Consider the following 72089-nt stretch of genomic DNA (forward strand, 5'->3'; position numbering starts at 1 on the left):
AGAAAAAAATTTAAAAGTTTAAAATATTCCTCAAAATGTGTGTTGTTCAACAATATTATACCTTCCCATGTAATTAATTTACACATTTTATACTTGGTATTTTACATACCTTTTGGGATAATAGGATTTTAAAGCAATATTTAGAAATGACATTTATTTAACAATAAATAGGATGTTTAGTTTCTTTATCTGGAAATGTTCAGGAAAACATTTTTCCCATTTTTTATGTTGAAAATATAATTCTGCTTACATATTCAAAACTAAAATCTATGCAAATTCATATAAATATTTTTTGAGACAAAGAAAAGTCATTGAGTAGGGATTAAATGCCTAAATGAATGACAAAATGTTAGAATTTTTTTATAAAAATATCTGGCCAAAGATAAATACAAATAAATGTTTTTTTTATTTTTATCTTATTCAACTCTTTCTCTGCACAAAGAATTTCAAGTAGAGTACATTATATAAAACATTTCATTACCTTGATCAAAATATTTAAGGTATAATTCAAATCTATCTATACTCCTCACAGAGATATTTGAAGTGCCTTAAATTTATCTCAAATATGTCTATCTCTGTTATTAAGAGAGAAAGTAGAACTGCTTTGAGAGTATCTGAAATATCATCATGATGAATAACTTCACTGCTCACATTAACACCATTAGCTTTCCATCTAACTTTTGGTTTTGCCAAAGTAACAAAATTATTTCACTGAGGGAGAGGATAGAGGGACTATGTCTTAATTCATATGTTGAAATAATATTCAAATGCTGATTAAAGATCCATTTTAATTGATGTGATTAATTTAATAATTTTTCAGTGATAATTTACTATGACTTGTGGTTAAGCCTAATCCAGTATATACAAAGTTTTTTTTTTTTTTTCATATTCATGCAGACTGCAGTGAGGCCAGATACGGCCTGAATACTGATATTTAAAACTTCACTTTATATGTCATATAAGTACTTCATTTCCCAAATGCCTACTTGCCATCTTACACTTGCAACACATACTGTCTTCTAAATGTAGTCACAAATTTTCTGTATACACTTGGTTCTTGACAGAATTTGAATTTGTGATATACTTATACCAGACTCTGGGGCACAACAGTAATGAAGAACACAACCTAGGGCCTGGAGGATTTACAGTCTTTTATGAATAATACAAACACCAGCTGAAAAGTAACATGAGAGGAAAAAGGATATAGTGCTTTGAGACCATAAGCACAGGCACCTTACCCAGGCATGGTGGATTGGAAAAGTTTTCATGCTGTTGACATCCAAAGTAAGAGTATGTTAGGAGTTGGTGAGATCAATGAAGTGTAAGGGGAAAAGGAACTCTTGGCATAGGGGAAAAGAGGTCCCTGGCATAGAGAAAACTGCAAAAGCCTAGGAAAAACATGTAACAAACTTGGAGAAATGCATAAAATTCACTGTGGTATGAGATATAAGGGCTGAAAACTGAATCAGAGAACTGAGATATTAAGGGAGTGGTCCACCAGCCATTTGGATCACAAGGAATTTTGACTTTACCTTAGGGATAGTCGATGGCCATGGTTTCAGGAATGGGATATGATAGAGTAATGCATATTGAAGGTGTTTACGTAACAGGACTCTATGGTTTAATGAGACTATCCTAATAATACATGAAGGATAGTTGAAGAAACAAGAAAAGAGGCAGAGAGAGAGAATTTATCGAGTTCTTAACTAACGACAGCAAGAAATAATGATTGGGATTTTGATAAAGTTAATAATGAGCTGGAAATAATGGAAATATTCAGGAAATGTTAAGTAGATAAGCTCATCAAAACAAGTTGATTATATATCAGTATAAGAGAGGCATGAATACTGAATTACTTATACAGTCTAACTTTAAAAAAATATATACCATTCACTAGAAGAGAAGCACAGTAGAGGAGAATTGTTGGAAGCTGCAAATGAATTGTGGGCTTATCTGAGCCATTTCTAAGCAGAGGTGTGCCCCCCAGAGAATTCTCAGTGTCATGTCACCCACCTGAGAGGGCACCACAAGGGAATTCTGTGATACCACAGAATTTATTGGTTCAGATAGATCTAGGTTCAAATGCAACTCCCCCGAGGTGGAAGGAGATACCAGTGCATCCAAATATCATTAAGGTTACAGCTGTCCAAAGGAGTAAGAATTACTGTACAAGTGCTAAGGCTCCAATCAGGCCAACTTCTGCACAGCCTCTCCCTTCTTGTTTATCTTAAAAAATTTTTTTTTTCACACAAGAAATCCCTTTGATGTGCTTCCCTGTAAATAAAGCATGCAGAGCCTCACTCTTTGTTAGGGAATGACCTATTCCACCCACCAGGCTGCTGTTGAAACTATTTTTCTTTTGTCTTTTATTTCTTATTAATTATTTCAGACTTTTAATTTCCCAGCCAGTTCACACCTCTGTTTGGTTGCCTGATTCTTTGTGTGTGACACACTGACAGAGATGTTGAAAAAGATCATCTTAAAAAAAAATAGCTGAATTCAACTGGGCACAGTGGCACATGAATATAATGCCAGCAGCTCTGAAGGCTGAGGCAAGAAGTTCACGAGTTCAAAGCCAGGCTCAGCAACTTAGCAAGACCCTAAGCAGCTCAGCAAAACCTGTCTCTAAATAAAATATAAAACAGGGCTGGGGATATGGCTCAGTGGTTGAGCACCTTTGGGTTCAATCCGCAGTACCAAAAAAAAAACAATCTGCTACTTTGAAATTAGACATTAGTAGAACAATAAAACAAAGATGTCCCTAACCAATAGAAAAGCATGTCTGCATGGGATGGAGACATGGGGCAGAGATATCCATTTGGCAGGAATGATATATTCATGGTAAGTGAAGCTACAGGAGGAGATGAATAAAGTAAAAATGATAACATACATAAGTAGGAAACCAGCAACTTGTAGGAAAAGATGAGAAATTATGGGCAGAGATGGAGAAGGAAACCATTTGCATGTGGAACATGACATAATATATGGCTTTTAAATTTCAAACTAATATTTTTTAATATATATACATTTATATATAATACTTTTTAATATATATATATATTTTAAATATTAGATGTTGATGGACCTTTTATTTTATTCATTTATTTATATGGAGTGCTGAGAATTGAACCCATTTCCTCACACATGCTAGGCAAGGACTCTACCACTGAGCCACATCCCCAGCCCTCAAACTGATACTTTTAATCTAATAACATGAGTCTTCTCCATTAACTTCTGACAAACAAATCCAGCATTAGCTTGGGTCCTAAATATGATATTTGAGTTAATTTCACACTCATCTTCTGGTCTTTAGCTTTTCTGCAAATGAGAGCAACAAATGTAAACAACACAGATATAGAAGACTGACTATTAAGTACCAGTAAAGCAATTCACCTAGCTTTTCAAATATTTCTCAACTCATACATTCCTGGTTTTTCCCCCATAGCTTTATTGAGGTTAAAATTGAAGTACAGTAAAATGCACATAATTAAAGAAAGCAATTTGATCAATTTTGACATGTATGTAACCAATACAAAAAGCATGTCCATTACATGTTTTTAATTTGAAGTCATGCAGACTATGTTTCCTGCATGATTTATTAGAAATTAATGACTTTAAGATATATAGAACCCCACCTTCCCATTAACTCTTTCAAAATTAAATGACACACCTATAAATATCTCAGAGGTCAAGGTATAAAGCACTAGAAAAGTAAATAAAATGTGCTTTGAACTGAGTAATAATAAAAGCTCATTCATTTATTTTAATTTATTTCATTGTATATACTTGACTTTGTTTTCTTTCTTAAAGTCAGATGTTATGGTTTGGACATGAGATATCTACCCAAAAGTTCATGTATTAGGCAATGCAGAAATGTTCAGAGGTGAAATAATATCATGAGAACTGTAACCTTGTTGGTAGATTAATCCATTTGATAGATTAAATAATTTAAATGAGTTAATGGGTAGTGACCATAAGTAGTGGGTTGTGGCTGGAGGAAGTAGATTATTGGGAGCATATCCTTGGGGACTGTGTCTCTGGCTCCTCCCTTTCTCTTTCTGTCTCTGCTTGCTGGCTGCTATGAGCTGAGTAGCTTTTTTCCACCATGCCCTTCTGCCATGCTGGGCACCTCTGGCCTGGAATAATGGACTGAACTGAACTTCAGCCAACCATGAACTGAACTTCAGGAACTGTGAGCCCAAAATAAGCTTTTCTTCCTAAAGTTTCTTTTGTCAGTATTTTGGCCACAACAACTAAAATCTGACTAATACACTAGAAAAGAATGTCAAATTGATTATGTAGCTATAATCCACAATCCTTTAGAGACCACCCCGTTAATATGTATCTCTATAACAACATTACTGAAAAAAAATTAGGATTGCCGTTTCAAAATTCTCTCAATACCTGTATTTGTTTTCTAAGCCTAATGTTAGTTATTCCACAACCTTGGTGGCTTTAAACAACAGAAACCTATTCTCTCGCGGTTCTCAAGAAAGAGAGATTCAAAGCAAGGTGTTGGCAGGACAGGACTCATTCCAAATCCTCCAATGGATGATCCTTGTTCACGTCTTACCGCTAACAGTATTCTTAGGTGTTGTGTTTGGTGGCTGGTGGTCACACAACTCCAGTCTCTGCCTTTCCTTCACAACATGTTCTCTGCAAGTATTTTTGCCACGGATTTAGAGCTACCTGGATAGTTCAAGATTATCTTTCTGGAGATCCTTATATTAATTACATCTTCAAAGACTTTTTTCTTTTTTCAAAATAAGTTCATAGTCACATATTACAGGTCCTAAGATGTGGATATATTTTTCTAGGAGCTGCCATTCAACCCACTACTATACTTGATATTATAGGGAGTAAATTTTATTTGATGAGAGTTATATGTTCAATAATTAGCTATTGAAGAGAAGGCAAAACATTTGTAGTATGAATTCTAGATACTTCTGGTAGTTTTTAAGAGTATAGAGGTGTCCTGAGATGGCAAAAATTGAGAACATCTGTACTAGTTCCATGGATTGAAGGGGAAGTTTCATGCGACAGCTGTCTCAAGAGGGATAATTTAACACATGGATAATCAGCATTATTTCCTTTTCAACATATTTATCATAGGTTATATATGTGCAATGAATTACTACTTTGAATCAGCCAGCATATTTTGATATGTACAAAGTTTTATATACCTTGTTTGCTATTATTTTCCCAATTCAATAATCTTTCATGATTATACACTTTTTTGATATTTGAAAGATTTAATTAGTTTGCAGAGTTCTTAAAATTCTGATTTTGAGATCGTTTTCCAACTGTTTTAATTATTTTACCAAGAGTGAATTTTTAAAGGTCCTTACTCTGCCATTCCAGAAATATTTCCTTCTCTTTAATTTTAATGTACTTTTGTCATGAAAATAATGGTTGTCCAGATATGACAGTTCCCACCCAACAGTTATTGTCTTCTCTAACCCACAGCGTTGATATGAGTCTCTAAGAAGACTAAATGGAACTGCCATTAAAATCAGAATACTAAATGATGCAATCATTTCAATGTTTATAGCAGCTCAATGCACAATAGCCAAGCTAGGTGCCCTACAACAGATAAATGGATGAAGAAAATGTGGCATATATATGCAATAGAACATTACTCAGCCATAAAGAAGAATGAAGTTATGGCATTTGCCAGTAAATGCATGGAACTAGAAAACATCACTTTAAGTGAAATAAGCCAGTCTCAAAAAACAAAAGGCAGAATGTTTACTCTGATAAGTGGATGCTAACTCACAATAGGGGAGGGGAAGATTAGAAGTTCATTGGACTAGACAAAAGGGAACAGAGAGAAGGGAGGAAGAATAGGAATAAGAAAGACAATCGAATGAATCAGACATGTCTTTCCTATTTGCATATATGAATACATGTCCAATGTAACTCCTCATGGTGTAAAAAACACAATAATAAGATGCTAATTGGAACAAGTTATAATTCTATGTATATATAATATTCTTTTAATGTTGGGTAAAAAAATAAATAATAAATATAAACAAAATACTAAGTGGCTCTGGTCACAGTCTTGTATGTAATAAATGTCTATGTGATTCAATAAATGATGTTTAATGTTCAGTAACTACCATGCCAACCTGATCACAGACTTCTTTGCAGAAAGTAGCCTTTGACCTTCTATTTGTACTTTATCTCACTATCAGATCTTCAATAATATAGATGTACTTAAATTTTTGTTTTACAAAGCATTATTATATTCCATGGACAAAACACGCCATGACTATGCAATGAGATCTGATAAAGACATGTGGAAAGAGAAGTTTAAACAGAAAAAATAATGTAAGAAAAAAAATCATTTTCAGAAAAATCCTTTTATTTTCTGAGTATGGATCTACAAAGTGGTACAAATACCTTTAGTGCAATTGGTAAGGATATGGTGAACAGAAAATGTGACGAGAGAGGAAAGGGCAAGCTCAGAGGGAGGCTTAGGGACCATGGTAACCATACACACTCTTTATTCTGTCACGTAAACCATATTTAGTACAATTTGCAGTACAATTTGTAAATAATTACAGAGCATAAATTTAAGTAATTGATTTTATATTAACATATGATTCTTCAATTAATTCATTTTTCACTAGGTTAACATTTCCAAGAATTGTTCTGCAAATATTGGTGACATTGGCCAGTGACAAAGGGGATTCATTTTAGTAAAAATACTTACAAAATACATTATATCTTTCTCTAACATTTTTCAGTGACAAAAGCCTATAAGGTTAGGCTAATATAATTTTTAGCTAATATTCTAGTTCAGTAATATTTACTTTAGGAGAATCTGGTTTGGTTATTAAATGCAAGATCATTTTTATCTAGACTCAAATAATATGCTTAATATTTGATGAATTTATACATTAAAACAGTAAGAACTTGTAGTTTTTAGATATTTTTGTATGTATCTATATATCAGAATGTTATTGAAGACAAAATGTAGGAAACTGTCATCTGAATGAAGATCATTGAATCTTTGTGAACAGATGGGAATTCCAATGGCTGGTGGTTATCACCCTGAAAACGTATTAGAGTGAGAATTCTGCCAAAAGTGTAAAAAGTCAAGTTCATACAAAGTTTAATGCTTATAATACACCCACTCAAGAGACTAATATACCACCCTGTGTGTTTATCAGAGCAGCATTTTATGGCCATATGTTTCTGTAAGATGAATATCCTATATCAATGTGAATTACAACCCTCCTTCTCTAGTATTCAAAGGTTTGAAATAAAATGGAACCATGAGCATTTTTTTCTTTTCCTACAACTACATTTTTAAAATTACATGTAGTGAGCTTGACCACTCAATTCTACACGAACTTATCGTTTATTATTCAAACACCTTATCACTAAGAAAAATGAACCAAAATGGATTAAAGGCTTCAGTGTGAGACCTGAGACTAGGAAAACACCAGAAGAAAACATAGGATGTTGGAAAAGGTAAGGACATTTTTTTTGTTGTGACAAGAATCTGAAAGCACAGAAAATAAAAACAAGGTAGATACATGGAATTATATCAAACTCAAAAGCTGCCCAGCAAAATAAATAATCAACATAGTAAAGGCAGGACTTACAGAATGGGATAAAATATTACAAATTGTACATATGACAATGGTATGATAACCAGAATGTATAAGGACTCTAAAAACTCTGTAGCAGGAAAAAATATATATATTTAATATATATATATATATATATATATATATATATATGTGTGTGTGTGTGTGTGTGTGTGTGTGTGTGTGTGTGTGTGTGTTTGTGTGTGTCCCTATTAAAAAGAGGACATATATTTGTTAACTGATTGATTGTATAACTTCTTCTGAGAAGTGTCTGTTCAGGTCCTTGGCCCATTTATTAATCAGTTTTTTTGTTTTTGTTTTTGGTATTTAGCTTTTTGTGTTCTTTATATGTCCTAGAGATAGTGCTCTATCTGATGTGTGAGGGGTAAAAATTTGTTCCCAAGATGTAGGCTCTCTATTCAACTCAGACTGTTTCTTTTGCTAAGAAGAAACTTTTTAGTTTACTGATTCCATCCCATTTATTGATTCTTGGTTTTAATTCTTACGATACAGGAGTCTTATTAAGGAAGTTGAGGCCTAATTTGACATGATGGAAATTAGGGCCTACATTTTCCTCTATTAGATGCAGGATTTTTGGCTTTATTCCTAGGTACTTGATCCACAATTAATATACAATAATGATTATACAATGTACAATCAATCAACAAATATATGAAAAAAATGCTCATCGTCTTTAGTAATTAGAGAAATGCAAATCAAAACTACTCTAAAATTTCATCTTACTCCAGTCAGAATGGCAGCTATTATGAATACAAACAACTGTGTTGACAAGGATGTGCAGAAAAAGGCACACTCATACATTGCTGGTGTGACCGCAAATTGGTGCAGCCAATATGGAAAGCAGTTTGGAGATTCCTTGGAAAACTGGGAATGAAACTACCATTTGACCCAGCTATCCCTCTCCTCTACCTATACCCAAAGGACTTAACACAGTATACTACAGGGACACAGCCACATCAATGTTTATAGCAGCACAGTTCACAATAGTTAAATTGTGGAACCAACCTAGATGCCCTTCAATAGATGAATGGATAAAAAAATATGACATATATACACAATGGAATATTACTCAGCAATAAAAGAGAATAAAATCATGGAATTTTCAAGTAAATTTGATAGAGTTAGAGAAGATAATGATAATTAAAGACTATTATCAACAGAGTAAAGGCAGGACTTACAGAATGGGATAAAATATTACAATATTTTATCCCATAGAATATTACAATATTATTTTTTTAGCCAATCCCAAAAAACCAAATGCCAAATGTTCTCTCTGATATAAAGAAGCTGACTCATAGTGGGGTAGGAGGGGGAAAAAGGGGGGAATAGAGAAACTCGAGATAGGGCAGAGGGATGGGAAGGGAGGGGTTAGAAATGATGGTGAAATGTGATGGACATTATTATCCAAAGTACATGTATGAAGACACGAATTGGCGTGAATATACTTTGTATACAACCAGATATATGAACAATTTTTGCTCTATATGTGTAATATGAATTTTAGTGCATTCCGTTGTCATATGTAAAAAGGGGACATAGATTTAAATAGACATTTATCCAAAAAAAGTTATACAAATGGTCAAAAATATATTTCAATATGTTCAACATCATTAATGATCAAGAAAACACAACTCAAAATCATAAAGCAATACCAGTAATAATTGTTATTATCAAAAAGACTAAAGAAAAGTTTTGGTGAGGGTGTAGGAAAAGAATACACACACACATACACACACACACACACACACACACACACACACACACCCTGCTTTAAATATTATAAAATGCATGCATGTATTGAAACTTCCATGATATCCCCATTAATACCTACAATTTTTATATCATTATGTATCAGTTAAAATTTAAATCTCTAAAATATGGTAAAAAAAATCAAGTGCTATAGTTCCCCAAAAGAAGTGGGCATATAAAAACTTAATAATGGTTATTAATTTTTTATCAAAATTGAACAAATAAAACTGTTACTAAATCAAACAGCTTTTGCCTTTCAGTCTGGGTATTCATGAGGTGAAAAGAGTTTATGATGATATTAAATCAGATACATGTGTGATTACTTTCTATGTGCCTTTTCATTCAAGGGATATCACTTCTTTACAGATTTTACATAGTTAAAACTTTCTGTCACGTACTTAGTAACCTGTGTTCTAACTTTACTCTTTTGGCCCTGCATAAATGATGTCAATTTTGTTGTGTACTAGAGGATCCAGTAAAATTTTATACAACAAAGTTACTTCTGGAATTAGTGTTAGGCAGATAAAAATTCTCAGCACATGAAAAAGCTTTAAGAATACAGTGTACATGTACACATGGATGAATATGTCAAATGCAGTAAATTTTTGCCTTGAAACTAATACCTGCTAAGAATTATGTTAATCACTATATAATGAAGTTGCTAGGGAATTATTTAGTCATTCAATAAATATGCATTGAACACACACAAAAATCCTTTTATATTTGTATTCTCTTAGAGAAATGCTTATCTGGCTTGACCAAGTCAATATGAATTTGAAAGCTATGATAATTATAGTGTATGCTTATAAAATATTTAATGATTTGGGGAAAAAATTATCAGAGGATTTTAGCATTTATTGTTTTGCTCTTTATTATGCCATTTGGATATGTCAGGACAACGCAGGAAAATGATCACAGTAGTATTTTTAGTGTGAAATTTAAAGTAATTAAACAAAAATCCTTTAGATAATTCTTTTCTTCTATACATTTTCATTATTCAAACAACTGATTTTCATTCTTATTATATTCCACACACTTAACTTTTTAAGTTGTGTACTAGAGGATCCAGTAAAATTTTATACAACAAAGTTACTTCTAGAATTAGTGTAAGTAATTTTTAAGTACAAAAAAACAAATAAAAAATGTCAATAATTTAAAACACAATTCCACATGAAATTTTTTGGCATAAAAATTGACTCTGACTAACAAAGAGTAAGCTTTCTCCTTATATTATTAGAAAAGAACCTTCATATTTAAAATGAGTGAAAGAAATAATATCAAGGATTTCTCGTTGAACTTCAAGATTAACTTAAGATAATAAGTAACCTACTTAAAAATGTTTTTGAAGAAAAGCCTTATAGAGCATGTCATCTTAAAACCAGATCTTGCAATTTCAGAATATAAGATTATTTATTAATAGCACATCAAAGCCATATTCACTCACCTTTCAGGAAAAAATGATTTTAGGCATTTCAGAAATGATAAATGGCCATTACTTTAAATATTATTTCCTGGTTACTTGAGGTTAATTATCCAAAAAAGGACTAAAACTAATAACTTTTGTTATATTAAACATTATCACTGAATAACTGATATTAAGCTACCTTTAAGTTTATTCTTTATATTCTTCTCTGCACAAAGAAACAACTTTTTGATTTCTGAATCTTCATGACGATAATACATAGCTATGATCTGAATAAGAGTTTCCTCTAATCAAGTTCAAATTTATCTCACACCTTCCTTCTTGTCTGTCATTATTTTTCTTAAAATCTAAGGTTCACATAACAATTGTATTGCATTGAGCTATTTAACATTAACCTTTGGTGATTCTTGAATTTAGAATTTAAAATGACTTAGATGTCTAGTGTTTTGTAATACAAGATTTTTAACAAAGTATCAAAATATTTGACATACTATTTTTAAGGCTCAGTCTTATTAAGTGACTTCAAGAACACTTTGCAAGATATTTCATATAACAAGGGATAGGAATCACATTTCTTGTGAAACCTGACTGCTTTTGCTATTTCTGAGAGAGTTAACACTGAGAAGACCTTGAAAATCAACATGTTTCCTGGAGAGAGTTTTCAAATTCAGATTTTATCATGAGCCTTCTCTGATTTTCTTATCACTTTATTGTGATTTTTTTTTACTTTTTTCTTTTATAAATATGTGTTATAACTTCTTTTCTTTTGTGAATATATGTTATAATTCAGGACAATTCAGTTATGCTGATAGCTGAAATTGCCATGTGTCCACTGATGTCATGAGTTATGCCTATTACTGACTCCAAAATTCAACAATTACACCTCAAACATACCATGCTGAATGCCTAATTTAGGAGGTCCAGACTGCAGAAATTCTGAGAATTGCTTTAACACAATTCACTCCTTTTTTATCCCCAAACGCTACAGTTTATGTCCTATTATTTGCCATTGTTAGTGCTTCTCTAATTTATCCTCTCCTTTTTGTTCCCACTTCTGCAATCCAGTCTAGGTCGTCATTACTTGCTTATATTTCTAAATTATGTGTTTGATTATTTTTTCTCATGGTAATTAAGAAATAAAATGAAAGTTAATGCCTTTCTATTATTGGTGGAATGTGTTTCAAATTCTTTAACATAGCATATATTATTTTTTATATTCATGCCCAAAGCTAATACTCCATACTGATACTTTCTTTATCAATTCTTTTTACTTTAACCTCCAGAAAATTCAGACTATGTGCTCTATTTTGGTCCCATATCTCCATGTAGTTGATTAAATGTTGCTTCTACCCAATATATGATTTATCAAAAAAAAAACATGTTTATCTCGAAAAACGTGACTCTACACAACCTCTCAAACTATGCTTTATCTTTGTCAAGCCCCTTTTTTTTCATACACAGAACTAATTCCCTTCTAGGTAGTTTCATAGCATTTTGTGTATAGTTGACCAAAGGACTCATTACATAGTATAGCAAGTAAATTATGCTTTGTATTTGAGGTAGCAGGGTTTATATATTATTTATATTCATAGTCCATTTTATAAAGGAGAGAAGTTTATACAGCTCATGGTTCTGGAAGTCCAAGACTGGACACCTGAACCTGGCAAGGGCCTTTGATGTGCCCTGACATGTTGGAGAGGGGAAGGAGCCAACAGGCACATGAAGAAAGGTAGCCTGGCTTTATAGCAACCTCCTCTCACAGTAACCAGTAAAGTTCCTAGAGAAACAGCCTTATCCCAGAAGACAGATATTAATCCCCCCAAAGACCTAATCACCTTTCTGAAGGCTCTATCTCTCAACCCCACCACATTCATAATCACATTTCAACATGATACTTAGAGAGGAAAAGCCATAGCAATTATCTGGCAAAATATTCACCAAAAATACACATTCATTAAATAAAATGATCTTTACATATCTTTTTGTTTACTAGTTTTAGAAGTTTTCTGGTGGAGTTTTTTGGTTCTTCTAGGTATAGCATTATATCATCAGCAAATAGTGCTAATTTATTTTTCTATATGTATCACTTTAATTTCTTTCTTCTGTCTAATTGCTCTGGCCAGTATTTCAAGAACTATTTAAATAGAAGTGAAAGAGGGCACCCCTGTCTTGTTCCAGTTTTTAGAGGGATTGTCTTCAAGTTTTCTCCATTCAAAATGATGTTGGCCTGCAGCGTAGCATAGATAGCCTTTATGATGTTGAGATATGTTTCTGTAATCCCTAGTTTTTCTAGCGTTTTGAACATGAAGGAGTGCTGTATTTTGTCAAATACTTCTTCTGCATCTATTGAGATGATCATATGATTCTTATTTTTAAGTCTATTGATGTGATGAATTACATTTATTGATTTCTGTATGGTGAACGAAACTTGCATCTCTGGGATGAATCCCACTTGATCATGGTGCACAATCTTGTTTATATGTATTTGTACTCGATTTGCCAAAATTTTATTGAGAATTTTTGCATCCATGTTTATTAAAGATATTGGCCTGAAGTTTTCTTTCTTTGATGTGTCTTTGCCTGGTTTTGAGATTAGGGTGATATTGGCCTCATAGAATGAGTTTGGAAATGCTCTTTTTTAATTTCCTGAAATAAATTGAAGAGTATTGGTATTAGTTCTTCTTTAAGTTCTAAAAGTCTTGTAGAACTTAGCTGTATATCCATGTGGTCCTGGGATTTTCTTTATTGGTAGGCTTTGATAACATCTTCTATTTCATCACTTGATGTTGGTCTATTTAAATTGTGTATATCTTCCTGGTTCAAATTGGGAAAATTGCATAACTTAAGAAATTTGTTGATGCCTTCAATATCTTCTATTTTATTGGAGTATAAGTTTTCAAAATAATTTCTTATTATCCTCTGTATTTCTGTAGTGTCTCTTGTGATATTACCTTTTCATCATGTAGGCTGGTAATGAGTTTTCTCTCTACTTCTCTTCATTAGCATAGCTAAAGGTCTGCCAATTTTATTTATGTTTTCAAAGAACCAACTTTTTGTTTTGTTATTTTTATAATTGTTTCTTTTGTTTTGATTTCATTGATCTAAACTCTAATTTTAATTATTTCTTGTCTTCTACTGCTTTTGCTCTTGATTTACTCTTCTTTTTCTAGGGCTTTGAGATGTAAGGTTAGGTCATTTATTTGTTGACTTTTTCTTCTTTCAAGTAATAAAATCCATGAAATGAACTCTCCTCTTAGTACTGCTTTCATAGTGTCCCAGAGATTTTGATATGTTGTGTCTATGTTCTCATTTACCTCTAAGAATTTTTTAATCTCCTCCTTGATGTCTTCTGTAATCCATTGTTTATTCATATTGTTTAGTCTCCAGGTGTTGGAGTAATTTTTTTTTTTTATTGTTGGTCGTTCAAAACATTACACAGTTCTTAATACATCATCTTTCACAGTTTGATTCAAGTGGGTTATGAACTCCCAACTTTACCCCGTATACAGATTGCTGTTTCACATCAGTTACCCTTCCATTGATTGACATATTGCCTTTCTAGTGTCTGATGTATTCTGCTGTCTGTCCTATTCTCTACTATCCCCCCTCCCCTCCCCTCCCCTCCCCTCCCCTCCCCTTTTCTCATCCCTGTTTAATGTAAATCTTCTTCTCAAGCTCTTCGTCCTTACCCTGTCCTTGTTTACTCCCCTTATATCAAAGGGGTCATTTGGTATTTGTTTTTTAACGATTGACTAGCTTCACTTAGCATAATCTGCTCTAATGCCATCCATTTCCCTCCAAATTCTATGATTTTGTCATTCCTTAATGCAGAGTAATACTCCATTGTGTATAAATGCCACATTTTTTTTTATCCATTCATCTATTGAAGGGCATCTAGGCTGATTCCATAATCTTGCTATAGTGAATTGTGCTGCTATGAACATCGTTGTAGCAGTGTCTCTGTAACATGCTCTTATTAGGTCTTTAGGGAATAGACCGAGAAGGGGAATAGCTGGGTCAAATGGTGGTTCCATTCCCAGCTTTCCAAGAAATCTCCATACTGCTTTCCAAATTGGCTGCACCAATTTGCAGTCCCACCAGCAATGAACAAGAGTGCCCTTTTCCCCGCATCCTCTCCAGCACTTATTGTTGTTTGACTTCCTAATGGCTGCCAATCTTACTGGAGTGAGGTGGTATCTTAGGGTAGTTTTGATTTGCATTTCTCTAACTGCTAGCGATGGTGAGCATTTTTTCATGTACTTATTGATTGATTGTATGTCCTCCTCTGAGAACTGTCTGTTCAGGTCCTTGGCCCATTTATTGATTGGGTTATTTGTTATCTTATTGTCTAATTTTTTGAGTTCTTTGTATATTCTGGTTATTAGGGCTCTATCTGAAGTGTGTGGATTAAAGATTTGTTCCCAGGATGTAGGCTCCCTGTTTATCTCTCTTATTGTTTCTTTTGCTGAGAAAAAACTTTTTAGTTTGAGTAAGTCCCATTTGTTGATTCTAGTTGTTAACTCTTGCGCTATGGGTGTCCTATTGAGGAATTTGGGGCCCGATCCCACAGTATGTAGATCATAACCAACTTTTTCTTCTATCAGATACCATGTCTCTGATTTAATATCAAGCTCCTTAATCCATTTTGAGTTAACTTTTGTGCATGGCGAGAGATAGGGGTTCAGATTCATTTTGATGCAAATGGATTTCCAGTTTTCCCAGCACCATTTGTTGAAGATGCTATCCTTCCTCCATTGCATGCTTTTAGCCCCTTTATCAAATATAAGATAGTTGTAGTTTTGTGGATTGGTTTCTGTGTCCTCTATTCTGTACCATTGGTCCACCCGCCTGTTTTGGTACCAGTACCATGCTGTTTTTGTTACTATTGCTCTGTAGTATAGTTTGAAGTCTGGTATCGCTATACCGCCTGATTCACTCTTCCTGCTTAGCATTGTTTTTGCTATTCTGGGTCTTTTATTATTCCATATGAATTTCATGATTCTTTTATCTATTTCTACAAGAAATTCCATTGGGATTTTGATTGGCATTGCATTGAACTTATAGAGAACTTTTGGTAATATCGCCATTTTGATGATGTTAGTTCTACCTATCCATGAGCAGGGTATATTTTTCCATCTTCTAAGGTCTTCTTCTATATCTTTCTTTAGGGTTCTATAATTTTCATTATATAAATCTTTCACCTCTTTTGTTAGGTTGATTCCCAAGTATTTTATTTTTTGGGGGGATATTGTGAATGGAGTGGTTGTCCTCATTTCCGTTTCAGAGGATTTGTCACTGATATACAGGAATGCCTTTGATTTATGCGTGTTGATCTTATATCCTGCCACTTTGCTGAATTCATTTATTAGCTCTAATAGCTTCTTTGTAGACCCTTTTGGGTCTGCTAGGTATAGGATCATATCATCTGCAAATAGTGATAATTTAAGTTCTTCTTTTCCTATTTTTATGCCTTTAATTTCTTTTGTCTGTCTAATTGCTCTGGCCAGTGTTTCGAGGACTATGTTGAACAGAAGTGGTGAGAGAGGGCATCCCTGTCTTGTACCAGATCTTAGAGGGAATGCCTTCAATTTTTCTCCATTCAGAATGATGCTGGCCTGTGGCTTATCGTAGATTGCTTTTACAATGTTGAGGTATGTTCCAGTTATCCCTAATTTTTCTAGAGTTTTGAACATAAAGGGATGCTGTACTTTGTCGAATGCTTTTTCTGCATCTATCGAGATGATCATATGGTTCTTATTTTTAAGTCTATTGATGTGGTGAATAACATTTATTGATTTCCGTATATTGAACCAGCCTTGCATCCCAGGGATGAATCCTACTTGATCATGATGTATAATTTTTTTGATATGTATTTGAATCCGATTCGCCAGAATTTTATTGAGGATTTTTGCGTCAAGGTTCATTAGAGATATTGGTCTGTAGTTTTCTTTCTTTGAAGTGTCTTTGTCTGGTTTCGGAATCAGGGTGATGTTGGCCTCGTAGAATGAATTTGGAAGTTCTCCCTCTTTTTCTATTTCCTGAAATAGCTTGAAAAGTATTGGTGTTAGTTCCTCTTTAAAGGTTTTGTAAAACTCTGCTGTATACCCATCCGGTCCTGGGCTTTTCTTAGTTGGTAATCTTTTGATGGTTTCTTCTATTTCCTCTATTGTTATTGGTCTGTTTAGGTTGTCTATATCCTCCTGACTCAATCTGGGCAGGTCATAAGACTTAAGGAATTTATCTATGCCTTCACTATCTTCTATTTTATTGGAGTATAAGGATTCAAAATAATTTCTGATTATCTTCTGTATTTCTGAAGTGTCTGTTGTGATATTACCTTTTTCATCCCGTATGTTAGTAATTTGAGTTCTCTCTCTTCTTCTCTTCGTTAGCATGGCTAAGGGTCTGTCAATTTTATTTATTTTTTCAAAGAACCAACTTTTAGTCCTGTCAATTTTTTCAATTGTTTCTTTTGTTTCAATTTCATTTATTTCAGCTCTGATTTTAATTATTTCTTGCCTTCTACTTCTTTTGCTGTTGTTTTGCTCTTCTTTTTCTAGGATTTTGAGATGAAGTATGAGATCATTTATTTGTTGGTTTTTTCTTTTTTTGAGGAATGAACTCCAAGCAATGAATTTTCCTCTTAGAACTGCTTTCAATGTGTCCCATAGATTCCTATATGTTGTGTCTGTGTTTTCATTTAACTCTAGGAATTTTTTAATTTCCTCCTTGATGTCTTCTAAAACCCATTGATCATTCAGCAACCTATTGTTCATTCTCCAAGTGATGCTTGATTTTTCCTTCATTCTTTTATCGTTGATTTTCAGTTTTATTCCATTATGATCAGATAAGATGCATGGTATTATCTCTACCCCTTTATATTGTCTAAGAGTTGCCCTGTGACATAATATATGGTCTATTTTTGAGAATGTTCCATGTGCTGCTGAGAAAAAAGTGTAACTACTTGATTTGGGGTGGTATAGTCTATATATGTCAATTAAGTCTAGGTTGTTAATTGTGTTATTGAGTTCTATAGTTTCTTTATTTAACTTTTGTTTGTAAGATCTGTCCAGTGGTGAGAGAGGTGTGTTGAAGTCTCCCATGATTATTGTATGGTGGTCTATTAGACTCTTGAACTTGAGGAGAGTTTGCTTGATAAACACAGCCGCACCATTATTTGGGGCATATATATTTATGATTGTTATGTCTTGTTGGTGTATGGTTCCCTTGAGCAGTATGAAGTGTCCTTCTTTATCCCTTTTGATTAACTTTGGTTTGAAATCTATTTTATTAGATATGAGTATGGACACTCCTGCTTGTTTCCGCATTCCATATGAGTGGTATGATTTTTCCCAACCTTTCACCTTCAATCTATGAATATCTTTTTCTATCAGATGCGTCTCCTGTAGGCAGCATATTGTTGGGTCTTCTTTTGTGATCCATTCTACTAGCCTGTGTCTCTTAATTGGTGAATTTAAGCCATTAACATTTAGGGTTATTATTGAGATATGATTTGTTCTTCTAGCCATATTTGTTTATTGATGTTTCTAAACCTGATTTGTTATCCTCTTTGACTATTTTTCCCCCTTTACTGTCCTATCTCCCATTGTTGGTTTTCAGTGTTATTTTCCATTTCCTCTTCCTGTAATGTTTTGCCAAGGATTTTTTGAAGAGATGGTTTTCTAGCTGCGAATTCTTTTAACTTTTGTTTATCATGGAAGGTTTTAATTTCATCTTCTATCCTGAAGCTTAATTTCACCAGATACACGATTCTTGGTTGGAACCCATTTTCTTTCAGTGTTTGAAATATGTTATTCCAGGATCTTCTAGCTTTCAGGGTCTGTGTTGAGAGATCAGCTGTTATCCTGATTGGTTTGCCCCTAAATGTAATCTGCTTTCTTTCTCTTGCAGCTTTTAAAATTCTCTCCTTATTCTGTATGTTGGACATCTTCATTATAATGTGTCTAGGTGTGGATCTCTTATGATTTTGCACATTCGGCGTCCTGTAGGCTTCTAGGATTTGTGATTCTGTCTCATTCTTCAAGTCTGGGAAGTTTTCTTGTATAATCTCACTGAATAGTCTGTTTATTCCTTTAGTTTGGAGCTCTGTGCCTTCCTGTATCCCAATGACTCTTAAATTTGGTCTTTTGATATTGTCCCATAATTCTTGGATGTTCTGCTCATGGTTTCTTAGCAGACTTGCTGAGCTGTCTATGTTCTTTTCCAGTTGAAATACTTTGTCTTCATTGTCTGATGTTCTCTCTTCTAAGTGATCTAATCTGCTGTTAGTATTCTCAATTGAGTTTTTAAGTTGGTTTAATGATTCCTGCATTTCCAGGATTTCAATTTGTTTGTTTTTTATTACCTCTATCTCCCTGTGAAATTGATCTTTTACTTCCTGGATTTGTTTGTCAATGTGATCTTTCATTGTCTGATTTTGCTGTCTCATGTCTTCCTTGAGACTCCAGATCATCTGAAGCATATATATCCTGTACTCTTTATCTGACATTCCGTCTGTTGCAGCTATTACCTCTTCTAAAGTTGAGTTGACCTGCATTGCTTGTGGACCTTTCTTTCCTTGTCTTTTCATACTGCTCGCGTTTCTTCCTGCTTGGTGCAACTGTTGTGTTTTTGAAATTTACCTCTTATTTATTTATATTGCTCTTGTATAGTTGGGAAGTCTCCCTTGCAGGGCTGGTAGTGGCTGTGCTCCTCCCCTAATTAGGGTGGTCTGTCTACCACGCTAATTGGTCGCAGGTCTGCCCCCACTGCAGGCACTGGTGGCTGTTCTGCTCTGACCCCACTCCAATTGTGGTAATGTAACTACCACACCCTGGGGTCGTTGGTCCTGATCTGGATGTGGGTGGCAGCTCTGCTGTGCCCCCACTCCAATTGGTGTGACGTGTCTACCACGCTGGCAGACCTCTAGGCCTGTGGGTCGCAGTTCTGCACAGCCCCCACTCCCAATGGGGGTACCTGACTACCTCTCCAACGGGTCGCTGAGCCCCCTCCGGACCCGGGCGGCGACCCTGCTCCACCCCCACTCCAACCAGTGTGACGCGACTGCTTCAGTGTTACGTGTCCACCACGTTGGCAAGCTACCTGGCCTGTGTTGCCAGTGGGTCGCTGGTCCTATTCTAAGCGTGGGCGGCTTCTCTCTTCAGCACCAGCTGCATTTGGGGTTTCATGGTACCACGCCGGCGGGTCACTTGGCCTGCTCTGGGCGCAGGTGGAAGCTCCACTCTGCCCCCACAGCACCCAGCAGGACCCTGGCCGAGAAGCAGTCACCGCCGGTTCCCTAGCCTTGGGCCAAAGCAGCTTAGGTAGCAAGAACCCCGCCTTTCCGATCCGGATACACTCTCTCCGCTGGGAGCTGGCCCCAGCGAGCGACCCCCACGGGTTCCCCAGCCCCAGGCCAAAACTGTCTCGGGAGTCAGAACCCAGTCGCCCCAAGCTCAGCGCACGCTCCACTCGGAGCTCGCCTTCACAGGCAGTCTCCGCAGATTCCTCAGACCTGGGCCCGGTTAGCCCCGGGAACCCAAGTCCCGGGAACCCAAGTCCCGCTGCTCAGTGCCCGGCGCACGCCTTGCCAGGCACGAGCCTTCAAGAGTATTCTCCACAGGATCCCTAGTCCCGATCCTGAGCAAGAAATCTGTCTGCTAGACGAAGGCAAATACCAGCCTGAATTCACCTGTTCCGTAGCTGAATGAGCTGAGATCAGCAGAACAATGGGATGATTACATCATCTCTCCAAGATGGAGGCCGCCGTCCTCCGTGGTCAGACCGGTGACTGGAACCGCCGCTTCTCTCCTCTGTCTCAAGCCGGAACTCCGCACCAAGCGCTGCCGATGTATCACTGGCAGGGGCCCCCCGAATCCGTATCGCTGTTCTCCCGCTCCGGCTCCCTGCCGATCCCCAGCGCGCGCCGCAGACAACCCGCCGCGGAGCAATCAGGCTATGCGACCCTCCGTGCGGAGAAATGGAGCTCCCACTGCCGAACCTCGCACGATGGAAACCTGTCTATTAGATTCTGTAGCGCCTCAATTTCACTGGAAATTCCCAACAAGATATCCTTCAGCCGTTTCATATCTTCTTTCACTGGCTCAGTGATGCGGCGCACTGGGGTGATGCACTCCCTTCGCCGCCATCTTTCATCCCGGTCTGGAGTAATTTTTATTTTGTCATTGATTTCCAGTTTCAATTATGATCTGATAAAATGCATGGTAGTTTCTCTACTTTTTTTTTTTTTGTATTTTCTAGGAGTTGCTTCGTGGCATATTATATGGTCTATTTTAGACAAGGATCAATGTGCTGCTGAGAAGAAAGTGTATTTGCTTGATGTAGGTTGAAATATTCTATATATGCAGTTAAGTTATTGATTGTATTATTGAGTTCTATAGCAGTGGGATATAAAATCAACACCCATAAATCAAAGGCATTTCTGTATATCAGTGACAAATCCTCTGAGAGGGAAATGAGGAAAACTACCCCATTTACAATAACCTCAAAAAAAATACTTGAGAATCAACTTAATGAAAGAAGAGAAAGATTTATTCACTGAAATCTACAGAACCCTATAGAAAGAAATCAAAGGAGACCTTACAAGATGGAAAGATATACCTTGCTCTTGGATAGGCAGAATTTATATTATCAAAATGACCATACTACCAAAAGCACTGTACAGATTTAATGCCATTCCAATCAAAATCCCAATGGCATTCTTCATAGAAATAGAAAAAGCAATCATGAAATTTATCTGGAAAAATAAGAAACTCAGAATAGCTAAAGCAATCCTTAGCAGGGAGAGTGAAGCAGGTGGCATCACTATATCACATCTTAAGCTACAATACAGAGCAATAGTAACAAAAACAGCTTGATATTGGCACCAAAACAGACTGGCAGACCAATGGTACAGAATAGAGGACACAGAGACTAACCCACAAAATTACAATTTTCTTATATTAGACAGAGGTGCCAAAAAATGCATTAAAGAAAAGATAGCATTTTCCACAAATGGTTCTGGGAAAACTGAAAATCCACATACAACAAAATAAAATTAAACCCATATCTCTTACCATGCACAAAATGCAACTCAAAGTGGACCAAGGACATAGGCATTAAATCAGAGACTCTCCATTTAATAGAAGAAAAAGTAGGCCCTAATCTTCATCATGTGGGATTAGGCCCCAACTTCCTTAAAAATAAGACTTCTACAGCATAAAAATTATAACCAAGAATCAATAAATGGAATAGAATCAAACTAAAAAGTTTCTTCTCAGCAAAAGAAACAATCTGTGAGGTGAACAGAGAGCCTACATCCTGGGAGCAAATTTTTAGCCCTCACACATCAGATAGAGCACTAATCTCTAGGGTATATAAAGAACTCAAAAAGCTAAGCACCAAAATATTAATACTACTACTACTACTAATAATAATACTAATAATACTAATAATAACAACAACCCAATCAACAAATGGGCCAAGGACCTGAAAAGACATTTCTCAGTAGAGGTTATAAAATCAATCAACAAATGCATGAGAAAAATGTTCATCATCTCTAGCAATTAGAGAAATGCAAATCACAACTACTCAAGGATATCATCTCACTCCAGTCAGATTGGCAGCTATTATGAATACAAACAATAATAAATGTTGGCGAGGATGTGGGCAAAAAGGTCCACTCATAAATTGCTGGTGGTACTGCAAATTGGTACAGCCAATATGGAAAGCAGTTTGGAGATTGCTTGGAAAATGTGGGATGGAACCACCATTTGACCTAGTTATCCCTCTCCTCAGTCTATACTCAAAGGACTTAAAAACAGCATACTATAGGAACACAACCACATCAATGTTTATAGCAACACAATTCACAATAGCTAAACTGTGGAAACACCTTGATGTGCTTCAATAGGTGAGTGGATTTTAAAAAGTGGCATATATACACAATGGAATATTACTCAGTAATAAAAGAGAATAAAATTATGGTATTTGCAGGTAAATGGATGGTGTTGGAGAAGATAATGCTTAATGGAGTTAGCAACCTCCCAAAAAACAAATGCAGAATGTTTTTCTGATGTAAGAAGGCTGATTCATAGTGGTGTAGAGAGGGGGAGCATGGGAGGAATAAAGGAACTCTAGTTAGGGCAGAGTGGTAGGAGGGGAAGGGAAGGGACGGGGGTTAGCAAGGATGGTGAAATATGATGGACATCATTATCTAGAGTACATGTATGAAGACATGAATTTGTGTGAACATACTTTATGTACAACCAGAGATATGAAAAATTGTGCTCTATATGGCAATAAGAATTATAATGTATTCTACTGTCATTTGTTTTTAAGAAATCAATTAAAAAATTAGAAAATAAATAAATATCTTTTTTTATTAGTTACACATGAGATTACAATGATCTTGACATATCATACATTTGAATCAAATGGGGTATGAATTCTCATTTTTCCAAGTGTACAGGTTGCAGAATCACATTGGTTATACGGCTACTTATATACATACAGCAGTACTAGTGTCTATTGTTGCTGAGAGCCACGGCCAAGTCTGTATGGCCCCTGGCATTTTGCCAACAGTATGGGTTGACAGGCGAGGCATTACTATCAGCCTTGGCTGCTACTTTTGAGTTCTCGCGCGCTACTTTGGAGTTCTTGTGGGGATTCCCGGGGATTCGCCTAGAATTCCCATTGGTTGGGGAAGTGCAGGAGGAGGGATTTCCGGGAGAGATATTTCCGGCTGCAGGTTCCTGGATGAGCCGCATGGCGTTCGGGAGAATTCCCCGCAAGCGTGTGTGAAGTGTTTTCTTGCAGTTCAAAAATAAAGTTTGTTCCTGCTTCAGTGGCTCGTGATTTGTGCCCAGCCAGACTGCGGCATATTGTATTCTACTGCTCTTCCTATCCCCCCTCCCCTTTGCTCCCCTCCCATCACCTCTCTATGGATGAGGGTCTCCTTCCATCTTCCATGCAATTCCCCTTCTCTTCCATTCCCTCCCACCTCTCTTCCCTATTTAGTGGTAATCTTCTCTCATGCTCTTCCTCCCTACTCTATTTTGAGTCACCCCCCTTATATCAGAGAAGACATCTCAGCATTTTCTTTTTAGGTATTCACTAACTTCACTTAGCATAATCTGCTCTAATGCCATCCATTTCCCTGCAAATGCCATGATCTTGTTATTTTTTAGTGCTGTGTAATATTCTATTGTGTATAAATGCCACATTTTTTAATCCATTCATCTATTGAAGGGCATCTAGGTTGGTTCCACAGTCTAGCTATTGTGAATTGTGTTGCTATAAACATTGATGTGGCTGTGTCCCTATAGTATGCTCTTTTTAGGTCTTTTGGGTATAGTCCAAGAAGGGGAAGAGCTGGGTCAAATAGTGGTTCCATTCCCAGTTTTCCAAGGAATCTCCATACTGCTTCCCAAGTTGACTGCATCAATTTGCAGTCCCACCAGCAATATATGAGTGTACTTTCCCTCCCCACCCCCACATACTCACCAGCACTTGTTATTGTTTGATTTCAAAATGGCTACCATTCTTACTAGAGTGAGATGGTATCTTAGAGTAGTTTTAATTTGCATTTCTCTGATTGCTAAAGATGGTGAGCATTTTTTCATGCATTTGTTGGTTAATTGTATATCCTCCTCTGAGAAGTGTCTGTTCAGCTCCATGGCCCATTTGTTGATTGGGTTATTTATTTTTTTGTTGCTTGGCTTTTTGAGTTCTTTGTATACTTTGGAGATTAGAGCTCTATCTGAAGTGTGAGGGGTAAAAATTTGTTCCCAGGATGTAGGCTCCCTATTTACCTCACTTATTATTTCTCTTGCTGAGAAAAAAAACTTTTTAGTTTGAATACGTCCCATTTGTTGATTCTTGATTTTAACTCTTGTGCTATAGGTGTCCTATTAAGGAATTTGGAGCCCTACTCCATGAGATGGAGATTAGGGCCAACTTTTTCTTCTATTAGACCCAGAGTCTCTGGTTTGATTCCTAGCTCCTTGATCCATTTTGAGTTAACTTTTGTGCATGGTGAGAGAAAGGGATTCAATTTCATTTTGTTGCAAATGAATTTCCAGTTCTCCCAGCACCATTTGTTGAAGATTCTATCCTTTCTCCATTGCATGCTTTTAGCACCTTTGTCTAATATAAGGTAGTTGTAATTTTGTGGATTGGTCTCTGTGTCCTCTATTCTGTACCATTGGTCTACCTGCCTGTTTTGGTACCAGTACCATGCTGTTTTTGTTACAATTGTTCTATAGTATAGTTTAAAATCTGGTATCATTGTACCACCTGTTTCACTCTTCCTGCTTAGAATTGCTTTAGCTATTCTGGGTCTCTTATTTTTCCAGATGAATTTCATGATTGCTTTTTCTATTTATGCAAGGAATGCCATTGGGATTTTGATTAGTATTGCATTGAACCTATAAAGTACTTTTGGTAATATTAACATTTTAATGATATTAATTCTGCTTATCCATGAGCAAGATATATTTTTCCATCTTCTAAGATCTTCTTCTATTTCTCTCTTTAGGGTTCTGTAGTTTTTGTTGTATAGATTTTTCACCTCTTTTGTTAGGTTGATTCCCAAGTGTTTTATTTTATTTTTTTGAGTATATTGTGAATGGGGTAGTTGTCCTAATTTCCATTTCAGAAGATTTGTCACTGATATACAGGTATGCCTTTGTTTTATGCGTGTTAATTTTATATCCTGCCACTTTGCTGAATCCATTTACTAGTTCTAGAAGTTTATTGATAGAACATTTTGGGTCTTCTAGGTATAGGATCATGTCATCTGCAAATAGTGCTAACTTAAGTTCTTCTTTTCCTATTTTTATGCCTTTAATTTCTTTCATCTATCTAATTGCTCTGGCCAGTGTTTTGAGAACTAAGTTGCATAGAAGTGGTGATAGAGGGCATCCCTGTCTTGTTCCAGATTTTAGAGGGAATGCCTTCAATTTTTCTCCTTTTAGAATGATTCTAGCCTGAGGTTTAGCATAAATAGCTTTTACAATGTTGAGGTAAGTTCCTGATATCCCTAGTTTTTCTACTGTTTTGAACATAAAGGGATGCTGTACTTTGTCGAATGCTTTTTCTGTTTTTATCAAGATGATAATATGGTTCTTAATAAATATCTTCTTTAATTTAATGAAGAGCTTCTTGACATTGGAGAACAGCTCTTTATATTTCTATTTAAACACATCTAAATAAAAATAGAGCAAATGTTAAAGTCATATATTGCTCGTTTAGTTAATCATATCATAGGTACTACTTACTCCTTCCAAAATTTTTAAAAAAACAAATTTAGAAAGAGATATATTAAGGTGTTACAGTATTTTGGTATATTTTAAAATCACTTTAAAGGCTATCTTTTGGGACTGGGTTAATTCTCTTGGACTCTTGGAACTGGATTACTTACTGTGAGATGAGGATGTTATAAAGCAAGGCCCCACTTTGTGTTTACCTTCTTCCATGTGTGCCTGTTGGCCCCTTCACTTCTCAATCATGCCACAGCACAGGGCCCTTGACAGGTGCAACCATCCAATCTCAGACTTCCAGACTCCAGAACCATGAGCTATATAACTTTTTTCTTTTATAAAACACCTGGCCTGAGGTATTCAGTCATAACAACATAAAACATTCTAATACATCTAAGTTAATGATAAACTACAAATAAGGGAAAGAAGGCAAGCATCCCTATCTGTCGTGATTTAAGTCCAGCTTGCCTCTAGTTAGCACCCAAGATGCAGGACATATTTTACTGACTTTCTTTGGAAGTCACATGTTTTTCATGCAGCTTAAGACTTCTGGCCTTCACCTTAATTTAGTTTGAAGGAAATGCTGCCATTTTCATTAGCAAAATTGTCTCATCCCTTCCACTTTGTTACAAGTACATGAAGAAACATCAATTTAAAAGAGTTAAATAAGCACATTTTAAAGGCAGAAGACAAGAATAAAAAAGAAAAACAAAAGCCACCTTTCAAATCATTAACACTGTGTTACAAAATGTCTTATTGAGACTTGGATAATACTAAATGTCTAGCAAAATAATCCAGCATTTATTATGTAAAGTTACATTGAATCGATTTCATCATAATTAAAAAATAGGATAAGCTTAAAGACCTTGTGTCAAAACTGTAGATGCTTCTCAATTTCTTTTTAGAATTATTGAACATATTTCAAAGGATCGTATATATTTAATAAACTAATAATTACCTGAGAAGATATGAACTGTAACTTACAATTTCTGAAAATATTTTAGCTCTTTACTTTTTCTTAAATTGTGATATGCATTGTAAATTATTTTATGATATTTTAGAAGCTTATGTTACCCTTTAAGGATGCCATTTTGAAAGATGATTCAATTTCAAATTTATGTTAATAGAAGTCCAATATATAAGGAACTCTTCTTATTGTCTCATTACTATTTTCTTGCGTGGGCTCTCAATCATCCAGCAAGGAGGTCCACAGAACAGGGTAGAGGAGAGCATGGCTGTGGAGTTGCTAATCAAGACCTCCAGAGACCAAGTAGGATCCAGGTCTAATTTAATTGTATAGTTACCATGTATATATACTCAGGCAGTAGCTAGGCAGATTACAGGCAGCCACCTATACAATTGCTGGCCAACTGTCCCTGCAGTGACCAATGGAGGAGTGGGCCATGGAGCAAGCACAGGGACTGCAACACGCAGCCTCACACCCAGGGCTGTGCCACTCACATGCCTACCACAGGGGAGTGGTTTGCCACTCAGATGCCCTTAATGTATGCCATGTATGCAGTACTCCATGCGCTTGTTCCCACATTTTTCTATCAATGCATCTATCATGCAAGACGAGGCATGCATATTTAAAATAAATTTGATGAATTTCATAAGTATGGTGGAAAAGGTTGATTGAATAGAGGCAAAGTCTAGAGAATTCCTCTTTTCTGATGGTGATTTTTAGAACAGTTTGTCTCTTTCAATTTAATGTTAATTACATCATCATACTACTTTCTTCCTGTAACATGTTTTATTTTTATGTTTAAACATGATTTTTAGCAAGTTACAGCACAGAGAGATATGTAAGAAAAATTATATTTATCTCACTCTTCTATATCTGCTCTATTAAGGCAATGAATATAAGTTGAGTATGCACTTATCTATACCTATACCCTATTTATATATAGTATATGCATATTATCTACCTAGAGTTCTTATTTAATTTTTAATGAAGCACAACACAGACAAAAGCATTCAAACAAACATATATCTCATTGGATTATCACAAACAATAACCAAATGACCGTCACTCCATCAAGAAATAATATATTCAGCCATTAAAAATGAATGAATCCTGTCACCTATAACAACATAGAACTGGAGGTCATTATGTTAAGTGAAATAAGTCAGTCCCAGAAAGACAAGTTCTATTTGAGCTCTTTCATATGTGGAATCTAAAATAGTTGATCTCATCTCACCAAAGTTGGGAGAAGAATGGCATTTACCAGAGGCTGGGGAGAGCAGTGAAGAAGGAGGGGTGAGGAGATGTGGATCAATGCACACGGACAATCAGATAAGAGCCAGTAGTTCTGGGGCGCTGGTGCACAGCAGGGTAACTGGAGGTAACAATCATGTACTATATACTTAAGGAAGCTAGGAGATAGGAATTTGAATGTTTCACCATTAAAAAAGTGTTTAGTGTTTGAGGAAACAGATATGCATATCCTGTTCTAAGCACTACACAATGTATACATGTTCAAATCACCACATAGTTACCCCATACACATGTACAATATTCATGATTTCATGTATCAGCTAAAAAATTTAGCTTAAAGAAAACTTAACATCTAAGTGGCAGCCCTTAAATGTGTTCCTGAACTGCTTTTGAACAAATTTTGATTTAAAACAAAACACACACACAAAAAAAAAAAAAGGAAAAGAAATAGAATAGTAACTGTCTCAGAAACCACCCTCTGCCCCTATAATCACTATCTCTGGTCACCTTCCAAAGTGGTTGATTTCTCATTTCTATGGCTGTATTTTAGCTTTCTATGATATTTTAGAAGCTTATCATGAAATACTTTAAAATAAGTAGTTTTGTGTCTACTGCTAAACATTTGTGTTATGCAGGTTTTCACATAGTAGTATTATTTAATCTGTTTTAACTGTTGTTTGGTGTTCCACTCTGGGATGCACCACAATTTATTTATCACCATAATATTATTGTGTGTCTGGAATGTTTCTAGTTTTGCACCCTTTATGGGTTGAACTGTGTCTCTCCTAATTCATATATTGATAGTCTAACCCCAGTACCTCAGTATCTTGACCTTATTTGGAGAAAGGACCTTTACAAAGGTGATCAAGTTAAAATGGGTCATTGAAGTAGATGCTAAGGATGCTAATCCAGTATCACCATCTTTATAAAAAAAAGTAGAAATTTGGAAGCAGACATAGAAGGATGAAAGCAGTAAAGGCTGATGTTTCTATAAGCAAAAGAACATTAAAGATTTCCAGGAAACCACCAGGAAATAGTTAAGATGCTGTGGGACAGATTCTCTCTCACATCTCTGAGAATGAAGTAATACTCAAACTCCTTCATCTTGGATATTCAGCTTCCAGAACTGTGATACCATAAATTTCTGTTTAAGTCATCCAGCTTCTAATACTTGTTATGGAAGCCCTAGCAAATTAATACTGGACTATTAAGTATAATGGAGAGTAATCTATAATAGGAATTCCCATTTCTCTATACTTTTTTTTTGTACCCCAGTTGAACCCAGGAGCACTTAACCACTGAGCCACATCCCCATCCCTTTTTATTTTTATTTATTTATTTTCATATAGGGTTTCTCTAAGTTGCTGTGGGCCTCACTCAGTTGCTGAGGCTGGCTTTGGACTTGTGATCCTTCTGCCTCAACCTCCCAAGCCACTGGGATTACAGGTGTGCACCGCCATGTGTGGCTCTTCATACTGTCAATATGACAAGGTACTGTTGAAATCTTTAATTTTGCCATTTTAATAGGTATTTATGGCATATGATGATTTTAAGAAACTGTCCCATTGTTACAAATGTACTTTTCCAGATTTTTATTGGACATTTTAATACATCCCTTCATTAAGTATCTTTTCATATGAATTACCTATTTTTAATTTTTAAAAAAATTTTTTAGATGTTAATGGACCTTTATTTTATTCATTTATTTATATGTGGTGCTGAGAATTGAACCCAGTGCTTCGCACATGCCAAGCAAGCACTCTACCACTGAACCACAGCCCAAGCCCCTATTACCTACTTTTTAAAGTGTTTTATTCCTTTGTGGGAGTCCTTTAAATTTTCAAGAAATTACCCAATTGTTGTATAACTTCTCCTCTGTTCTTACATTTTATTCTCTTAAAACACAAAACTGTAAGACTCTCAGAAGATAATGCAGGAGAAAATCTTGACAACGTGAGGTTCAGTGTTGACTTTTTTCAATACAATATCAAAGACCTGACCCAAGAAAAAATAACAGATAACCTAGATTCATTTACATACTGTATACAGTTTATTCAATGCTACAATGATAGAATCAAATAATGTGACAGAGATTTACCAACCTTGCCTACCACAAAGATTAAAATATTTACTATCTAGTCCTTTTCAGAAAACAACTTGAAAATCCCTCCATTAAAACAATTAACTTCTTCTTAGAGTTAGTATTTATTTAAAAAGAAAGAAAGGAAGAAAAAACACAGAAGGAAAGAAAGGAAGAAAGAAAGAAATTTACTTTAATTCCAAGCTTTTGCTCAATATGTTACATCAGAATTTATTTATTTTTGCTCCTTCAGGTATGTTCATTTAGGAGGAAAGGAAGGAAGAAAGAAAGAAAGAGAGAGAGTGAAAGACATATAACTAAATAAAATGACAAATTTGCAAAACATATTTCCTGTTTAATGGCTTGTTTGCTGTGTGGAATCACTATATATATATATATATATATATATATATATATATAAATTTATGTAATATAACTATTACAAAAAATAGTTTAAAATAAAATGTTTTAAGAATAATTGTTTTTTAAAAAAGAATTTATTTTAACAAACACCTTTAGTTTTAATGTAATCTAATTAATGAATTTTATCTAATTTATGAGTTTTATGAGATCATCTTCTTGATTTTAAAATAGAACACTCTAAGTTACCCAGATGTAAAAATCACTAAGAGATTCTCCTCTACTAACTTTAAAAATATTTATTTATTTTCTGCATTGATCCCTTTACTTTTTTTTAAATTTGATATATAATAGTGGTCAGATTTTATCAGTTTGCATATGTATATTTAACTGCCACACATGGTATAATATAAAGTTGAGCTGTAGTGATATTTGTTTCAAATACAATTTCCATGTATATGTGGCTATATTTCAGGATTAATTAGTTCTAATTTTCTGGGTGTATTCTTGTATTATAAAAAGCTTCCTTGATGACTGCAGCTTATAAGGTCTTCACAATAACTTTTAGTATCTAATGTAAGTCTCAAAAATATTTCTGCCTTCTTCAAACATGCCAATGCAAAAATTTTAAAAACATCTTGGCAATTTAGATGCGTATACACACAGACCCTCTAGAGATTTTTGTTTACTACTAAAATGAAGTCACCGGTAACCTTGGTGAAAATCAACAGCTTTGCAATATTGAGTCTTCTAATTCATGAGCAAGGATCTGACCATATTTATTTAGGCTTTTAGAATACTTCTTTTAAAAATGGTTCAGAGTTTCTGACTATTACATATTTTGTTTGACTTATTAGTAGATATTTTGTGGTACCTGTATTTATTAAAATTTATCTATGCATACAAAAACAAAAAAAATTAAAGCAAATTCAGAAAACATACCATAAAAACACTTATTTGCCCTTAACAATTTAGTTGTACATTCAAAATTTTACATAAAAATTATGTCATTTATTAATTTTAAAATTATTCTCTGAAAATTTTAATATTTATTTTGTTTTCCTTGCCTTATTGCATTGATTGGAATCTGCAGTTTGATGAATAGTAAGTGGTGGATATACTTTTCTCTGGATATCTCCCTAAAGCAAAATATTTGCTATTGACAATTTTCAGACATCCTTAATCAGATGAAGCACCTTTCTCTGATTCCTATATAGTCAATAGCTTTAATTATGATTAGAAGTGAAATTTATTAATTTTTTTCTGCATCTCTTAACAGACATTTGAAATATTTAATCTTCATCTTAATTGTATTACTTCACTTTGATTTAGTTTTTAATTTTCAAGCAAACTTTTTTCTGGAAAAATCCTATTAGGGGCTGAAATTGTGGCTCAGCAGTAGAGCACTTGTCTAGAACGTGCGAGGCCCTGGGTTCTATCTTCAGCATGGCATAAAGATAAGTAAAATAAAGATATTGTGTCCAACTTAAAAAAATCCTATTAGATTGGGATATGTTATTCTTGTGTGTATGTGTATGTGTGTGTGTGTGCGTGTGTATACGTTTTATGCATTGCCAGATTTGGTTTAAAAATATTTTGTTTGGAATTTTTGGATTTATACTCAAGACTCAGAGTGGCCTTTACTCTCTACCCATGTCCCCTTATTTAATGTTTTTTTCAGATTTTTGTTTTGTTTTATTTAGTCAGGGTTGTTATAGTGAGTCCCAAAGATGGATGTGGACAGTGCTTTCTCACAGAAAGAGATTCTGTGTTTGGCATTACTTATTTCCTTACATGTTTGAAATGGGTCACTGAAGACAGTATGTAGACCTGATTTCCTCATGGGAAGGTTTTTAATAATGCATTCAGTTTCAGTAATATATCCATTTTTCCACTTTCTTTGTACGATTTAGATTTTCGGCTCTTCTCTCTGTGTTTATATAGACATGCCCATTTCATCTAAAATTTCAAGTTTGCTGATATGGATTTATGTATATTATCTATTTATGATCAGTTTCATTTCCACAGATATCTCTTTTTATCTCATTATAAATTTTTTCTTGCTTCTTTCTTATCAATTTTCCTCGTTCAAGTAATTACAGGTATTTTTAAAATACATAAATACTTAATTCACTTTTCTCTGTATTATTTTCTTTTATATTATTAAATTCATATTACTTTTATAATATTCTTGTTGAATTTCTTATCTTTTCTTTAACATTTTGAGACAAATATTAACTAAATTTCCGCTTTTTCTATTCTCTGATAATACATGGTTTTAAAGCTTCAGATTCCCTCTAAAACATAGTTTCCATGCATCTCAAGTTTGATACGTTGTATTCTAATAGAGTATATGTAAATTTTTTAAAGTTCCACTGTGATCTCTGCCTTAGAGATCATATCATACTTAAAAGTGTTTCCTTTTTAAAACATAAAAAGATCTTTTGCATTTAATATATAGCTTGACTTCACTCTGTACTCACAAAATGTTTTTACTTTATTCCTTAGAAATCAGTTAAGACTGAAGTTCTAGTCCTTTCATTTTAATGTACAATGTGTGAGTGAAAAAGACTAGGAATTTGAGGGAGACCAATAGAGTGAAGAAGGAGCCTCAAGAGCAAGAGAGGAGGGGAGGGCACTGGAAATCCGGGGTACAATATCCACAAGATCATGCCATGTCCATGCATGGATATACCACAACAGATCTCATTTTTATATATAAATATAGTGTACTAATAAAAGTAATGAATAACAATACTAATAATTAATGCATATAGTAGAGCAAGTGGATTGTGGGGAGAGAGGAGGAGAGGGAAAGAAAATGCACTAAAGAATGAGATTGATCAAATTGTGTTATGTGCACATACAAATAAGGCATAATAAATAAAACTACTGTGTATAACTATAATGAATCTAAAAAACATCATAATGGCTTAAAAATAGGTATTCTATACATTTAGAATACAATCAAGTTTGATGTTTAAGTTGCCTGATTCTGCAGTATCTTGATTTTGACATTATTTTCCCTCTCATACCTTACTATACAATATATGCTAGAATCTTCCACTGTGAGAGCAAATTTACCAATTTTCTCCTAGTAGATAATCAATGTTTGGTATGGACGTTTGCGTGGGCTCTCTTTTGTCCAGCGAGGAGGTACGCGGAACAGCATAGAAGGGAGTGTGGCTGCAGAGTAGTTTATCAAGACCTCTGGAGACCAAGCAGGAAGCAGGTCTGATTTTATTATGCAGTTACTATATTGCAGGAAGCCACCAATGCAATATCTGCTAATAGTCCCTGCTGTGACCAATCGAGGAGTGGGCTGTTGAGCAAGTGCAGGGATTTCATGCAACACACAGCCTCACACCAAGGGCTTGCTGCTCACACATCTAGCATGAGGGAGACACCCTTAACATATGACATGTATGCTGTACTTCGTGCACTTGTCCCCACAGATATTCAGGCTAACATATTACTTGCATAAAATTATGTTTTGTTTTACTTCATTTGTACATCAAATACCTTATAACTTTTATTTTTATCTCTAGTATTTTTGTTACAAAATCTACCTTTTTTTGATGCTATCTTTACAGCTTTCTTTTGATTAGCTTTTGTGGGGTATATATCTATGCTTTTAATTATAATGCCAAACAGGATACAGCTAGGGTTTTTGTTTCTATCTCATCAGATTATTTGTGTCTTTTAGCTGAAAATATAACTGCATTTATGTTTACTATAATCACAACTATTTTGAATGCTGATGAGATTTATACTCCATTTACACTCCTTCTTGTCCTATGTGCTTACGTTTTTTTCTTCCTTTTGCTCTTTATTTTTTAATCATTATAGTTGTATCTATTATTTAGACAGCTATGCATTCATTTGCTACTCTTAAGGTGCTACCCTAGTGATTCTAACATATTGGACTCACATAGTTAATCTTTCTTAACATATCTTTCTTTCTTTCTTTCTTTTTTCTATTTCTTTTTTAAAAATTGGTGCATTATAGTTATACACATTTATGGGATTTGTTGTTATATATTCATACATGAAAACAATCTAAAAATACAATTTGGCCAATTTTCATTCCCCAGCACTTCCCTCCTCCCTCTGTGCCTCCTACCTCTTGATCTCTTTCCTCTACTGGTCTCTCATTGAATTTTAACAAATCTATCCCACCTTTGTTGACCTTTTTCCTCTCTAGCTTCTGCATTTGAGAGAAAATGCAGGACCCTTAACCTTCTGAATTTAACTTGTTTTGTTTAACATGAGGTCTCTAGTTCCATCCTTCTCATTCTTAAATGATAGAAATACATTATAAAATTTATTTAAATATATCCCCCTCCTGACTTATACATCAATGCTGTAAAGTTCACTAATTTATTTACATATATACAAAAATTCTTGCCAGACGCGGTGGTACATGCCTGTAACCCCAGCAGTTCCAGTGGCTGAGGCAGGAGGATCAAAAGTTCAAAGCCAGACTCAGCAACAGCGAGGCACTAAACCGTTCTGTGAGATACTGTCTTTAAATAAAATACAAAATAGGGCTAGGGATGTTGCTCAGTGGTTGAGTGTCCCTAAGCTCAATCTCTGGTGCTCCTCCACCTCCCAAAACTTCTTCATCGATAATGATAATACCTTTATTCAGTCAATATTAATTTATACTTAATAGAATATCTATCATTTTTATTGCTTCTCAGTGCTATCAGCATCTCCAAGCTGCTATGTGGTGTCACATTTCTTCTTAAAACCTATTATAAGCATTTCCTGTAGGATAAATCTTTCAGTAATAAATTTTCCCCTTTTTGTCCATCTTAAATATCTATTTTCCATCATTTTGAAGAATATTTTATTTAATATAGAGTCCAATAATGTAAATTCTCACTGCCAGGGTTATAAAGCTTTCACTTTATAACCCTGGTTAAAAAATTCCACAAATTTTTCAGTTTGGACATCTGCTAATAATCTAACTGCTGTACCTTGAAAGAAGGTAGGTTCCTTTGTATATTTGTCTTCATTATGTTACATTTTCACTCTAATGTGCCTAAGTAGCTATATAATAACTTATATCATGTAAAACTACCATAATATCTCAGTGGTATGCAATGGTAAGTGCGTATTCTCTATGAGAAGTTTATATGTAGTCTGGGTGGTTGAATTTAGTTTGCATTCTCAGGAGCTATCCTCAGGTTATCTGCCTCATGACAATGAGAATATTATACAATGCCCTTTTTTTATCTCTTATACTACATTTTTTACTTAAGGTATTTTTTATATTAATGTAGCCATATCTGCTCTTTTTGAAAAAAGATATTCATTATGTACATAGACTATCTTTTTATATCCTTTCATTTTTAGCTTAGATCTAAAATAAAGCTCTTGCAGATTGAAACTTCATGTTTTCTGACTGGAGACATTAATCCAGTTAAAGAAATTAAGAAAAAAATAATGATAGGAAAAACTTAACTTTTGCCATTCTGCTATTTGTTTCATTTTATTTCACAGATCTATTGTCCTTTTTCTCTATTAGTATATTTCTTTGTGTTTCTTTGATTTTGAGGGTTTGGGGGTAAGGACACATTTTGATTTTCTTCTCATTTCCTTTTGCATAATTCTATAAATATTTTCTTTTTAGTGTGTGATAGACAATTGTATGTATGAACTTGACTGGCCACAGTGCACTAAATATTTGGTTAAATATTAATCTTTTTGCTTAAGGATGATTTGGATGAGATTAATATTTGAATTGGTACACAGAGTAAAGTAGAGTATTCTCCCTAATGTTTGTGAGCATCACCCAGTCAACTGAAGGATTGAATAACACAAAACACAACTTTACCCCAAGTAAAAGTGAGCTACTTGTTTGGCTTTCTTCAAGCAAGGTTTTCCCCCCTTGCTTTTGGATTCAAACTGAAACATTAGCTCTTTCTGAATTTTGAGATTAAAGCTTTCAGACTAGAATTAGACTCTTGGCTGTCTGGGCCTCAAGTGTGAGAACTTCAGATCTTGAGATTGTTCAGTATCTATAATCACTTGACTGTCTCTCTATGTAGTTCCCTCTTTGGAGAAAGTGTTCACTGTTTCCTTTGTTATGCTATTTTAAGAGTGGATCTGGTCATCTTTTTATCTTTAGATAATGTTATAATCTGAGTATAGTTTATTAGTAGTAATATTTGGATATTATGATTACATAAAGTCAGATTATCAAAAGAATTCACATAAGACAATAGGAAAAGAAAACAACACAGGCAAGTGTTGGGGGCTTAAGCAACCTGTAGATGCACTTCTCCTGGGTCCTTTCTCAGCCTCATAGTATAATTCCATATCAGGATTATGAATCATTAATGTGTGTGTGAAGAATCTTCATGTCTGAAGCAAAATTAGGTAAACTTTTCATAAGGGTCTTTTATGACCTACTGGTCACCTAGTCAAACAAGGCTGTGTAACTGGTTAAGTCAATAAAATGGTTAGTTAGGTAATCATTATTAGAGTAATGCAAATGATTGTCCATGAGTGCTACCTTGTCTTAAAATTCGAAAAGCATTTTATAAATCAATAACTAGCTCCAATCCATCCTTACCTTGATCAAGAATCAGATAATCATGGAATAAACATAAAATTCTTTCTTATATAAGATCTAAAAGAAAAAAAAACTTGCTACAATTCACAATAGTTAAACTGTAAAAGGAACCTAGATGCCCTTCAATAGATGAGTTGATAAAGAAAATGTGGTATATATACACAATGGAATATTACTCAGCCATAAAAGAGAATAAAATCATGGTATTTGCAGGTAAATGGATGGAGTTAGAGAATATAATGCTAAGTGAAGTTAGCAAATCCCCCAAAAAACAAATGCTGAATGTTTTCTCTGATTTAAGGAGACTGAGTCATAGTGATGTTGGGAGGGGGAGCATGGGAACTCTAGATAGGACAGAAGGGTGGGAGGAGAAGGGAGGGGGCATGGAGGTAAGAAAGACAGTGGGAATGAGATGGACATCATTATCCTAAGTACATATATGAAGACACGAATGGTGTAAATATATTTTGTATACACCCAGAGACATGAAAAATTGTCCTCTATATGTGTAATATGAATTGTAATGCATTCTGCTCTCATATACAACAAATTAGAATAATTTTTTTAAAAAAAACTTGTTAATTAAGTACTCTATCCCATATCTAGAAAATTTAATTTAGGATAACACAGTGATACATTAAAAATTGAAATCATGTTATATAAACTGGAAAGGGAAACATATCTTACATAAAATATAAGAGGCACAGGTAGGAAATACACATGAGAAATGGAAAAACAGAAATAGTTGCATAATATTCTCATTAGATCTCATGAATATTTTAAGAGCAGAAATTAACAGCTTCCTCACCATCTCTGCCCATCAAACTATTCCTGGTAAAAAAAAAAAATACATTGAACAACAATGGCCAAGAAAACAAGCAGGATTTTCTGTGACTCAGTTACAAAGGGCTCATTTCTTCACTTTTTGGAAATTATGTCTAATTTCTACAAGTAGATATAATTCAGATCACAATATTTAGTTAAGAAAGTTATGCAAAGTGCAGCTGCTGTATATTTGAAATAGCTCAAATCTGTATGATTTGCAAAAAAATATTACAATTAGTATACTTTAGCTTATTGAGTTTTAATTCATTTTAGAAAAGGATACATACATACATGCAAGTAAAAGGAAATTTACAGGAATTTTGATGAGTGATCTATTATTTATCCAATCTGCTTAAACATACTTCTTAGCAGGTGAAATAATTAGGCTTCTTAGCATTTTCTACTTCCTAATAGGTCTGTCATCAAATAAAATATATAACATTTTATAATTCCTCAGTAGTCATCATTAAGAGGTCACAGACTCTATAAGAAGGTACATAGACCTTGATGTCATCTTAAGCAATAATAATAATGCTAAGTAAATTTTGCACAATTATACTTTAATTTAGGAATAAAATAAAAATTGAAATAACATATTAAATTCATATGACTTTTACCAAAGTAAAGAGTTTTGTTTAACTTCTATGTTTCAAATTATTCAAATGAATCACTTACTTCTTTCAGGAAATTAATGGTGATGGATTTTTCTGTGGATTGTGGTACAGAAAATAATTTTCTTGAAGAGTTATGTGATGTCATATTTTCTAATAAAACTTTTTATTCCATTTCACAATACATTGACAGACCTCTAAAGTAATAATGTAAATTAGCAAAATACTCCAAAGAGGACATTCATTAGAAACAGATTTAAATTTATGTATAAAGGAAACCACTAAATGATTTACATTTTGCCGTACATCTTGAAGTATTCATTAGAATCCATTTTCTTACCTTTAATATTTGTTCCACATCATAGATACAATCTTTTTGAAAATTACCATTTTGAGTACTTTTTCATAATCTGTATTTTATTAAATGTTAATGTAATTGCCAAAGGAAATGAACTAAAACAAATTGTTCAGAGAAAAGAAGACACATTTGAGGTTTTGTGGACACATTTCATTAAATTTTAAAGAAAGATGAAAATATGCACATTTCTATGTTATCACAGAATTGAAATTATGGATATGCATATCTTCTATTGCTAAAGGTATTATTATGTGTTGGAACTCCTATTTAGAAATGACAATTATAGAATGATATATATTCATAAAGAACTCATATCTCTTCCACACAGATTGTAAGGGGCAGGGTTGGGGGCAAATAAAGTATATGTATACACACAAACACATATATTACTCCAAGAATTAGGCAACTTCATTAATTACTTATTTTCTACTTAAGACTAGAAGAGCAATTGTCATTTTTTAAAATTTGACACTAATAAATCAGTATTTAAATAGTCAGGAATGATACCCCACTATAGAATATTCTCCTTGTTTTCATGCACTGAAACCAAAACCATAACTAGAATATGCAACATTAATCTCTCTGAAAAGGTAATTCTCATTATAGATTTATCAATTTCATATGTGTAACACATGTATTCTAGGTATTCCAATGTAAATAATATGGATAAAATACTTCCAAGGAGGAAAGGGGTGACATGAACAATTTTAAGCAGATGTATAAAAATTATCTTGTATAGTCTTCTAGCTAAATGTGATGCCTCCAAACAATGTGTTCAATAAAATAAGATAGAACTATGCATTTCAGTAAATAAAAATCCCTAGAACTTTATAATACCTAAAACACTGAATAAAAGGGGCATTTATGTCTAGGCATCTTTGTCTTGTTACAATGACAGAGGAAACCTTTCAAATTTTCACCATTTAAGATCATGTTATCTGTTAGTTTTCCACATACACCCTTCAGCAGATTGTAAAGTTCCCTTTACTCCTGGGTTGATGGGTATTTTTTGTTATGAAAGAGTGTTAGATTTTGTTAAACATTTTTTTTTCTGCATTAAGGTGATCCACTTTCCCTCTTAATTATATTTCACTGAATTGTCTCTGTGCCTGGCACAGTGGCACACGCCTGCAATCCCAGCAGCTCAGGAGGCTGAGGCAAGAGGATTGCAAGTTCAAAGCCAGCCTCAGCAATTTAGTGAGGTCCAAAGCAACTTAGCAAGACCCTGTGTCTAACTACTTTTGGTCACTCTAAGCCAGCTATAATTTTCTCCTTTTTTTCTTTGAAAAAATTTTACTTATTTTTTCTTCTGTATTCTCTAGTAGTTAGTCTGCCTACCCATTCTTTCACAGGTCCTGGTACTCTCCCTCTATGTTTTCCAAGCTTTACTCTAATTTAATTGCCAAAGTATCATACCCAAGCTAACTCTCCTAATTCCTCTGTTCAACTTTTGATGTTCTACATTATTTACTTAATAATAAATTCACTTTATACATGCAGAGTATCATAATTTTGAGGCAACAAATTATATCTGTATCATAATCAATTCAAAATATATTAATTTAGTAAGAACCTGTTTTTACCATGGTGCTGAGATATATCAAAGTTGTATTTTCATTATTACTGCAAACATTTTAAATTTTAAACCCTTGAACTGAACTGACAAATTGATCATATGTCCATTATTTTATCTTCTGGAAAATGAGTTTCTAAAACTTTCAATTGATTCCAGGAAATGAATGAAAAAATCATGTATTTAATGAAATTATCTTAACAAAATCTATTATTTGAATCATGAGATGAAATTTATGAAAAAGTTGCATCATTTATTTGTTTAGGATTACTTTGCTAATAAAACCAATTCAGTTATTGTTTCACTTCTACTTATTATATGTGGACAATTAAATAGCTCATGGAATATAAGTGAAACTATCTCAGTCAGTCATTTGATCCAAATGCACAGCAATGCTTGACAGATGATAGGGAAACATAGGTTTAGAAGATTTATTTAGGCACACTCTCCTTCATTTAGGATTACCCTGGTATCAGTGATATTAGCACAGTAAAAAAATCTTTGAAATATTTCCAAAAAAGCAAAGAGAACACTACTAGGTATTGTCAAAAATTACTTTTATAAGTTATATAGAGATTAATCAAAGATTTTCAGCTACCCAAGGAGCACTGCTCAAGAAAACAAACAAACAAAAAATAATATTCTACATAAGAATAAGGAGCTCTGTCCTAATATGTCCTAATCTATGGACAAACTACCAATCTCTACATAGTCTTGAAAACAAACAGCCCTGCCAATCCTTGAAAGGAACAGAAAAAGGAAGAAATCCCCCAAAGTCCTGGAACAACAACAACAACAAAAACATCGTTATTAGTGTTAACCAGTGTTTCCTTGGAAAACTTCACTTTGCTAGGCTATTTTAACTCTGAGCTCACTGGTGCAAATACCATTTATCCTAGGAGCATATTTCAAAACAATTTAAGGAATTTTTTTAAACTTGTGGGTAAATTTGCAAGAATCAGTGGGTTAACTCAAGGCTTACAGAGAAAAAAACTGAGGAATAAGATATCAAAGGGGGTTTTGAAAAGCTTTAACATTATCCTATGTGGAAGGTCACACTCCTATGGAGTGCTGTAAACTATTAAGGACTATAAATATACTCTAGAAAGACAGAGAACACAGTGAAGTTTCACACATGAGAAACTTGAGATAGCACAAAAAGGAAGCAAAGGCTAAGTAAGGTAGAGTTGAAAGTGTTGAGTGTTAAGGGCATGCTCCAACAAGTTCAAGAGCTCCTTGAAAAAGATGAAGGCACTTATTGATTCCAGGTATTTAAGGACTCTCTATTCAATCATTATATATCACCACTAAGCTAACTAAACAGAGGCAATTTATTTCCTTCCTTCTTCCTTCTTTCCTTCTTTGTTCTTTTTTTTTTTTTTTTTTTTTTTTTTGAGGGGAAGGGTACTGGGGATTGACCTCATGGGCATTTGACCACTGTCCCACCTCACCAGACCTACTTTGTATTTCTTATTTAGATTCAGGGTCTCACTGAGTTGCTTAGAGCCTCATTTTTGCTGAGGTTGGCTTTGAACTCAAGATCCTCCTGTCTTAGCCTCTGGGATTACAGGCATGTACCATCAAGCCCGGCTGTTTATTTATTTATTTATTTATTTGTTTAGTACCAGGAATTGAACCCGGGGGAACTTAACCACCTGGAGCCACATTCCCAGCCTCCCACCTCCCTTTTTAAAATTTTTAAATTTTGACACAGGGTCTTGCTAAGTTGCTTAGGATCTCACTAAATTGCTGAGGCTGGCTTTGAACTTGCAATCCTCTTGCCTCAGCCTCCTGAGCTACTGGGATTGCAGGCGTGTGCCACTGTGCCAGGCACAGAGACAATTCAGTGAAATATAATTAAGAGGGAAAGTGGATCACCTTAATGCAGAAAAAAAAATGCTTAACAAAATCTAACACTCTTTCATAACAAAAACCATGTAAAACCATGAGAGTGGATGAGGACACCTAGGGAGTCAGTGCAGACAGAGAAAAATTAGAAGCTATAAAAGAGAATTTGAAAGGCAAATGAGAAGAGTCCAGTGGTAGAGAAGAAAAATAAAGACCATGAATCTTAGAAGCCAAGTGAAAAAAGCATTTCTAGACAGGAGGGAGTCCATGCATCAATTATTGTGAAGACCTGCAGTACCACAGTAGCAGAGTATTAGAGTGACCATCTGTCTCACAAGTCAGGTATCTAAAATTATTCTTCTATTGAAAGATATGACATGCACTAGTCGTCTGATAAAAGTTTGCTTAAATAAAACTTTGTTGAGAGTAAAAAAAATGATGATTATATTCACTAGTATCATTATAAATGAATGTTAACTATCTTTTAAAATAATTACTAATATGATGAACCAATAGATAGATAGATAAGATAGATAAGGTTTACTACTTGATTGTTTTAATATTTATTTTGGTACCTGTTGAATAATTTGAATCCAAAAATTTGAAATTTACTATGAATAAACCATAGTAAATTTTGAGTTCTTCCAAATTTAGGTCATAAGGAAGGGAAAATAAACTGATGAAGAATATAAAATAATGTCACTGCATTCACCTTTAAGCACTACACAGAGAGGAACTATGCTAACGACTACTAAGAGGGGAAAAAAATCTGTTCTCTAGAGAGGATTGCAAATTATTTCCTTCTGTTCAAGAAAATTACCAGTTATGCAGTTTGACACAGTTCATAAAGATTTGCAGCAGAATGGTTTGCTTTCTCTCTTGATGTTTCTGCAATTTCAATTTGGCATTTGAGAAAATGAGGATGCATTGAAGAGAAGAGAGCTTTCCTTATCTTCAAGTTTTCCTTAACAAAGACAAAGCTCAATTAACGTTTTATGACACAGGAATGGCTTTTTTATTCCATAGTATGTTTAGTGTGTCTACAATGTGAGATAATAATCTACTACATAGTATTTTGTTTGTTTGTTTGTTTGGGTGGGGGCAATTGGGAAAGGAAGTTATTGAAATTTTCACTTTGCTACACTATAAGGAATAAATCTCTAAGAACGATTATTAGCAAGAGAAGAACCACGATGCATTTAGATATATAATCTTTAACCCAGAAAATAAAGTAGGAGAGCCCCCCTGCAAACTGGTGTTAATTATGATAGTGGAAAATCATCATCTAAATTTCAGGTTAGGGCTGAGTTTGTAGTTCTGGGGTAGAGCACTTACCTTGCATGTGTGAGGCACTGGGTTCAATTCTCAGAACCACATATAAATAAATTAATAAATAAAATAAATTTCCATCAGCAATTTAAAAACTATTCTAAAAATTTAAATAAATTTCAGTTTATAAGTAAACTAACTCCTTTCCTTCCCTTCCTTTCCTCCCTCCTTCTTTTCTTCCATTTTTCTTTATTACCAATAAGAGTGTGAATACTAAATGCTTCTTCCCTTTCTTACAAAGATAGCATATTTTATTAACCATATACAATTTTTAACAAACAATGCATTGTGAATCTTTCCACTCAGTACATAGTTTCCTGACATTTACTTTATATTTTTAATTCAAATGCATTATAATAAACACAAAATTACACAAGTGAAAATGTATAAGTGATTAATTAATGATGAATAAGTTATACAACAAGCCTCAGATCAAGAAATAGGAAATTTCAGCATCTAAAAGTCCTTCCCCTCTTCCAGTCAAGAAAATGCCTCACAGTAGACTAAGCAATATTCTGACCTCTGCCACTATCAATCATTCTTTGTTTTCAAGTCTGCACAAAAGAGATTATACATTTTCTGTATTCTTATTTTGCTCAAAAATTTTTGGAGCATTCATTCATTTCATACTTTGGATCATGAACATCTATCACTAGTATTATATTGTATGAATGTATCATAACATATTGGCTCAGTCAAACTAATTTGGCTACACTACAGCGTTTAGCTATTATGAAAATTGTTTTTAAAACTCCTGCTTGCTTGTTAGTGAATATAGACAAACACTTCTGTTGGCTATATAACTAGAGATAACATTGCTAGATTATAGGGTATGTATATGCTTGGCTGTAATAGATATTGCCAACTATTTATACTAATTTATATTTTAATTTACATTGTATGAGAATTACAGTCACACATCTATCTTCATTAATACTTGGTATTATCTGTTTTTTATATATTAACTATTCTTTTGGATGAGTAGTGGTGTAGCACTGTGAGTTAAATTTGTGACAATTAAGATTTTAATTATTTTTATAATCCACTGGTTTATTTCCTTTGTGAAGTGCCTATTTAAATCCTTTGCCCACTCTTCTACAGAGCATTTGTTTATTTCTTATTGACTTGTTGGAGTTTGTTATATATTCTGGATACAAGACTTTGTATTGTTGGACTTTGTTGGATATGTGTATTGTAAATTTTGGCTCTAATACTTAAGAGTTATATTTCTGCTCTTTTAATGTTAACTCTTGATGAAGAGGAATTCTTGATAACAATATGGTCCAATCTAAAAAAAAAAATGGTCTTGTATGGTTCTGCTGCGGTTTGCAAATATTCCACAAATTCTTATGTACCAAAGGTTTGATCCCCAATTGATGGTGGTATTAGAAAGTACTGGAAACTCCAGGAGCTAGTGGAAGGAAGTTGGGTCATTAATAGTTCTCTTGAAGAGTTTACTGTGACTCCAGTCTGTTCCTCTCCTTGTTGCCTCCCAGCCACCCTGAGCAGAACTGTTCTGCTATGTGCTCCCATCTTGATTTTCTGCCCCACAACAGGCACAAAGGCAATGGAACTAACTATGGATCGAAACTCTGAAACTGTGAACCAAAAGAAAAACTTTTGTCCTTTTAAAGTGTTCATCTCAGAAATTTTCTCACAGAAACAGATGCTGACTAATGTATTTTGGCATTTTAAAGTTCTATTTATCAAATCTTTGCCTATCACCAAGATTAAATATATTCTTTCTTTTTCCTAAAAGCTTTATACACATCAATGTTTATAGCAGCTCAGTTCACAATAGCTAAGCTATGCAACCAACCTAAGTGCCCTTCAACAGAAGAATGAACAAAGAAAATATGATATACAATGGAATATTTCTCATTCATATAAAGTAATGACTGAGTTTTGCCAGTAAATGGATTTATCTGGAGACTGTCATGCTAAGTGAAATAAGCCAATCTCAAAGAACCAAAGGTTGAATATACTCTCTAATATGTAGATGCTAACACACAATCAGGTTGGAGGAAGAATAGAAGTTCAGTGGATTAGACAAAGGGGAATGAAAGGAAGAGAGGGGAAATAGAAATAAGAAAGACAGTGAAATGAATTGGACATAACTTTTCTGTATTATATATGAATTCACCCCAGTGAAACTCCATATCACATACAACCGCAAGACTGGGATTATTTTATTATAATAAAATATACTCCATCTATGTATGTCAAAATATTCTCTACTGTCATGTATATCTAAAAAGAAAAATATACAAAAATTCAAAACTAAAAGAAAAACTTAAATGTTCAATTTTAGAGCCAGATACTCAACACAGAAAAAAACTATGTTTGGGTATGGTATAAAATATAGACAATGTAATGTTATCTAAATTATTTGTATTTTTTGTTGTTTTTGAATTTAGGACCTCAAATATGCTAGGCAAGTGCTGTACCACTGAGCTTGTATCCAAAGTCTCTCTAAATTAGCCTTTGCTACTCTAAGTGGTTTTCCAAGTATCTTTTAATTGGAAAGGTAAATTTTAGACCATCGAGAGAAATGGGACTATCTCTGACCTACTTCCCATGAAAAAAAAAAGATAAGGTGAGAATGAAGCTATGCAGACACTAAAAATGTTTTGACTTGTAATCCCAGCTGCTTGGGAGGCTGAGGCAGGAAGATCATGAGTTCAAAGCCAGCCTCAGCAATGGTGAGGTGCTAAGCAACTCAGTGAGACCCTGTCTCTAAATAAAATACAAAATAGGGCTGGGGATGGGGCTTACTGAGTGCTCCTGAATTCAATCCCTGGTACCCGCCCCCATAAAAAATGTTTTAAGGCCCATTTAATTTATGGATATTAGTTTCATGTTTACTAGTAGTATACTAATAACAATTATAATAACGTACATTGAATTTTGGATTTTTATCTTTGCTTGGGATAGTAATGTGAAGTACCACACAGTGATGCTGAGCAGTAACAGCAAGTCCTTCATCAGGACATAACCCCATCACAAGTTGAGGAGAATTTGTGTATAGAAAATTGACACTCTGCATACTCCAAAATGATGATAAAGAGAGAAGAGGTGGCACAGAGAATAAAATGTGGCAGATTTGATGAGATGGGATTTATACAGACTTTCCTACTTGGGCAGGCGGTAGATGTTAACCCTCATTAGGGCTTCTCTGAGAACACCTCTGTTTATACCCAAGCACTAGTACGGATCAATAACTAATCACAAACCAACCTCCAGAGTGGGGATAAGATGACCAACATTAGTTTAAATTAAACATCTGGATTGGCAGAGAGATTAGGTGCCGCAGTCTGGCTGGGCACAAATAACCAGGAGGTCACGAGCCACTTGTAGATTCAAGCAGAAATGAACTTTATTCCAGAACCCATGCAAACTCCATGGGAACTCAACGGGAACTCCGCAAGAACTCAAAAGTAGCGGGCACCTGAGGTAGCAGGAGCTGCCTTATTGCCGAACAGCAGAGGTTTATATACACAACTGAATACACAGCTTGCCCCAATCCACCATCATCCAGTTACAGCAATCAGCCATCATCCCAATAATTATACACAGCTTAACTTAACCATCACCATCCTAATGACTCGCTGGCACTACCCCTCAACCACTCCTTCTGGCAAAATGCCAGGCGCCACCCTGACTTGGTTGTGACTCTCAACAATTAGGAACATTACAATATGAAATGTTTTGCCTAAATGTGGTTAATTTATAAAATTTTTATTTGTGTGCCATGAGTCAATACAAGTTTCATTTCTAGGCTTTTTCTTATTTTCTGGAAAGAATGCACATGCCGTTTTAGACCCTTTTCTACATTATCTTTTACATTAGAGTTATTGTCCTAAACCCTAGAGATTTATCTTTTTTGGTTCCCTTCATCAACTTTCTGAAACAATGTTTTCCATGGGTTGCACGTGGGTCACCATGCATCGAAGCCTAGTGGATAGAGAAACATATGGTATCTGGGGATGACCAGTGGACATTTCTCTGGTCAATTGCCCAGGGACAGTGTGAATTTCTATCCCATTCTGTCATATCCCACACACTACCTGAAATGAGTGTGACCTGCCAAGATGCCAATCAACCTGCTGACTCCAAGTCATCAGGAAGCAAGACTCCATCCTTGAAACCTTATCCCTGCCTTTGATGTACCCCCTTAACTAAACCAGCAGGAGATATCCTTCCTTTGTCTAGTTCCAGCTCCAGTGTGGACTAGATCTATCAGGGACTCTGCTTTTTGTAAATATATTTCTGAATCTTTGTGTTGTTCATCATTAATTATTTTAGACTTTACATTTTCAGGTGACTTATACCCTCCTCCATAGGAAGAAGAACCCCACAATGAGGCACTGGCCTTGGCCCTCCTTAGTTATTTGTGTGTAAATTTCTCAGTGGGATTTTATACATCTTTATTTTATGTACTCCACAACTGGGATATTAAATGCAGGGTTCATAACTGTTATAACCTCTTGGTGAATTACACTCTTGCCAACAATATTTCTTTTGTTCTTTTCAAAGCACACAATCTTGAATTCTTTTTTTTTCTTCTTTCTGTAAGTACTCCTCCGGTATGTTTTCCATCTTTTCTCAATTTTTCTCTTTCATTTGATTTTTAGAGTATTTTTTGCAATGTTGTATAGATGGATTGTGAGCTTTAATTCTTGCCTTTAGTAAATGTCACTCCATCACTACCTTGAATAGAACCTGTACTATGAGTTTTAACACATGTCTTTTTTAGAACTGTATTTAAACAATATTACATTGCAACTACCTGCTCTCTAAATTAGCCTCTCTCTTAAAATGTTTATCTTATTGTCCTAAAATTTATTCAGCTTCAACTTTCAGCATGTTTTACACTCTTCAGCCATGTCTATTCTGCTCCTTCTATGATAAACTTATCATCCAATATTAAATTTCAGATATATTTTTATTCATCTGTATTCAATAACCTATCATGTATTGAATATATTCATTACACTTGTTATAATGGTCTACTCAATGTGTTTATGTAACATCATATGCTGTTACTATCATTAATTTCGTTCATTGACTTATATGAGTTTCTTTTATATTATCTGTCCTCAATTATTTGGTAACTCTTGGTGGTAGCAATTTCTATTTAGAATGCTAATATGCATTTTAATTTTGCAAAGTTTAATAGAAGGAACAGCAATGGCTATAAAGTTTTGTATAATTACTTTTCTGTGACAAGAGTTAGGTAGGTATGGGACAGTTTGTTTTATATAGAAGTTCCCCTAATTCTTTTGGGATCATCACTGCTCCCAGATCTTGTGCTGACATTTTTATTCATCTTCCAGCCACACTGCTCCTGCCCAACAGCACTTTGACTGATCTTTGCTGCCTTATTGCGGAGGGAACAGCAGGCATCCTGTATACTTCGATTTGCCCGCACAGCCAATTATTCCATTAGTTACTTGGATAATCTCCTATTCAAAATTGCTCCTGCTGCTTTTTTCATAACTCCCTACCAAGCATGTGTAGGATGGTGGCTTCTTTCTGATATGATTTCCATTTTTCAGTTAGACCTAATGAAATCTATCAGAAATCTTCCTTATTTTTCAATGTGTTATTTACTGAAATTTTGTTATGTTCTTTAGTTGTATTTATTTAAAGGGGAAAGGTTAGTTTACAGTGTTTCCGATCCATTGTATTAATTGGAACTTTTAACATGATATTTAAGTCATCAGATTTTACAATATTTATGTTTTTATTACCTATTTTGTCTTTAGATGTTACTTTAAATGAGAACTAACAAATAGCCTGTTATTCTTTGCTGAACCAGGTAATGTGTTTGGACTCACAGAGATTAAACTTAGAAAAGAAAGAAGATATTCCAAATTTTAAGGTATACAAGTTTTTATTTCTTTCCTTCTCCTTTTAGCAAGTCATTTAAAAAATTAATGTCTTAAAGTAACAACCATTTATTATTTCTCACAGATCACAAGTTGTCTAAGTTGCTTTGCTGATCTTGATTGGACTTCCTCAGGGGCTTGTAGTCAACTTCCTGCTCAAATAGAGATTACTCTAGGTTGGCATAAAATACAATGATTCAGCTCAGTAGGTGTGTCTCATCTTCCAGCAGCTACCTAGCTATGTTCTTGTAGCAGAGGCAGGGTTATTTAATTCTCAGGAGGTCAAGACTCAGCTGACACATACTTGCTTTCCTTCTGTTGATGAAAATAAGACCCAAGGTCAGTTCAAATTTAAGAGGAAAGAAAATAGACTTCATGGGAGGAGTTACAAAGTTGCATTACAAAAGGGAAGGTGAAAATTTTGGTAAACCAGACTGTTTCCACTATCAAACACCATCATAGAGTTGGCCTTCTGTTTTGGTGGGTTCCTAATCTGAAGATTTAACCAACCATGGAATATAAATATTTGAAAAGAAACACAAATTATCGGTATAGAATATCTACAGACTTTTTTTTCTTGCCATATCCCTTAAACAATGCAGTATAACAACTATTGAAAATATAAACTTTATTAGATATTATAAGTAATGTAGAGATGATTTGAAGTCTACGGGAGAATACATGTAGGTTATATGAAAATAATATACTATTTCATATAAAGGACTTGAGATAGATTTTGGTATCCACAAGGATTCCTGAAACTAATCTCCCACAGATCGTGAGAAATAACTGTACTCTAAATGTCCTTGTCTCCACCCCATCCCCAAATTTTATCTTGATATTTCCAAATATATAGAAAAAGTGAAAGTTTTAACCTACCAACCACCACCTATATTCTATATTTTTACTGTGCTTTTTTTATCCCATATATATTCATCTATTCATCATACTCTCCATCCATCAGTGATACTATTTTTTGACACATTTCAAATTAAACTGTGGATATATCAGTTTCTTCTTTCTATACCTCCACATTTTAATGTAAGAGCCTCTCATCATATAAAACTCTTATAGATTTAATGTCATTTCAGCTAATTTTACACTAATAAAATGTTACTTTAAAATTATCTTCTTGCCACTGCCTCAGTTACTCCAGTGGACAATAATTGCTATTTATTGTGGTCTTCTGTTATATTGTTAAACTTCAAGTACCTTTGGAATTGGATGACAATACTAGATAAAGTAACACCAGTGGCAAAATAATTCTGTTCTCCTTGTATATAAGTCTCTGCCCTGAATGAATGACTGACAGACAGCAAGGTCTAAGTGTAAGGTAGGGTATCTTCTGGTGTTGTCAGAAAGTAGTCTCCAAACACCAAATTACAGAATACTTCATTTTATGGCAATGATATGCATAATAAAGACTTGATCCTTTGAATTCAGAAGGAACACATTGGATTTATTGCTGCCAATCTCTACATGGGAGTTTGGAAATGAGATTAGAACAAATGGTCCTTGTACTGTGGTTTGTTTACTCTGATTACTTTGTGTTTTCCCGTCAACCACGCTCCCCACAGTCTCCTGATTTTTGCCCAAAGTCCTCACCTAGATATCTTACATGCTGCTTATATCTGCTGCTGCTTCCTCAGCTCCGGTTTACCCAACACTATGATTTCATGTGTTTTCTGAGTTTCATCAGAGCCTCTGGTCCTTGGGTGAGTCTTTTTTCATTTCATATGCTCCTATGGGCACTGTGAAATATCTTTTCTCTTGACATATTGAGAATTGTGAAAAAAAATGGGATGAAAACATACACTTTTCTACTATATTGAAACAACTATATTAATCAGTGTTCCATAAAATAAATTATTAATTTTAGCTAACTAAACATGGAAAACTAAGATGAAAATATTGTTGTCTATCTAATCAAAATTAACTCCAAAGAATCCGTGTGACATTTTTATTTGATTCATGAATGTTATAGATGAATAAAGGGGACATTTTATAAAATTGATAAAATAATTTTGTCATTTACCCAACATTCTTGATGCTTCTTCTCAAATCCTTCTAAAGGTTTCCTTCTCTCTTATTCACAGATTATTTCAAAATCTTGCCCATCTTAGTGTTTTTCCTCCCTCATTCAGGCCCCTAAAATTTCAGTCATTCTTTTCCAGAGAATATAGAGATCATCAGTCAGAAAATTCCTTCACATCTTGTCTCTTTTACCATGAACATATATGCCTCTGTTTTATCCTTAATTTCTTTATTCTCATGCTGAACATATTCTTAACACAGCTAACTTCAGTTGAACTTTGGTTCTTATAATAATCTCCAGTGATTTCTGGGCACCTTAAATTATTTGTTGTCTCTTCTTATACAATTTTCTCATTCCTGCACTTCAATCTGTCTCTCAGCATTTCAGATGCAATACTGCTTTTCTAGTAAGTGTCAAAAACAATCTCTTTGTTTAAAAATATAATGATCAATGATCACTATTCAGTGGCCATCATTTTACCATTCTTTAAACTTCTTGAATTGTGAGCCATCACAGTTGTATTGAAATCCTCTCCTCTATTTCCTCCCTGCTGGGGTCCAGTCACTCACCAAGCCATGAACCTCCTAACTTTTTGTCTAACCTCCTGAATCCATTTGATTTCCCTCATCTCCACTGACATGTCCACTAAATCCTACCAGGATTAAATCACAGCATTCTGATAGATCTCCCCAATTTCAGCCTGACATCTAGATAGACTGAAATGTCTAAAACAGAGCTGAAAATAGATTTCTTTTTACTGCCTCAAGCCCAGTATTATTACACTTGTATTTAGCATAGTATATTTTTAAAATTTCTGTTCATGTTGTCAGCTTCTTTTCTGAACCTATCCCTAAGGTAGGATAAGGATAAAGATATGCAGACACTTAAATTTTTACATGTACATTTAATTTATGGATATTCATTTCATATTAATTAGTGGTATAATAATAAATAATAATGTGTAAAATAACATGCTTTGAATTTTAATCTTTTCACAGGTTGGTGATATATACCAGTGCCAGCCTACATCCAAACATATCAAATCACTATACCTACAAATACACTGTGTTGTTTACCTCAGGGTCCTTAGAGTAATACCATATGACCCCAAAACATCTCCTCCTCTCCAGCTTGATTAATCCACATCCATCCAGCACTTCTTTGATTCCCACAGTACCCAACTGTAATACACATTCAATGAAAGAGCAAAAAAAAAAAGAATGAATGTTTGTGTATTCTCTTTTCTAATTCACTTGTAGCAGTTTATTTTGGTATCAGTGCCCATTTATGCCTAAATTATCTATAGAAATACCTGATATAATTTACTTTTAAAACCACTAGAAATTGCATAGAGTAGATGAAAATATAGAAATATATTTTATTCATTTAACCTAAGTAGTTACTCCAAATTAAGCCTTTACATCTAAAAAGTGAATATTTTGCCTACTTTATCCATTTTTCTAGCTTGAATCTTCATGTTGTTCAAGGATTAAAAGCCATTAGTATACTTCCAAGTCTCATTAAAAATATATTAATCTTTGTGAAGCACACTTTAATGTTTATTTGAAATTATACCTAAAAATAGTAATTAGAAATCCATGGATGAGAGCCTTATTTTCATCACAAATCTTTATTAGGAAAGTTGGCCTAAGAGAACAAAACAAAAATAAACACGAAAACAAAAACAAACAAAATAATCTGATATCACTATGGCCTTAACCCAGATAACTCTATGGAAGGTTTGCAACCTTGGTTTTTAGTAAAACTGCAGCTTTCCTGTAACACTCACTGTATCAGTGTCATTTTGTTTGTTTTTGCTAAGATAACAGATATCATAAGCAAAATATATATAATGGACATTTTGAAACAATTTCAATACTATTTAGTGCCAAAGAGAAAAAGAATCTTTAAGAGAATCTTTATGAAACCCATTCTGCTTAAGAGGAGATTATTTCTAAGTTTATATATTTTTCTTTTATAGGTAAGTGATCAATCTGATTATGACTAAGGCCATGTGTTAAACCAACAAAAGGAATTTTCCCATCAACATCCAGAAATATCTCAATTGGGCCTACTTATAAACCACTCCCTTCATCATGCTCCTAATCTGAGCCTGTTTTACTTTTCTCCTTAGCATTTTAATTTTCTAACACTCTAAAAATATATATTTAGTTTATGTTTCCTCACTAGTAGATAAGCCTCATATAGATAGGGAGTTTTGTCTATCTTGTTTCCTGATAGACCAAGAATACTTACCATATAATAATCTTTCTGAATAAATCTAGGGCAAGTCAATCATATTTTTTAAAAAAAGAAAGAAAAAAGAGTTTTTCTCTTGCTTGAAATATAATAAAATGAGCAGATGGGACTGCATTGGCCCTGGATCATGTCACAATCTAAACTGCTCTGTCATTAGAATGTACTATTACTCCATCAGTCTATATCATCTCAGCCCAGCTATAGAAGTAACTGTGTCTAATGTGTCCTGGATTCTGCACTTTAAAATATCAAGAACATTTACTATGCTAGATAAGTAGTAATATTTCATTTTTGTTTATCTTTATTTTGAATTCTAAAATTTAAGTAGTAAAATATTGCAAGGATAATATATATGATTCTAAGATTCTCAGATTAAATGAAATTTTTATATAGAAAATTTGGACATATTTTACTTCACATCTTCTTCTTAAAAGATATATTTGATTTGTTGGTCTTAAAACTGTAGTGAAGCAAAAAAAAATGCAATTATTGGAAAGAACCAGGATTTATTATTTGCTTTCGATAAAATACACAGCATATGAATCTAAAAAGGCTATAAAGAAAATGCTTCATAATAAAATTATCAATGCATTGGTGCTTTTTAAGTTAATAATTATAAGGCTTGAAAGAACATCAGTACTTGATAGATGGAATAACCCTGCTATTTACACATCAAGGTTAGTTTGACACTGAACAAAAACAGTGCTCCTGATGGATGTCCCCAATCTGTAATAAATATGCTACCCGTGTTTCATTATTGAAAAGGAGCAAAATGTGCTTTCATATGTAGGTTGCTGCATTTTTAAAAATTTTTCAAGTGTTTTATCATCTAAGCTGACAATGAACAAAACACTTCAAATTAAAATCACGATCTCTTCCATTATAAATAAGAGTGAGATTTATACAGATTAGGTAAATATTTTCAAATATTATTTCATTAAAGTATCATAAAAATAAAGTTAGGTTTTGGTATACTTTATGATATTGCAATAGTGACAAAATATCATAGCATTTAAGTATTGTTAATGTAGCTCAATATTAAATTTAACAAACATTTTCTTCACATAAGGATATAATTAAAATGAGATACTTTATGCAGCTACATTCTGTCACTAATAAAATAGTGGAAGGGGTGGAGATAATACATGGGCTCAGCAATATGAAACTTCATTCACTAAAGCTGACCTAGCTTTTGTCACTGATGAGTACCCTATCTTCCAGTAGCACAAACCAATACTGAACCTTCATGTGATATAATTCCCCAGGGGTAATCAGCCAGCAACCTGATGGCACTCTGATTATATTGGGTTGCTTCCATTTTATGAAAAGGACAGTGTTCTGTTCTTACTAAGAAAGAGACTTTCTCTAGTTAAGATTTGCCTTCTCAGGATAGAATTGTTCCGTAGAAATGATCATCCATGGATTTATAAGATACCTTATCCACTATCACAGTATTCCACTGAGCACTGTTTCTAATCAAGGAACAAACTTCACAGCAAATGAAGTGATAGACGTGGCTTTATAGAATAATAGAATAAAAGAATAATATAGATAATATATAATAATAGAATGGTCTTTTGAAGACAATTACAATGCCAGCTAGGTGGCAATTTCTTGCAGAGTTAGGGAAAAGTTTTCCAGATAGCTGAATATACTCTGATTCAAGCTCAATATGTGATGCTGTTTTCCCCATAGCCAAGATTTTGGGGCTGAGGAATCAAGGATGGAAATAGGAATGACATCATTCACCATTCTCCCTAGTCACACACAGCAAAATAGTTTCTTACTACCTATGTGACTTGTTCTATGTTTGCCTAAAAGATTTAGGAGTTCCAAAGGCAGGAATGCTTTCACCATGGTATATAATATTGATTCCATTGAACTGGAAATTAAGAATCTCACCTAACTACTTTGGGTTCTTCAAGTCTTTGGATCAATATGCAAAAAGGGAATTACTATGTTGGCTTAGATGGATGATCTTGATTACCTGGGATGTGTATCGAACTATTACTGTACAATGGAGGTGAGAAAGAGTATGTGTAAAATACATAAGATCTCAACATACCTTGTGATTAAAGTCAGGGGAAAATTACAACAATCCAATTCAGGCAGCACTACTAATTGTGCAGATTCTTCAGAAATTAAGGACTGAGTCATTTGGCCAGATAAAAGTTTATGGCCATATGAGATACTTCCTTGGGGCAAAGGAATCTAGAATGTGCCGAAGAAGAAAGGGGTTCTACCTCCCACCTAAAATCATGTCATGCTATAGAAATGAGAAATATAATTGTCATATCTTTATCTTTGAACATGTATATGTACAGCAAATATCTATATTGTATTCCTCTATTATTCCTTTATCAAAGAGCATAAGATGCTATATCATAGCATTTAACTATTATTAATGTAACATCATAGCAGAAATGCTCCTCAACTTATGATGGGGTTACACCCTAATAAACCAATGTAAGTTGAAAGCATTGTAAGCTGAAAATTAATTTATTTAATCTAACTAACTCAACATCATAACTGAGAAATACAATGAAACTTAAAGTGTTGTTTGCTTTTGTGATCATGTGCTGACCAGAATTTTCCATTCCATGTACTTTCGAATATCAGAGGAGAAGATAATACCACATATTACTAGTGCAGAAGATCAAAATGAAAATTTTGAAGTATTTTTTTCTGCTGCATGTACATCATTTTTACAATACCAAAAAGTATGTGTATGTATGTGTGTATACACACACACACACACATACATATACACACATACACCAAATCACTGTAAATATATGTATACACACACACACACACACACCAAACCACTGTAGATTAAGTATATATTGTACACACACATAGAGAGATATATACACATACATATATAGGGTGTATACACACACACACACACACATATATATATATATATATATATATATATATATATATATACATATTTAGGGTATATACACACATACACACACACCAGGGATTAAACCCAGAGGCACATAACCACTGAGCTACATCCCCAGGTACTTTTCTTTTTCTTTTGAGACAGGGTCTCACTAAGTTGTTTAGGAACTTACTAACTTGCTGAGGCTTGCTTCTTGACTTGCAATCTTTCTGCCTTGACCTCACAAGTCACTGGGATTACAAACCTGCATCACCACACCCAGCTACATCTATTTTTAAGTTTCAGAATATGAAGGAGAAGGTTGGGAATTGCCCAATGAATTTTCATGCTGTTCCATGGAATAGCTTGATGTATTTTCAGTTATATGCAGGCTAGTTATGTTAAGTGAAAGGATAATTTTTTATAAAAATATTAACAGAAATCTTTGAGTTTAAAAATACACTAAATCTATTTTAAAACATTATATGGGGCATCAATAGAAGAATAGATCAAACAGAACAGAAGAATTAATGGACTCAAAGATAGGCTAGTTGAAAATGTACAGAGAAGGAAAAAAAAGGAGGAGAAATGAAGAAAATCCATAGGTATTATGGAATGGCATTAGAAAACCAAATATAGAGATTATTGGGTTCAAAAGGGACTTGAGTGTGTTAAAGGGGTAGAGTTTAGTAGGATACAAATGTCTTTTCAGGTACAGGAAGGTCAATAGCCACCAATCAAATTTAACTCAACCAAATCTATTTTATGATATCTTATAATCAAGCTCTCAGAGTGAAAGAAAAAAATACGAGATTCTCAAGGCAGCAGGAGTGGTGCAACAAATAATACATGAAGGTGTTTAAATTCACACGACAGTAAACTTCTTAGAAGATATTTTATAGGACAGGAGAGAGAGACATGAGATTTTCATAGTACTGAAGGATAAAAGAACAACCCCAAACAACCAACCAAGTGTAATATGCTCAGTCAAGTTTTCCTTTTAAAATGAAGGAAGGATAGTGAACAACCAGAGAAATGAAAAATTGTCTCCATTTGTGTACAATTAATCAAAATGCATTCTGCTATCATGTATAACAAATTAAAACAAATAAGTACATTTTTAAAAAATAATATTTAAAAAATGAAGGAAAGACAAAGACATTCCTAGACAAATAAAATTGAGGAAAGAAATAATTTCTTCCAGAATTGACCTAGAAGAAATGTGAAAGGGTTTTTTTTCATGCTGAAAGAGATGAGTTATCAGAAGGTATAAAACTCAGTGGCAGGAGTAACTATATGGACAAATTAAGACTGCTTTAATATTAGACAGGGTATATAAGCCATTCATATCTTTGGTATGAAGACTAAAAACACTGTAAAAAGTAATAATAACTACATCAGTATGTTAAAAGATAGGCAGTACAAAAAGATGTAAAATGGAACATCAAAATTCAAAATGTGAGTAGAAATAGAGGGGAAAAGAATTTTTTATAAGCACATTTCTGTTTTATATTTTGTTTATATTAATTAAATTGCTATCACTTCAATATAGATTGTAGTAATAAAAAGATTTTTGTAAGGTATACAGTAACAACCAAGGAAACATTTTATAATAAACAAACCAAAAGTAATAAACTAGGCATCAAAGCACATTACCAGAGTGAATCACTTAAGCACTAAAGAAGACTGTCATGGAATGGGAAGAAACAAAAGAACTATAATAAAATGAGAAGATAAGTTATAAAAGGGCTGCATAAAAATTATTTGTCAACATTTACCTTAAATGTAAAGGGCTCAAATTCTCTAATTAAAAGACAGTGACTGAATTAATTTAAAAATCAAGACTGAATATAATATTGCTCACAGGGAACTCACTTTACCTCTAAGGACACACATAAACTGAAAGAGAAATGCTAGGATAAGATATTCAGAGAAAGCAGGAATAGCCTCAAATAGATTTTGAATCAAAACAGTAAAAAGAGACAAAGGGGGCCATTATAGAAAAATAAAGGGTTTAATTTAGCAAGAAGAAATAGTGATTTTAATTTATATGTACCCAATACCAAAGCAACAACTATATAAAAGAAATATTAGTTGACTCTAATGCAGTAACTGTAGGAGATTTTAACACTCACTTTCAGCAATGGCAGATCATTCAGATGCAGTTAACAAATAGTTCTGCACCCTAGAACAAATAGATAATAACCATTTACACAACATTGTAACCAAGAGCTGCAGAATATACATTCTTCTCATTAGCACATGAAACAGACTCCATGATAGGGCAAACAATAGGCTATAAAATAAGTCTCAACAAATTTTTTTAAAATGAAGTTATATCGAGTATCTTTTCTGATCACGGTTCAATACACCTAGAAACTATAATAAGAAAATCTTTCAAAACAAAATAGAAATAAAAGACCTTACTTTGTAACAACCAATTTGTCAAGGATAGAATTGAAAAGAGAATCAAAAGATTTCTTCATATAATTGAAAATAGACATATAACACATCAAAATATATAGAATAAAGTAAAAGGATTACTAAGAGTGAAGTTTATAGCAATCACCATCTACACATAAATGCAGAAATAACCCAAATAATCAACCTATTGTTGAATTTCACAAAGCTCCAAAAACAAGAAGAAACCAAGTTCAAAATTAGTTCAAGGAAATAAATAATAATAAAAATCAGAACAGAAATAAATGAAATGGAAAGAGTACAAAGGATTAACAAAAAAAAAAAAAGATGGTTCTTTGAAAAAGAAAATTGACCAAGTCTTAGCTCTACCGAGAAAAAAAAGAGCAAAAACTCAAATAAATAAAATCAGGGATAAAAATTTAGACATTAAAATTAAGATCAGAGAAATACAAAGGATTATTAGAGATTGTTCTGCACAGCTATATGCCAATGAATGTTATAACCTAGAACACCTGGTCAAATTTCTTGATATAAATAGCTTACCAAGATTGAATTATAAAGAAACAGAAAAACTTACTAGATCAATAACAAATAATAAGACTAAATCAGTAATAAGACTAAATCAGTAACATGACTCTTCCATCAAAGCAAAGCCCAGAACCAGATGACTTTATTGTAATTTTAGCAAACATTTACAGGAAAACTGATACCAATTCTTAAATTACTTCAAAAAATTTAAGAGAAGGGGATTCTTCCAAATTTATTTTATGAGAGCTGCATTACCCTGATATCAAAACCAGATAAGAACATTATGAAAAAGAAAACTACAGGCCAATATTCTTAATGAACATAGATGTAAAACTCCTCAACAAAATCCTACCTAACCAAATGCAACAGCAATTAAAAAGTTTATTCACCAAAATCAACTGTGACTCATCCCAGAAATGAAAGAATAGTTTAACACATGGAAATCAATAAACATGAAATGTCTCATCAACAGATAAAAGAAAAAAAAAACAAACATGATCATCCGGACAAATGCAAAAGATGAATTTGATAAAATTCAACATTACTTCATGATATGTTACAAATTTATATGGAAATTAAATATGACACAAGGAAGTGTGTATGCATACCAAACTGACAAAGGGTGGATTTGCAATGGTTGATTCTATGTGTCAACTTGGCTAGGCCATAATTCCCAGGTTTTTAGTCAACCATAAGTTAAATGTCACTGTGAAGAAATTTTTTAGATGAAATTCACATTTAAATCAGAAGACTTTGACTAAAGCAGATTAGACTCCTTAATGTCATGGGCCTCATATTATCAGTGAAAGGCCTTAAGAGAAAAATATATTCTCCCAAGGAAGAGGAAACTATGTCTTCAGAGTGGCCTTTTGCCTGAACTGAAACATGAGTCCCTCTCTGGGTCTCCAGTCTGCTGGCCTATCCTAAAACTTTTGGACTTTTTCCAGCCTCCATAATCCCATGAGCCAATCCCTTAAAATTCTCTGTCTCTTTCTCTGTATAAAAACAAACACACACATTCACATACACTATTGGTTCTGTTTTTGTGGGGAAAAAAAAACCTGGAAAAATCCAGAGGGCTATTCCCAATTTATGTTTTATGAATGAAGAAATAAATGGATGAGTGAGGGTTGGCTTACTCCTGATTACCTACTCATTTTCAGATAAATTGCTCCAAATACATTCACATCAAAATAAACCAGGTATCTTTATGCTTCTGCAGTTTTATCTATCTGGTTACCACTCACTAGAATGTGACTCTACCACTACTTTGAAAACCTACTTTTTATTGACCCTTTAAAATTTAGCCCAACAGCACCTCTCAGCATTATTCCTTGACATCTTTTCCTGTACTTAAGACTAAACTATTTGTCATCTACACCTATGAGAGAAGAATCATGCCCTATTTATTCCAGACTAAATTCTAAATATCATTTTCTCATTGGTGTCCTTTAATGGGTTGTGATCTCTTTTAAAAATTGCTAAACTATTTCCTTAGCATTTTCCATGCCTATGTAATTGTACTATGTAAGGATTCATTCTTATTAATGCTGGATGAATAAACAGAAAATGATTTCATTCATTATACCACTCTCTATCCTAATTACAGTGATGATAACATGATGCCTTCTATTTTGTTATTAATCGACTTGGCCTTCTAGATGATATTTATGCACTTTATTCAATTATGAGTGAAGTTCCATTAGGTTTACTCTAAGATAAGAGAGCATCTACCTTAAAATCTAAATTTTTGTCTTCAAACCCTGCCATTTTGGCTGAAGCTGAATCAAACAATTCACATTTTTCAAAACCAGACAGGGGGAAAAAAAGCCCAAAGTAACTACTGACTGAAATAAATGTCAATAATGTTTAATCACATTTTTAATGCAGGAAAAGATGAAATTGCCCACACTATCTGAATCTAACCCTAGGCATGTATGAATCTAGCTCTGTTCCAGTGTTGGCTTGGGTTTTGTGAAACCAATAGAATATGATTTAATAAATATTCTCTGTTAATTGGCCACCTGGTCAGACCAGTTTGTTCTGTTGTAAAACTCATCCTGTTCCCATATGGCCTTCCTATTGTGATAGCATTCAGCTTCTTTGAACATTTGCTTCATGCAGTTCTTATGATAATATTGTGGGCATTGCCTCAGTAAATATTGGTACTGTTGAAAAATCCTGCATTGTTTCAAGGAAATCAAATTTATATACAATATAAATTCCTTTCTTTCCACTTATAAACAAGAAAAACAAACTGATTCAAAATGGTTGTATTTTTAATCAAATTAGATAAAATGACAATAATTTAGAAAATAGAATTATAAGGTGTTTAGGACTTTCAGACTTGGAGAAATAAAGTTCCAAATATATTTCAATTAGTCATTTCTCAAATCTCTACCTAAGGCCAAACCAAACTACCATTTAAAATCTATAATTTTTTTTTATATGATAGATCTTAGTATAATAAATTTATTAAATCAATCTGTGAAGTATTTTCTTTGATACTGTTTCTTTTGTCAAAAGAATTAACTTATAGACTCATTTCCCTTACAACATGATAAATCTATTTATAAAATATCATAATTAAATCATTTTATGGTATCTTATGATACAGACTTTTTTTAATATTATAAAACTTCAACAGACGTGGTTAGCATTATACTACTAATAAATATGAAGCACCATAAGTTAAATGTACATTATTTGTGACTTAGTTAAATTTGACTGTCGCCTTTTCAGCTACTGAACAATTGCCCTGAAGCACACTGAACACTTGTAAATTTTTCTTAATAAGCTCTGTTTGCCTTCCCTCCACGTCTGTACATGTTCTACCTGTAAGGATCAATTTCTTAAGTTGCACCTATACTCTGATGGTCCTCTGATTTGGTTCTGGCACTGCATTTTCTAGGACCCAGTTCCCATCTCAATTCCAAACTCAACTTGGGTTTCACGTCTCTTAGATGCTTCCCTGGCACTCAGTACTTCCTTTACCACAGGTTTGTCATGGGGCTTTGTACAGCTCCATTAACTGCTTCTTCCTCCCGTAGTAAGGTCCTTGAAGGCAATAGATGAAATTCTATCCATTTCAATCCATGAATAAAAACCCAATTTCTAGGCTATTACTACCTAAAAATGGATTCTTCAAATTGCTTCCCATACCATTCTAATATCCCCACAATTAACATAATGTCATCAGTAGTGAAAAAGAACTTCCCATTACCTGATATTGGGGTTCATGATGTTGAGATTATTTAATTTCAGCCTAATATAGTTTGATATAAAAGGGATCATGTGTGTAATTTATGTGATCACCACTATTTTTAAGAAAAAAATAAGAACTAATCTAACTACATCTTTCATAAATTACTACATTCCAAGTGTTTTATAGTCTAACTCACTACATCAGATATTAAGGATCATCCTGGGGTACTAAGAAAGATTTACCAAAGACCTAAACATTAACATTAAGAACTTCAGACAATGCTTTAAAGCTCCAACAAAGTAGGAATGAAAAGAATATAGTATTTTAAAATAAACCAAAATTTCATGTCCATTTCATCAAACAGAAGTATTTAAACTAGATAATTCCAGAATGTACTTTTTCTCTAACATTGACCATATTTTACTGCAATATCCATATACATAGGTAATGAATAAACAAAAGCTAGGGAGATCACTGAATTTAAGTAAACCAAAATATATTTATTCTTGTTAATGAATAATTTTCAGAGTACCATGAACAAATATGCAAATGTAAATTGCATGATGCTCTAGTTCACATTTCCTTCTAAATCTATTACGAACATGTTCTTCTAAGAAAATTTTAGCTGACCTACCCAAAGTTACAATGAAATTTGAAAGAATATTTGATTTTGTTTACACACACACACAAACATTTCAATTGCTTTTTTTTCTTGGGAGAGACATTTTTTCTTAATCTTAGAATACTCTTAGATTAACAGAAATGTTGAAAAGATTTATGAAGAGTATCTTATATACTCCATACCCTGTGTTGCCTTTTGTTAATACCTTTTAATATTTTGATTTATAATTATTTAAAATATTAAATTTTAATATATTTGCCACAATTGAAGGACAAATGTTGATACATTATTGTTGAGTAAAATCTATAATTTATTCAGATTGCCTTAATTTTTGCTAATTTTTCTGTTAAAGTATCCCATGTAAGCCAGATCTGGTGGCACATGCTTGTAATCCCAGCAGCTATTGTTTATTTGCATATTAATTCTTTCACTATGATTTTCCAGACAAACTTTATTAAATAATATTTCAAAATTATTTAACTGGAAATACAATAAAATGTGTAGATATTTCTTAGTTAGATTTATATCACAATTCAAAGCATTCTTGTATCAAGTCATTTAATGTTCTGCAAAGAAATAGTGAGTAAGTTATAGAAGGAAATAAACATATTTAGAATTTATTTCAGAGAATTGACTTATGCTTAAGGATTGGATTATGAAGTCCTTAAGGCATGCTGGTAGCCTGGAAGTTTCATGCAAGAGTTAACATTGCAGTGTTGAGGGAAAATTTGTTTTTCTTCAGGAAAATATTTTGATGTTAAATCTTTTCAACTGATTATATATGGTTGTTAGTGCTTAGATGTGAGGTGTCCCTAATAAAGCTCATGTGTGAGACAATGCAAGAAGGTTTAGAGGTGAAATGATTGGGATATGAGAGTCTTAACCCAATCAACAAATTAATCTGTTGATAGGGATTGAGTGGTGGCTATGGGCAGGTAAGATATAACCAGAAGGAGGTCGGTCATTGAGGGCATGCTTTGGGGTACATATTTTGTGAGCTGAGTTTAGCTGCTTTTGTTCTACTTCTTGGTGGCCATGACCCCAGATGCTTTCCTCTGCAACACTCCAGTGCCATAATGTTAGACTTTACCTCAAGCCCCAAGGAATTGAACTGGCTCTCTAGGGACTGAGAACTCTGAAACTGTAAGTCCCCAAATAGACTTCCTCCTCTAAACTTGTTCTTGTTAGATCTTTTAGTCACAGCAGTGAAAAAGCTGACTAAAACAATGGACTGAAAATATTATGAAAATTTACTCTGCCTACAGTCAAATGATTGTAGATGTTAGTCACTTCTACAAAATACCTTCATAGCCAATACCTGGATAATATTTAGTGAACAACTAGGTATTAAATAACTAAACTAATACATAAAATTAACCCTCACAATCTGCAATAAGTTATGTGTATATATGTGTGTATGTGTGCATATATATATATATATAGTCATACAGTCCTAAAATACAGATTATATATAAATAAATTTTCTCCTTAAAATGATAGTTTTATCATTTTATGTATATTTAGTTGTCTTTTCTGTAGGTTCTGTTTTTTTTCTGTGTAATTTATTTTGCAGATGTGATAGGTTCTTTATAAGTTGTATATTATGAGTATTAACACTAATGTATGGGAAAGCAATTTTAATATAGCTATGTTGAATCAGCCACCTTTTTTTGAGAAACATTTTCACAAAAGTACTTGTCAGAATGTTGAAATGCAGGTGCATCATCTATTTTGTATTCTAACATTTTTTACTGCTTAAAGAATTTAAACTGTGACAGGTGCATTTAAATACCATTAGTCTTATCCTAAACAGAGGCCAGACTACATGTAAGTAAGTGTTGTTAAAATTTAGAGTATTCCTCTTTTTATGATAGCCTTCCATTGTATTTTCATATGTGCAATAGGACGTAAAATAATGGAACTGATGGTGTTCTGGAAGAATATAAAAATTTAGATTATTGGAAACATTTTTATAAATGTAAATGGTACAGAAAACGTGTGATAAGACTAAAGATAGAAGAATAGACATCATCCCCTGAATATTCACTTCAGTATGGTATGAATAGCCCTGAAACCTGCAGAGATCTGGACTTTACTATTAGATAATGAGAATCAGTTTTTCTCTGTGTGGAATTTAATTCCAATAGTTATATTTTATTGACTCCTGGTAACATCAACTCAATTATTTTGCTTTCCTCAGACTTCCCACTTTTTAGGATATAAATTGGTGCTCCACATTCAAATATTCCTACAAAAATTTTAAAATGTTGTCATACATTTCTAAAATACAGATTATTTTTTTCTTTTTAGAGAAAAGGAGGAGTCACAGTAAAGATTAAGGCCTGTAGAGTAAAAAAAACAAATTTTATTATTGTATAACACCCAAATTATTGAGAGGACAAGTTGTGATTTTTACAGTACATGTGAGATAGTAAATTGACTTAATATCCCTCCAGAAGCACAATTAAATTTGCTTACTTACTTTCAGTACTACTTCTTCTTTCTCATAGGAGAAAAGTCTCCTAAATAAAATGTAACTGTATAGTTATGTAAATTTTACACAATATCTAAAAATCACTCCAACATGTTGCAAAACGGTAACAAAATTCCCAAAGTTAAATATTAGTTTTATAGCATTGCCATTTCTACATGGTCTCAATGATAATCCAAAGTGTAATTATGTGAGGTAGTAATAGAATCACTTTCTAGTAGAGCTTAAAATACATTGTGGTATACCTTTTGCCCCACATCCTCACCAACTTATTGGTACTTGTATTCTTGATAATTGTCATTCTTACTGGAATAAGATGAAATCTCAGTGTAGCTTTTATTTGCATTTCTCTAACTGCTAGACATGTTGAACAATTTTTTTCATGTTTGTTGACCAATTGTATTTCTTCTTCTGTGAAATCCTGTTCAGTTCTTTTGCCCATTTATTAATTGAGTTATTTGAGGTTTTTTTTTAATTTTTGGTGTTAAGTTTTTTGTGTTCTTTATATGCCCTGGAGATCAATGCTTTATCTGAGGATCAGGTGACAAAGATTTTCTCTCATTCTATATGCTCTCTTTGGTGGAAATGCAAATTGGACTATGGAAAGCAGTATTTGAATAGAATCACCATTTGATACAGTTATTTCACTCCTCAGTTTATACACAAAGGACTTAAAATCAGGTTACTACAGCAACACAGACATATCAATGTTTATAGCTGCTCAATTCATAATAGCTAAACTATAGAAACAGCCTAAGTGCCCTTCAACAGATGAATGAATAAAGAAAATGTGGTATGTATATACAATGGAATACTACTTAGCCATAAAGAAAAATGAAATTATGGCATTTGCTGTCCAATGGATAGAACTGGATATTATTATGCTAAGTGAAACAAGCCAAACCCAAAACCAAAGGCAAAATGTTCTCTCTGATGGGCAGATGCTAACTCACAATAAGGTGAGGGGAGGTATGGATTAGACAAAGGGAAACAAAGGGAAGGGAGGGAGAATGAGAATAAGAGAAAGAATCAGACATTACTTTTCTATGTGCATATATGATTACACAACCAATGTAATTGCACATTACATACAACAAGAAGAATGAGAAGTTATACTCCATATATGTATAATATGTCAAAATATATTCTACCATCATGGATAACTAATAAGAACAAATTTAAAAATGCATTGTGGTGGAAAGAAACAGGATGAAAATAAAGAATCACACATAGAACAAGAGTGTCATCTACAGTGGTGGAGAGGAGAAGACATAGAAGAATGCCTGTATTTATGTATATCTTCAAGTACCACAAGCAAGTTAGTTAGCACAGTAAAGAAGGAAAATTCTGTCTAATCCTCTTATTTTATTTGAATGCGACGACTTCAACTGAATGGACTTTTTAGTGTCATTGTTGTGCTCAATTTACATGGCAAACCCAAGATACTAAGAAAATAATTTAAAAAGTTGTTTCTTCCACTGGAGCCACTGGACTGGAATAAGAAGCAAAACATCTATGAGAACTATGAATAATTATTTTAGAATTTAATTTTCCTATAAAGAGCTATTCTTTGATCTCATAGTGTTTCCATGAAGCCACCAGTTTGATCTATTGGATTTTAATCACTATTTTTTTTCAAGTTTTAAGATTTAAATATCTGATGAGCAGCCATGGGTAAGCTAAGGACAAAGAAAGTGAGAAAGCTGAATGCCAATGACCTTCAGGAAACGCAGTTGGCAGAAATATCAAGATTAGTGTGTTAGTTTGAATACAAGGGTGGGGCTGTTTCTTGGATGAGAAGCTTCCAAAGATGTTTCCTGAATACCTTCTTGAAAGTGATGCTGCAAATCTTTTCCACCCTACATCTGCTCCCTCCATCAGAGTAAAGATTCATTCTGGAAAACTTTGCCAATACATTCTGATTTACTGAAGAACACAGACATTGAATTAGAGTTTAATGGTAAACATATTGTAGTTCTTTGTCATTAACCATGTAAGACATAGATAGTAAACATTAGTCAGAAAATATCATTCTTTAATATTATTTAACCAAAGTTATGATAAAAATGATTTTTCAGTTTCATCTAACTTGCTGTCATATAATCAACCCATGTCAGAAAAGTACACATGCAAATTACTCATCTTAACGAAAAAAAACCAAAGTCCTAGAGTACTCAAAATACATATATCATTTTTTAAAAACAGCCCCCAAATACCAATCTTCCTTTCTTAAACATTTTTTTCTCTCTTCTCATACATATATTATCTGTTTTTTGCCTGCAATATCTTTTCGCTGTCCCTGTATATTGTTTAAATCCCTCAAATCTTTGCCCATATTCCCAAAGGTTTATCACCACTGTGTGACAAATCACCTGTACCTTTGCAGACACAGGTTTGTGTATCTGTAGGGAGCCCTCCTCCTGCTGACTGAAAAAAAAACAAAATCATTAGATTCTATTTTTTTAAAATTATGCTTCTCTGCCTCCTGCTGATATAATCTGATACAGAATATAGGTAGGTCCTGCTGCCATAGCATAATTAAGTGGCAGACTCTAACAGCAGGACCTCTGACAATATCAATTTAAAATGCTTTTAAATAAACACATTTCATATGAAAGATGCATAGCAATTTTCATAGAAAAAAATTATCAAAACACATGTTTGTGGTGTATCTGCAGTGTTTATTCTGACGACATTGAAGGAGAAAGAAGAAAAACGGTATGAACTCCAAGTTGCCTGACAAAGAGAAACATGCAGTCACCTGGGTTAGCATTTTTTCTTGTTCTATGGAGAAAAGAGAGACAAAAAACAAAGGCTAACATCAGGATAAAATCTTACAGAGAAAAATTTTACTATTACAATTCATGGCATTTGAACTAGGCAAAGCAGGCATACACTAAAAATTTTAGAGAATAAAGATGCTTCATTTCTAATGGTGTTTGAAAAAGAGTATCCACATAAACTTGATTTTTAAGATTATTTTTTTACATTGGTAACATTTTTAGTTCCACTTATATTTTGCTGTGGTTTTCCAAATGCAATTACATTTACAGAAGAACACATCCACTGCTTAGATCTCACAAGTAGGGGTTGAATAACAAATGAACAGTGAGGAGGCTTCCTTGTGGAATGCAAATTCCTGCAGCCTGTCCCAGGTTTCTGTTTGGTTGTCTCTCTGAGCACTTATGCTGATGCATTTTTGATTCTCTCATAGATTTCACATGTTTGTCATGTTGGACATCCTTCACCATATGTAAATAAGATGACATAAAAGTAGAAATGATTTTATGCATACCATAGTATAGTGCCACTTTTACATATGTATTAAGCAGTTCATGATTACTTTATTTCAAAAAATATCAATAGAGTAATTTAGAAATTTTCTTTTCAATATCTATCAGAACCTAAATTAATGATGCCACAATAATAATAGAATTTATTTCTTTGAATCCAAACTTTGAATTTCTTTGAATCCAAAATTATTAGTGTCTTAGTAATTTCAAATTTACTTTAAGAGAGATACAAATGTGTTGAGCACATTAGCACACATCTGTAATCCCAGTCACTCTAGAGGTTGAGGCAGGGGACTGAAAATTCAGGATCAACCTCAGCAAATTAGGGATTTTATGTTGCCCCTAGCAATTTTAAATTGCCCCAAGCAATTTAATGAGACCCTGTCTCTAAATTAAAAATAAAAGGACTGGTGATGTGGCTCAGTATTAAACACCCCCTTGGTTCAATCTCCAGTATACAAAACAAAAACAAAAACAAAAACCCCACAAAGATTAGAAAAAAAATGTAAATATTCCTAAAATGAGATTTTTTTTATTTCTTGTTTTTTAATCTTCTAGTGTCCAGCACATGGACAATGCAAGTTTAATTATTTAGTAAAAGTTTTGATACTATCTATTCAAGTCAAGAAAATAAGCCAGATGTATAAGATCATGGTAACATTAGGGAAAAGGAAAACAAAAAATTCACCGTTTTTGGACAGAGGAATAATTCAATGTAAGGGGTTGGTTGAACAAGGATTCAAGAACTAGCATGAGTGGCTCATACTGAAAGAGAGAAAAAAGAAGAGGTTGGGGTTATTAGAACCCAGAAGCTGATAGGAAAAGCCTCTTAACCTCAAATCTTTGAAAAGGAGGCACTACTTGTTGCTTTTGGTGTGTATGAGAGATTGCATCAAGGCTGCTTTGGGAAATATGGAAAAAAATCAAACCTACAATCACTGAGACTGTGCTGAGACAAAGGGAAGAGGAAGGGGCAAGTATCTTCTCTGTCCACCTGACTTTGGGACTGCCTCTAGTGCTTCCTTATGGCAGAGCCTACGAGAAATCCAGTTGCAAAGGGGCAAAGTGATTTGCAGAATCATATCCCCAGTATGGCAATGCACAAAATAGAAGAAGGATGATTAAGAGCTAATATGTAATATCTTAGCGATGAGCATGCGCCCATGCGCAGACACAGTGCAGTTTTTCTGTGACATTCTAATATATTTTCATTTAGTGTACATTGTAGTTTCAAACAAGTCCACATATGGATGAACAATTATACCGGCACTGTAGTTAAAATTACTTATCTAAATTGAGCCAAATAAAGCCTCTGGTGGTTAAATAAATTTCAAAGATGGTTACCTTCAATTTCTTTCATTCTTTCTTCTCACATTAAAAGTTAGAGTCTAAGTCCCTGGCTTTGCAGCTGGACTGAGCTCGATAACTTACTTGGTGATCTGATCTCTCAGAATAATTGTGATATGCTGAGAGATCAGAGGTTAGGTCATAAAAAGTCTTGAAGTATCTGTCTTTGTCTCTTGAAGTCTTACTCTTGGAACACTCTCTCTCAGAACCCAGCCACCATGCTTAGAGATACCCAACTCACCCAAAGAGGCCATGTGTAGGCACTACCACAGACTGCCCAAAGGAAGCAAATATTACAGAAAGTAAATACTTGATAGACAATAATATTAATAATTAAAATGATCATTAGAAATGTCTCATCACCGATTCTGAAATTCAATTAAAAACCTTGCCAGACACAGTGGCACATGCCTATATTCCCAGCTACCCTGAATGGTGAGGGAGGAAGATTAGACATTCAAGGTAAGCCTCAACAACTAAATGAGACCTTGTGTCAAAATAAAAGATAGAAAGGTCTGGCAAGGTAGCTTAGTGGTAAAGTGACCCTAGATTCAATCCTCACTCCTCAAAAAAGTAATATTTTACATGAACATAATGATAGAATTATTATATTTTAAATATACACCCAGACTTAGAAATTATTTTTAAGATCAGTGATGAATCTTTTATTTCAGGAATGCATAAGAAATGAACAGAGTGTTTCAGAGAAAATCCATCATAACTGAGATTGTGAAAATTAAAGCCATTGAAGTATCATCATTTATGCTCAGTTAAAAATAATGCAAGAAAACAGATAAAAAATCTTTAGAATATAGCCAAAGAGTATACAACATCCTAAATGTGTATTTTACAAAATATCTATTATTATGACTACTTATTAAATGAGTGCTGGTCAAATTTAATGATACACACTGAAAGTATATCTTATAAAAACTAAGCATATTGAGGGAAAAAATGTATTATTTTCTAATCTAAAAGAGACTACATTCTTTAAAAGAGAGAGAGCAAGAGAGAGAGAGAATTTTTTTAAGATTTATTTTTTAGTTTTCGGTGAACACAATATCTCTATTTTATTTTTATGTGGTGATGAGGATTCAACCTAGCACCCTGCACATGGCAGGTGAGCACACTACTGCTTGAGCCATATCCCCAGCCCCAAGACTACATTCTTTTATCAAAAATTCACAAGTGTCTTAATGCCTTCAAGATATACCATTAAAATACTGAATTCACACATATCATATTTGTCCCAAATGAACACTTACAAT

Source organism: Ictidomys tridecemlineatus, chromosome 5, assembly GCF_052094955.1.
Source record: "Ictidomys tridecemlineatus isolate mIctTri1 chromosome 5, mIctTri1.hap1, whole genome shotgun sequence".
In the NCBI taxonomy this organism is placed as follows: domain Eukaryota; kingdom Metazoa; phylum Chordata; class Mammalia; order Rodentia; family Sciuridae; genus Ictidomys; species Ictidomys tridecemlineatus.